Raw genomic sequence first — 71,080 nt, 5'->3', positions numbered from 1 at the left:
AGCTTGTGTCAGTTTATCCATGGATCTGTGTCCTGGTCAATACTTTTTGAGATTGTTGACAATGATGATAATTTTATAAAAGCCAATTGTCGTTGCACTGTCACAACTCAGGATGAGACCATTCAGCCCACTGAGTCATTACTAGCCCCTAGTAAAGCAATCCTTTAGTCCAATTTTCCTCTTTCCCTCTAGCCCTGCAGATTTTGTCTCAAGTGGCTATCCAATTCCCCTCAGAAAGCCCTGATTCATTCACTGTTTCTAACATCTGTACAGGCAGTGAGTATTAGATAGAACATAGGTCAGGCTGCTATTTATCGATTACAGCTCAGTGTTCAACACCATCATCCCCTCAGTACTAATCACCAAGCTTCAAATCCTGAATCTCTATTCCTCCCTCTGCAACTGGATCCTCGACGCCCTTATCAGGAGACCACAGTCAGTGTGGATCAGTAGTAACATCTCCTCCTCACTGACAATCAGCACGGGCGCACCTCAAAGATGCGTGCTTAGCCCATTGCTCTACTCTCTCTACACTCATGACTGTGTGGCTGGGCACAGCTCAAACACCATCTATAAATTCACCGATGACACCACTGTTGTTGCCAGAATCTCAGATGGCGATGAGGAGGTGTACAGGAGTGAGATAGATCGGCTGGTTGAGTGGGGTCACAACAACCTCGCACTCAGCATCAGCAAGACCAAGGAATTGATTGTGGACTTCAGGAAGGGGAAGTCGGGAGAACACACACCAGTCCTCATTGAGGGGTCAGCGGTGGAAAGGGTGAGCAGCTTCAAGTTACTGGGCATCAACATCTCAGTGGATCTATCCTGGGCCCAACACATTCATGCAATCACAAAGAAGGTACACCAGAGGCTCTACTTCATTAGGAGTTTGAGGAGATTTGGTATGTCACCAAAGACTCTTGGAAATCTCTGTAGATGTGCGGTGGGGAACATTCTGGCTGGTTGCATCACCGCCTGGTACGGATCCTCCAATGCACAGGATCACAAGGGGTTGCAGAGGGTTGTAGACTTAGCCAGCTCCATCACGGTCGGCGATTATAAACCTGATTCTGATTTGAAGATCTACGTGGGTAGAAAACCCTTTTCCTCACGTTGCCCCTTGGAATAACTGAAGATTGGTACAAGAGAGTTACTTGGTCTTAAACCTAGTGACTGTGCTAAAATATAGCAGAACCAGGAGACCAAATACATTTAATAAGGCTGCATACATGAATGTTCCAAAGACACTGAAAGAATTCAATGAATTTACCTTCCTGGGCTTCACCCACCTCCACATCTCACAGGTTCTAAGAGGAACAATTCTTTAAAAAAAAACATTGAAAGTGTGCTAGGTGTGGCATCAAACCATTGCTTGCATGTGACATTCCTACGTCTAAGTACTTACAAGTTTGTCAAATTCTGTGGCAATTTACCGCATGATTAAAACAAAGCACTCTTCCGCCTTTGCTCATTAATCCAACTGCCTGGATTCACATCCATCTGCAGCATCTTCATCACCCACTTGTCCTTGCGAGCTCCATCAATAAACTCATCCAAAGACAGGTGGCCTGCAGAGAGGAAAGCATCAAAGTAACTGAACACTACGTACCAAAACTGGGGCTGTGTGATCACTCTGAACACACTTAGAAGGTGATATTGAGCCAGGGATTTACGGTTTGTCACATTTAGCAAAAAATAACGTTATTTTACATCTCCTATGTGTGTTGGGCCCTTCTTCTGAGGGTTTCACTGTCATGCTATTCTCTTGCAAATTCCTACAAATGTACGGTGGAGAGCATCCTGACTGGTTGCATCACCGCCTGGTATGGATGCTTCAATGTGCAGGATCACAAGAGGCTGCAGAGGGTTGTAGACTCAGCCAGCTCCATCATGGGCACAACCCTCCCCACCATTGAGTGCCTCAAGAAGGCGGCATCCATCATTAAGGACCCTCGCCATCCGGGACATGCCCTCTTCTCGTTACTACCGTCGGGGAGGAGGTACAGGAGCCTGAAGACCCACACTCAACGATTCAGCAACAGCTTCTTCCCCTCCGCCATCAGATTTCTGAATGGTCCATGAACCCGTGAACACTGCCTTGTTATTCCTTTTGTTTTGCACTATTTATTTTTGTAACTTATAATAATTTTGTGTCTTTGCACTGTACTGCACTGCTGCAAAACAACACAATTCATGTCATATAAGTCAGTGATAATAAATCTTACTCTAATTCTGATTCTGATAGGGAATTAACTGATGGTTTCAAATTTCCTTACTTTTTAAGTACAAAATTTAAATCCCAGAAGAATGAATATGCAACTCATTAAATTCTCATTCTCCCATCTCTCTGGTTGCTTCAGGTAATTTGCTTGTAACTAACACCCAGTCTGCTCGCACCTCCACACTCCCAGCACCAGGAGGAGCTTCGACACTTCCTGGACACAGGTTGGTTGGCACTTAGAAACCTAGTTTTTCTTAAGTTAAACTTGTTTCAAAAATATTTAATTTTTTACCCTCTCTCAGATTCAGGGTTTGTCATTTTTCCAACAACTTTTACACAAAAGCTTGAGATACTTTCCACCCTGCATCACCTTTGACAGGCCCTTACACTCAGTCGATGAGATATTGCCAATCCATGAAAGAAAATCAAAAACCTGCAGATGCCGGAAAGCTGAGATAAACCAGAAAATACTGGTAACGCTCAGCAGGTCAGGCAGCATCTGTGGAGAGAGAAACAGAGTTAACGTTTCAGGTCCAGGACCCATCATCAAAACCCAAAAGATCCAGACCTAAAACATTAACTGTATTTCTCTCTCCACAGATGCTGCCTGACCTGCTGAGTGTTTCCAGAAACTACTGACCATCCATACTCCTAACTTTAAACAACTTCAAGATGACAAGTCATCGCTGATCTCCCACCCAAGTCCACAGGACTCTCTCCCATGCCTCTGTCTCACCTCAGGGCAGGCTACACATACTCACATACCTATCATGACACAGAAGGAGGCCATTCAGCCCATTGACCTGATACCAGAATCCAGCAGAGCAATCCAATCAGTCCAATTCCCCTGCACCTTATTGCCTTGTAGCCTTCAACTGTTCTCTCACACATGCCTACCAATTCTCCCTTTTGGTTCTTTTGCCACTTAACCACACTAACAGGCAATTTACAGTGGTCAGGTAACCTACTGGCACATCTTTGGGATGTGGGAGCAAACCGGAGCACCCGGAGGAAACCCACGTGGTCAGAGGGAGAACGAACAAACTTCACACATTTGGTACCGAAGGTCAGGATGAAACCTGGACCCCAGAAGTGCGAGACCACCTGTGCTTTACCCTTCACAGTGTTTAGCTACCTTGTTTTGTTCTTTGCCAGACGTTGGTCAAGCCTTTTCTGCTGCACCAGTCCACCCGGGCCATGCCATCTTCTCACAGCTCCCATCGGGCAGGAGGTACAGAAGCCTGAAGTCTCACATCACCAGGTTCAGGAACAGCTACTTTCCTTCAACTATTTGGTTCTTGAACCAACCAGCACAGCCCCAATCACTACTTCAGTATAGCAAAACTGTGATCACTTTGATCACATTGAACTACAATGGACTTTGTTTTTTTTTGTTCCAATTGTGTCCTTTCTTGTATAATTTTGTATAATTTATGTGTTTAGAGTCATAGGGTAATACAGCACGGAAACAGGCCCTTTGGCCCAACTGGTCCATGCCGAACACAGCATCCTCCCTGCTAGTCCCAGTTGCCCGTGTTCGGCCCATAACCCTCCAAGCCCCTCCCCTCCATGTACCCATCCAAATGCCTCTTCAATGTTGCAACTGTACCCACCCTGACCACTTCCTCTGGCAGCTCATTCCAGGTACTCACCGCCCTCTGTGTGAAAAAGTTACCTCGAAGATCTCTCTTAAATCTCTGCCGTCTTATCTTGTATCTGTGCCCTCTAGTTATGGAGGGTCCCAGCCCTGGGGAGAAGACTTATGACCATCCACCTTGTCCATACCCCTCACAAATTTATGAAGTTCTTGAGTTTTTCTTATGAATGTTGTGTATCAGATACTATGTGCCTGTATTGTTGCTGCAAGTAAGTTTTTCATTGTACCTGTGCGCACATGGACGTACATATGACAGTAAACTCGACTTTGGACTTTGACGTTTTTCCTCCTTGACCACAGGTCAGGCCAACATCGCCTCGAGATCCCAACTCTGCCCACTAGGTAGCTGACTTGCATCCATATCCCCCTTCCCACCTTTACCCAGTGCACCCCTGCATTGTCCCAGGTTTGCTCCAATTTTAACAAGTTGCCAAAACCTCTGGGATTCAAGGACCATTTGTATCTTTAGACCACTTCCCCACTCCCTGCCTCTGAGAAACATGAGGATGGGCCTTAAGATTTTAATGACAAATATTTCCCACGAGAAGATTTTAATTTTAACTCTTGTTCTATTTTTAGACATATATTGAAATGCTATTTTAAAAACAATCAAATTAACATTGTTTAGTATTTCAGTGCATGATTATCCACAAAGGTCGAGCCCAATGGAAAAAATAAGTTGATTCTCAACTCTGGTTCACAAAGCTCTCCAGCACTGGGGTTGGTATCTATTTCTGGATCCATTGGAGATAAACTGATTGAGACAGTCTGTAGAACACAGAACAGAGCACATAGAGCACAGAACAGTACAGAAAAACAAAAGGCCCTTTGGCCCATGATGTTGTGCTGAACTAAATAATTTAGTAATTAAATGCCAAACTAAACTAAACCCTTCTGCCTACCCAATGTCCGTATCCCTCCATTCTCTGCACATTCAAGCACATTCCAGGCACCAACACTCTGTGTGTAGAAAACTTGCCCCACACATCTCCTTTGAACTTACCCTCTTCACCTTAAGTGCATGCCCTCTGGTATTAGACATTTTGACCTAGGGAAAAGATACTGGCTCTCTACTCTATCCATTCCTTGTATAATCTTATAAACCTCTATTAGTTCTCCCCTCAGCCTCCATCGCTCCAGAGAAAACAAACTAAGTTTATTCCACCTCTCCTTATAGCGCATGTCCTCTAATCCAGGCAGCATCCTGGTAAACCTCTAGTGCACCCTCTCCAAAGCCCCTACATCCTGTAATGGGGCGACCAGAACCGAATGCAATACTCCAGATGTGGCCTAACCAGTTTTATAAAGCTGCAACATAACTTCCCGACTCTTGAAGTCAATGCCTCAACTAATGAAGACAAGCGTGCCATATGCCTTCTTTACCACCCTATCAACCTGCGTAGCGACTTTCAGGGAGCTATGGTCTGCATTAAACATTTCCACTGGTGCCACATTAGGTCAGCCAGAACGGGGAGAATGACAGACTGTCCGCTCCCTCCCTCCCATCCTGAGGCCCAATCTAGAGTCACACAGCACAGAAACAGGCCCTTCAGCCCAACTGGTCCATGCCAACCAAGATTCCCATCTAAACTAGTCCCATTTGCCCGTGTTTGGCCCATTCTACTTCAGCGTGACACGGTGATCAAGAACATCACGAGGTAGGTACCTACCATCTCCATTCTCATCCACTAACTGAAATATTCTATCTACGACTTCCTCCGGAGACAGGAGTGGAGCCCCGTCTTCCGACTCTTTACGACAGGCCTTCTTTAACCTGTAGATAGACTGTAACAGGACCAAGTGTCAGAATTTAGGTGTCAGCAGCAGACTGGTTCAGAGAAATAAGAAAGAGAGTGGTCACTGACCTCCACAATCTCCAGCAGCTCTGCCTTATCAATGCATCCATTCCCGTCTTTGTCATAAACTTTGAAAGTCCACTTCAGTTTGTGTTCCAGGTTGCCTCTCAGAACCAGGTTGAGGGCCGCAACATATTCCAGGAAATCAATGGTGTTGTCCTGAAAGAAATTATATAAAGTCTCAATTTCACATCAGACATCACAGCACTCCTGTGCTACCCTGTTTCTCAGATTTTGGTGTCTGGAGTGGGATTTGAACTCGGTACTTTCAGACTCAGAGGTGACAGTCCCCACTTCATCACAGCTGGTGCAAGAGCTGCCAAAGCCTCCCCACAAGGAATGTGTTAGAATGGAATCTGAGCAACATGTTTGGACGATTTCTCACAGCTTTAATTGTTACCCCTGCAGGCAAGTCATATTGCACATGGAATTCCTTCACTCTGTGTTCATCTGAAGCTGGATATTTAATTCCATTCACAGCCTCTCAGCAATGACACTGTCTGTGTCTGCACAGGGCTGATAAACAGCAAATAACATTTGTGCCACAAAAGTGTCAAGTGATAAGGCCATGAGACATAGGAGCAGAATTAGGCCATTCGGCCCATCAAGTCTGCTCCACCATTCGATCATGGCTGATTTATTTTTCCCCCTCAACCCCATTCTCCTGCCTTCTCCCTGTAACCTTTGATGTCCTTACTAATCAAGAACCTATCAACCTCTGCTTTAAATGTACCCAATGACTTGGCCTCCACAGCCATCTGTGGCAATGAATTCCACAGATTCACCACCCTCTGGCTAAAGAAATTCCTCCTCATCTCTGTTCTAAAGGGGCGTCCTTCTATTCTGAGGCTGTGCCCTCTGGTTCTAGACTCTCCCACTACTGGAAACACCCTCTCCACGTCCACTCTGTCCAGGTCTTTCAATATTCAGTAGGTTTCAATGAGATTCCCCCCTCATCCTTCTAAACTCCAGCAGGTACAGGCCCAGAGACATCAAACGCTCCTCATACTTTAATCCTTTCACCCTCGGGAACATTCTTGTAAACCTCCTCTGGACCCTCTCCAATGCCAGCACATCCTTCCTTAGATATGGGGCCCAAAACTGCTCACAATACTCCAAATGTGGTCTGACCAATGCCTTATAAAGCCTCAGCATTATACCCTTGCTTTTATATTCTAGTCCTCTCAAAATGAATGCTCACATTGCATTTGCCTTCCTTATACGGACTCAACCTACAAGTTAACCTTTAGGGAATCCTGCACTAGGACTCCCAAGTCCCTTTGCAGCCCTGATTTCTGAATCCTCTCCCCATTTAGAAAATAGTCCACTCCTTTATTCCTTCTACCAAAGTGCATGACCGTACACTTCCCTGCGCTGTGTTCCATCTGCCACTTCTTTGCCCATTCTCCCAACCTGTTCAAGTCCTTCTGCAGACTCCCTGCTTCCTCAACACTATCTGCCCCTCCACCTATCTTTGTAACATCTGCGAACTTGGCCACAAAATCATCAATTCCGTCAATTCCATCATCCAGATGCTCCAGCAAGAACAGCTCTAACCATCTAGAGCAACACACAATATACTGGAGGAACTCAACAGGTCAGTCAACACCTGAACTGATGCTGCCTGACCTGCTGAGTTCCTCCAGCATTTTGTATGTTGCTCCAGATTTACCTAGGGCAGATTCAATGGCATCAACATAACCGAGTCCCTCACCATCAACATCCTGGCGGTTGCTAGTGACCAGAACCTCACTGAACCAGCTGCAAGAGCAGGTCAAGGACTGGATATGAATGACTCCCCTTCTGACACCCCACAGCCTTTCTACTGTCTACAGGCAAGTCAGGAACGTCAGGCATTACTCTCTTGTTCCCTGAATGAGTGTATAAAATGATGAGTCACAAACAGGGTAGACAGTCAGAATCTTTTGCTCGGGATGGAAATGTCAAATGCTGGAGGACATGCATGGAAGGTGAGAGGGGGAAAGTTTAAAGGAGATGTGCAGGGCAAGTATTTTACACACAGAGTGGTGGGTGCCTGGAACAGGCTGCCAGGGGTGGGGGTGGAGGCAGATACGTTAGTGGTGGTTAAGAGACTGTTAGACAGACCCATGAATATACAGGGAACAGGGGGATATGGATCACGTGCAGGCAGAAGGGATTGGTTTAATTCGGCATCATGTTTGGCACAGGCACTGTGGGCTGAAGGAGAAACAAAGGACCGCAGATGCTGGAATCTGGATGAAAAACACTCTGATGCTGGAGGAACTCAGCAGGCCGGGCAGCATCCGTGGAGAAAAGCAGGTGGTCAACGTTTCGGGTCAGGACCCTTCTTCAGGACTGAAGATAGGAAAAGGGGAAGCCCGATACATAGGAGGGAAAAGCAGAGCAGTGATAGGTGGACAGAAGAGGGGAGGCGGGGTGGGCACAGGGTGGTGATAGGTAGATGCAGGTAAGAGATGGTGATAGGCAGGTGTGGGGGAGGAGGGGAGACCAGATCCCCCGGGGGATGGGTCAAGGGTAAGGAGAGAGAGGAAAAAAAGAGAGATAGGCTAGGAAAGGGAAGAAGAGAAGCATGGGGTGGGGGGTGTGATGGGGAAGGAGGGTGGGGATTACTTAAAGTGGGGGAATTCAATGTTCATGTGGGCTGAAGGGCCTGTTCCTGTGCTGTACCGTTGAACATTCTATGAGCATTCAGCACGAAGAAGCTTAACACCACTCAGGATAGGACAACCTAGCTGACTGACACCCCCTCCAACACTGTCAACACTCCCTCCCTCCACCATGCACACAGTGGCTGCTGTGTGCGCCATCGACAAAATGCACTGCATTGCTCACCCAGGCCTCTGACAGCACCACCCAAACTACTGCCCTCTATACTGCCGGGGAATGGAAGGGCAGCAGGCTCAGGGACTCATCACCCCCTGAAGGCTCCCCTCCACATGGTTCACCATCCTGACTTGGGAATATATTCCCAGTCTTTCATCACCTCACAGTCTAAACCTTCTCCAACAGCCCTGTGGGAGCACCTTCACCAGGAGACTGCAGCAGTTCAGGGAGATGGCCCACCCCAACCTCCCTGGGGATGAAAAATGTGGAGCTTGTCAGTGACGCCTAGTTCCCTAAACCTGGTTAACTAAAAACTGAACTTCACCTGCATGCCCTCTTAGTAAGTGTCATGGGTTCTGATTTTTAATGATTATCTGACGTTAAGATCCTGCTCATCTCATATAGAAAGCCAGATTACATTAAACTCAGAAGATGTGAGCAATTCCTCAGAAACTGTGGGAGTATAGGTGATGTCTTCCCTACAGGTTGGGTGGAGAATGACGGTGGAACTGATATCCCACATGGGCAGAGCTTCTGACCCCATTCCCAGAGCCGTTTTCCCAGATTTGTGGAGATCTCTCCCACCTGACGTTCTCCCTCCTCACCTCCATGTCCCTATGCTGATTCAACAAAGCAATGGCACATTGGACCCGGACTGGTGTTGGAAGGGAGGTTCCTGGGCACGTTGAACTCATCCTTCCCACCGCGTTGCTTTCCCCTTCTGACTTCGACAGGATAACCTGGACTCAGATCCTCTTGTCCTTGACTCTGTCCTCACTTCCACCATATCACCGACCTTCATGTTTGTTTTCTCTCCCCTCCCTCTCTCCCTCCCCCCTTTCTCTGCACCTTAGTTTGCTTATCTCCAACTGTTCCCTGTTTTGATGAAAGGTCATTGACCTGAGGTGTTTTTTTCCTCCACAGATGCTGTCTGACCTGCAGAGGAGTTCCCCATTTTCACAGACTCACACAATGGATACAGCATAGAGGACATGTTCCGGGCGTTTGACAAGAACGGGGAAACACTCCAACTAGTCCCACACCCCTGCTTTCCTTTCAGACTCCAGCTCCCCTTTGAACACTACAACTGAACCTGCCTCCACCCCTTCCCTGGTGGTACTTCACCACTCACTGTGTAAAGAACCAATCACTGTGTGATTATCTTGGACCTTCAGCCCACATTCCTTGGTCCTTGGTCCCTCTGCTAATGGGTACGGTTTTTACTGTCTGATGAATCCATTTACATAATCCCCTCTTCACCTCCTCTCTTCCATGGAGAACAGCCCCAGCTTCCCCAGTCCATCCACGGAACTGAAGACCTTCATCCTTGGAATCATTTTGGGAAATCTCTTCTGCACCCAAAACCTTCTCCCCTTTCCTAAAGTGTATGGCCCAGAACTGGTCACAGTGCTCCTGCTGTGGCCAAGCCAGTGAGTATAGAGGTTCACCATGATCTCCTTGCTCTGGCACTCTGTTCCTCCATGAAGCCTGGGATCCCAGATCCCATTTTCTCAACCCGCCCCACACTTCCAACAAACCGTGAACATTGCACACATACATCCCCAGGTCTCTGCTCTTGCCCCCCTCTCTTGTCTCCATCACCTCTTCCCACGAACACCACGCATTAAGCATCCTCCCCACCACCTGCCTGCCTGTCCCTGAGGTCTGTACCCCGTCTCCTGGTTCATTCGCTCTGGGCCTGCCGTGTGTGGACTCACCCCGTTCTTGTCAAACGCCCGGAACATGTTCTCGATGTACTCGGCTGCCTCCTCGTTGTCCAAAACGCCAAAAAAGCGCTTAAACTCATGAAAGAAGAGTGTACCACTGGGGCACTCGGTGACAAACTTCTTGTACCAGTCCTGGAGCTCAGCTACCCCGATCTCCCCTTCGCTGTTGGTGCTCCCTGTCTGTCCCATGGTGTGGGAGGTGCAGATGGAACCCGGCTACCAGGGGGCGCGACCTCAGTGGGATTCAGTCCCCACCCCTGCCTCTGGTTGGAAGTCCTCAGCCCTCGAGTTGCTTGTCCCCTTCCTGCCCCAGGTCCCACCGTCCCACTGCCAGGACTCAGTGCTGAGGGGAAGCCCTGCCCAGCCTTCAGTGCGAGCCCTGCCCGCGGTCCTGGGCTATTATCAGACAGCGAGTCATGGTTCTTATTAATTCGAGATGTCAGATCTCCTCAAACAGGCCAATACCTGCTTAACCAGCGCTAAGTTTATTAGGAGCTTTTCTGTGACCCTCTCTCGACACCTGGTGACCTTGAACTACCCTGGGTAGAGTGTGCTCCTCAGATTCAGATGAGTTTATTGTCATATACACCAGGGTGCACTGAAATTCCTTGCTCCTGTGAAGCTCACAGAGTCAACAGTGTAAGTGGTGATAATAAATACAGCAATAAATACAGCGATGAGCTCAGAACAGCAGTAATGGTGCAAAGTATGGTAGTGCAGACTGAGGTAGTACAAAAAGAAATGGTAAAGTGATAATAACAGAATAATTGAGTTCGAGAACGTGGCAGCACCACGGGGAAGGGGATGTGAGAGAGGTGATGGTACAGGAGTCTGACAGCGGTGGGGAAGAAGCTGTTCTTGTTTGGACGTCTGGGCTTTCAAGCTCCTGTATCTTCTCCCAGAAGGTAGAAGAGAGAAAAGGGAACGGCCAGGGGGGAGGCACCCTCGACGATACTGTCAGCCTTCCTGAGAAACTCACGGTGAAGATGGACTGGATGGAAGGAGGTGCCGAGTCTGTGATGGACCGGGACTGTCTAAGGTCAAGGTGAAGGGAAGGGGCGAGAGGCTGCTGTCAGATTCACTGCCAGAGGAAGCAATGAACTGGCCAACTCCAGGTGACCTCCAAGTCCCGGTGAAACATCTCCTCGGTCTCTCTCTCTTAACAGATAAAATAAAAACAGAAAATGCTGGAAAGACTCAGCAGGTCAAGCAGCATCTGTGCAGAGAGATGAAAGTCAAAAAGCTGCAGATACTGGAAATCTGAAACAAAACCAGATTGCGTGGAGTCACAGAGCATGGAAACAGGACATTCGGCCCCAAGAGTCTGTGCTGTCCAGTGGTATTAATCCGGAAACACGAGACTGTAGATGGAGGAACCCTCAGCTCCCGTTCCTCCTCCCCCCCCTCCTTCCAATCCATCTCTGATCCCCCAATTTTTTTCCTTTCCCATATCCCCTACAGATCCCCATCTCTCATTTTTGTCCCCATTCCCCTCCTGGCTCCACCCACCCACTACACACACAGTTCACCCCCTGGCTCCCCCCCATCCCCACCCTCACCATCTGGTTTTTTTCCATCTGCCATGTGTCTGTCCCCCAGTGGTTCCCATTCTCACCTCCTTATCAGATTCCAGCACTGGTAACCCGTTATGTTCCTACATCACCCTCCAGCCTCTGTCTCCACCTTCTCCCTCCCCTCCCCCAAGTGGCTCCAGCTGCTTCTCCTTCCTCTGCCATGGTCTCCCAGCTCTACCCATTCCCCTCCCCTGCCTGGAGCCTGTCATCCTTCCTTCCTCCATCCACCAACCACCTCGGGCTCCTACCTTACCACTCCCCCCCCCACCCCTTTATACCAGCCACCTCCCCTCTCCTGATGCAGGGTTTTGACCCAAAACATTGACAATTCTTTTCCCCCACAGATGCTGCTCGACCCACTGAGTTCCTCCAGTAGACTGATGTATTAATACTCCAGATTAATCCCATCTCCTGGCACCTGGTCCACAGCCTTCTCTGTCTGGGCCATTCAAGTGCTCATTGACACAAACATTGTCAGCGACTCAACTTGTGCCATCTCTCTGGCAGTGTGATCCAGGTACCCCCCCCTACTCTCTGGGTGAAGGATGTCCCCTCACATCCTCTCCGTGTTTCCCCTTTACCCTAAATCTCTGAACTCTAGTTTTATCGACCTCTGATGTAGGGAAAAGTTTCCTGCGGTCCACTCTCTCTATACCCATCATAGTTTTATGTACCTCAGTCATGCCCCTCACCTCTAACATTCCTGCCCAGTGTTTCCAGCATTTCCTGTGTTTCCCGTTTCAATTTGTCCAGTGTCGGACTGTGGAAGTGAAATGCCAGGATCCCACTATGGAGACACGGGCGGTGGGGAGAACTTGGATGAATTTTAAAATAAGAGTGAGGGTTTTAAGTTTGAAGGACAGGACAGTAAGCGGGAGATGGGGAAACGGGACAGGGAGCGTTTCTCCTGATGCGGGGTTTTCACCCGAAACTTCGACAATTCGTTCCCTCCCCACAGATGCTGCTCAACCTGCTGAGTTCCTCCAGCAGATTGTTCTGGTATCTGCAGTCTCCTGTGTCTCTGGGCAACATTTCTGATGAGCTCAAGTCTGCCAAGAGTTAAACCAGGGAATCTGGGCTGGAATGTTCTGAATAATTAGTGCTTCAAGAGGCTGGTCACGGCATGTCTTAACTCCAACCTCCCAGACAACCTCGGCCCACTGCAAATCGCCTACTGCCCAAACAGGTCTATGGCAGACGCCATCTCCCTGACCCTATATTCATCCTTGGAGCATCTGGACACTAAAGACATCTACCTTAGACTATTGTTTATTGATTACAGCTCTGCCTTCAATACTATAATTCCAAGCAAACTCATCTCCAAACTCCGAGACCTGAGGCTCAACACCTCCCTCTGCAACTGGATCCTTGACTTCCTGACCAACAGACCGCAATCAGTGAGGATAGGCAGCAATACCTCCAGCACGATTATTCTCAACATTGGTACCCCACAAGGCTGCGTCCTCAGCCCTCTGCTCTACTCCCTGTACACTCACAATTGCGTGGCCAGATTCTGCTCTAACTCCATCTACAAGTTTGCAGATGACACCACCATAGTGGGCGTATCTCAAATAATGATGAGTCAGAGTATAGGAAGGAGATAGAGAGCCTAGTGACACGGTGTCATGACAACAACCTTTCCCTCAATGTCAGCAAAACAAAAGAGCTGGTCATTGACTTCAGGTAAGGAGGGCTTTGCACATGCACCTGTCTACATCAATGGTGCTGAGGTCGAGAGGGTTGAGAGCTTTAAGTTCCTGGGAGTGAACATCACCAATGGCCTATCCTGGTCCAACCACGTAGATGCCATAGCCAAGAAAGCTCACCAGCACCTCTACTTCCTCAGGAGGCTAAAGAAATTTGGCATGTCCCCGTTGACACTTGCCAATTTTTATCAATGCACCATTGGCTTGGTAGGGCACCTGCTTTGCGTCGGACCTCAAGAAACTGCAGAGAGTTGCAGAGGACACAGCCCAGCACATCACAGAAACCAGCCTCCCCTCCATGGACTCTGTCTATACTTCTCGCCGCCCCAGTAAAGCAGTCAACATAATCAAAGACCCCCCCCCCCCCCGGATATTCTCTCTTCTCCCCCCTCCCATCGGGCAGAAGATATAAAAGCCTGAAAGCCAGTACCCCCAGTCTCAAGGACAACTTCTATCCCATTGTTATAAAACTACTGAATGATAAAATGGACTCTTGACCTCATAATCTGCCTCGTTATGGTCTTGCACCTTATTGTCTGCCTGCACTGCACTTTCTCGATAACTGTAACACTTTATTCTGCATTCTGTTATTGTTTTACCCTATACTACCTCGATGCACTGTGTAATGAACGGTAGGCAAGGCAAGTTCTTCATTGTCCCTTGGTACATGTGACAATACTAAACCAATTTACTGATTTACCAGTGCCCTGCACACGGGTCTGTGAGGTGGGATGGGGCAGTCAGGTGATGTTACAGGTGAGGAACTGGACAATTTTAGGGACCACCAGCATGGGGAGATAAGGTGGTGAAGAAGTACGTGGGATACTTGCCCTCATTAGATGGGCCATAAAATATAAGAGCAGGAAGATATGGTACAGCTAAATAATTCATTAGTCAGGCCACAGCTGGAGTACTGTGTACAGTTCTGGTCACCACACGATGGGAAGGAAGTGATTGCACTGGAGAGGTTCACCAGGATGCTGCCTGGGATGGAGGGTTTGTTATGAGGATAGGTTGGTTAATTATCCCCAGAGCAGAGGAGGCTGAGGGGGGAGCTGATTGAGGCAAACAAAATTATGAGGGGTATAAACAGGGTAGAAAGTGAGAAACATTTCTTCAGAGCAGTGTATCTAAATCCATAGGCATAGGTTTAAGATAAAAGGTAGGAGAATTAAAGGGGACTTGTTAAAAGAATATCTTCACCTGGAGGGTACATAGAACATACAGCATAGAACATTACAGCACAGTACAGTCCTCCACCACCTCTGCTGGCAGTACGTTCCACACACCCACCACTCTCTGTGAAAAAAACTTACCTCTGACATCCCCCTTATACCTTCCTCCAATCACCTTAAAATTATGTCCCCTCGTGTGAGCCATTTTCACCCTGGGAAAAAGTCTCTGACTGTCCACTCGATCTATGCCTCTTATCATCTTGTACACCTCTATCAAGCCACCTCTCATCCTCCTTCTCTCCAAAGAGAAAAGCCCCAGCTCACTCAACCTATCCTCATAAGACATGCTCTGCAATCCAGGCATCATCCTGGTAAATCTCCTCTGCACCCTCTCTAAAGCTTCCACATCCTTCCTATAATGAGCTGACCAGAACTGAACACAATACTTCAAGTGTGGTCTGACCAGAGTTCTATAGAGCTGCAACATTACCTGGCGGTTCTTGAACTCAATACCCTGACTAATGAAGACCATACTTACCTTCTTAACAACCCTATCAATCTGTGCGGCAACCATGAGGTAGTTGGAATCTGGAACTCTCTGCCTGAGTGGAGGCAGAGACTCTCACAGCATCTAAGTATTTAGACAAAACGCCGATGCATAGAAGGTTATGGTCCAAGTGGGATTAGTATAGACAGCACTTGATGGGCAGGAGACACAAAGAGACAGCAGACGCTGGAATCTGGAGCAACACACAATCTGCCGGAGGAACTCAGTGGGTCGGGCAGCATCTGTGGAGGGAAATAGACAGCCGATGATTCATCTGGACTGAAGAAGGGTCTTGACCTGAAACATCGACTGTCCGTTTCCCCTCACAGATGCTGCCTAACCCGGCGAACTCCTCCTGTAGTTTGGAGATGAAAGAGAGACTGCAGATGCTGGAAATCAGAAGCAACACACAAAGTGCTGGAGAAGTTTCCTCCTACATTTGGTGTGTTGCTTCTCCTGTAGTTTGTTTACTACACAGCGAGCCTGTTATTGTGCTGTTTTACATCTCTGTATAAATGATCCAAAATTGATTTTCGTGCAGTTCTGACAGCAAGTTTGCAAGCAGTTTGGTCCAGATTCAGACAGTTGGCAGGGAAGGTGAAACACAAGAGAAAGTTAATAGTCTTCGCTCTAGCAAGGTTTTAAACAAACTTTGAATTGTGGATAATCTCCCTTTCACCCCCAGTGACATATCACACAAATCCACTCCTCAAGGACAGAAGACTAAACAAGACTCCCTAACATATGCTAAGGGTCAAATTTCATGTTTCCTTACAACATAGTAGGAGTCCATTTAACCCATTAAGTTTATGCCAGCTCTCAGAGCAATCTCATCAGTCCCAGGCACGGTAGTGTAGCAGCTAGTGTAATGTTATTACAGCGCCAGCGACCTGGGTTCAAGTCCAGCCACTGTCTGTAAGGAGTTTGTATGTTCTCCCCATGTCTGCATGGGTTTCCTCTGGGTGCTCCGGTTTCCTCCCACATTCCAAAGACATACAGGTTAGGAAGTTGTGGGCATGCTATGTTAGCGCCGGAAGCATGGCGACACTTGTGGGCTGCCCCCAGAACACTCTATGCAAAAAGATGCATTTCACTGTGTGTTTTGATGTACATGTGACTAATAAAGATCTCTCTCTCTCTCTATTTCCCTCAAACCTACTTCACCTCACATGCCTATGACTTGAAACACTAATTCTGTTTCTCTATCTACAGATGCTGCCTGACCTGCTGAGTATTCTCAACACTTTGTGTTTAGTCCAGCTTAGTCGAATGCTTTAAACCTTTGACTTACTTGGTCCTAGCACAGAGGCAGTGATTTGAAAATAATTACTGAGGTCATTTATCACTTTGGTTACTGTAATTTGGTGTATACTTGGTAAAAATGCCCCATAAATATATTTCTGAAAAACAGCATGCAGAAATTAAGAAAGAACCTTTGTGAGAACTGCTGTGAAACAAAGGTTGTCTAGAGGCATTAAGGACCAGGTATTGGCAGATACAGGCACCAGTACTAGAAGGAAGCACAATTATCCCCCACAGAATCAACATCTGAAAGTTTCAGGCATTTGGATCAGTTACAGATTGAATGGAATACCATCTGTTTGGGGTAAACACTGATAAAGTCCTGCATCACATGATTCAAATTCTGAAGGCAAGTTCTTTTCTTATTAAAGAAGTGGGTGTGTTCCTGCAGGCTGCACAGCAGAATATTAGTCATCTGTTCTACACAATGATTACTGTCATAATCACCAATAAGGAGATTTGGGATTTTCATAGGCACAATCAGTGTCGGAGTAAGAAAGGGATTTAGCTTACAGTTCCACATGGGTCTTCTGGCATTTTCTAGTTTTCAGAAAACTAACCCAAACACATGAGAAATCCACCAACTTTCCGCTCATCCCAATCTATATGAATGTTAATGCTTCTCATTTAAATCCAGCACTACAGACGAGCCGACATTCTGTACTCACATCGTCTGCCACTTCACACCTCTGACTGATGCCTCTTCCCAACTTCCAGTGGACTGTTCCATTTTTATATCTCTTCATTCTACTGTCAGACTCTTCTCTTCTGCCCTCACTTTGTCCTCCCTCGTCACTGAGGTTTATCACCCGGACCACTCCCCATTCACCACGATTTTTAAACCTTTCCTGGAGGTGTTACAATTTGCTGCATTTAGTTCCTTACAGTGACTGTCTTGCATTAATGGTTACCACTTCATACCCTCCAAACTGAATCTCTGCTGGTAATTCATTCAATTGGTTTCCTACACACTATGTATTTGTGTGAGAAAAGCTTATTTGGGTCACACTCAATGACTTGTCCTTTCCGACTAATGTTTTTTCAAATTCTACTTCTTCACTGACAATAGTAAATTAGCCAATGAGCTAGAATCAGGGCAGGGTTTTGACTATAGGCTGTCCCCAGGCTATGAACTGGTTCCTTTTCTACAGATGCCTCTAAGTGGATTTTGTTCGTAAATTGGAAAATACACAAAACCACTCCATACGGTAACCACACCTTCCATAGTCTAGTGAATGGTGTTAATTAAGGCCAATTAACACGAACATTTATTGACTGTCTTCCTCTGTCTCATCACAATGATACAGAATCAGGATGTTCCAAGCTCAATGGCTGGTTTTAGAGGGCTTGAAGTATCAGTGGATGTCTCCTTGTTTTGCAGAGTTTTAATGCACAAATATCAATAGGAGTTTCAATTCCGGCAGTGAAACTGTCAGCCTGTGTTCTTCAGAGACATGGTGTCTGATTATTGCAGGGAGGTTACATAGAAATGTTTTCTTTTGTTCTATACTGTTTCTCATTTGAATTTAATAATATTTATGGGAGATTGTTCATGTGTACAGGGTGTTCATAACTTGTGTGTTCGTAACCTGGAGAGCCCCTGTACATACTTTCTAGTTTTACAGATGGTACCATTTTGGGGTGGGGGTTGGGGAGGGGGAGATGGTCAACACAGAGGAGGATTGCATCAAATTAAAGGAGCATGTTAATAAAGTTACAGAATGGGCAAATAATTGACAAATGAGGTTGAACTTAGTTACATGTGAAGCAGTATGTTTCAGTGTTAAGAACACTTGTTACATGGATGTTGTGGGTCTCAGTGGTGTGATTGTTTACATGTTAGCAAGACCACAAAGAAAGCAAAGCAAGCACAGGAGTTTATTTCTGGAGGGACAGAATTTAAAAGTAGGGAATTATTTTAAACCAGCTTTGAACCTTGGTTAGACCACTGCACGAGTCCTACCTACAGTTCAGGTGTTATGGAACAGGGGGACCTAGGAATACAAGTGCATAGTTCGCTGAAAGTGGTGTCACGGGTAGATAGGGTGGTGGAGAAGGCTTTAGGCATGCTGGCCTTCATCAGTCAGGGCATTGAGTTTAGGAGTGGGAGGTTATCTTACAGTTGTATAAGACAGTGAGGCCTCACTTGGAATATTGTGTATAGTTTTGGTCACCCTGTTACAAGAAAGATGTTATTAAATGAGAAAGGACGCAGAAAAAAACTACCAGGATGTTGCCTGGATTTGGGGGCCTGAGTCACAAGGAGAGGATGTGTAGACTAGGACTTTATTCCCTGGAACGTAGGAGACTGAGGGGTGACCTGACAGAGGTGTAAACGATCATGAGGGGCATAGACAGGGTGAAGGCACAAAGTCTTTTTCCCAGGGAGGGGAGCTAAAAACAAGAGGGCGGAGGTTTAAGATCAGAGGCGAGAGATTTAAAAGGGACATCAGGGGCAGCTTCTCCACACAAAAGGTGGTGCGTATTTGGAATGAGACGCCAGAAATAGTGGTTGAGGTGGGTACATCAGTAACATTTAAGAGCCGTCTAGGAGAGGTTTAGAGGGCTGTGGACAAAACATGGGCAGATGGGACTAGCTCGCTGGGAAACACAGCCAGCATGGATGTGTTGGGCCGAAGGGCCTGTTTCCACACTGTGTGACTTTCTGACTCTATGGTGACATGTTACAATAAGAGAGAATATCAGACTTACAAGGCTGATAGCTGAAAGGTGAATGTGTACATATCAGAACAGGACAAACAGATCCAGTCACTTTCCTCATGAGAGAAGCCTCATGTTCTGACCGAGGGTCTTCGACCTGAAACGTTAACTCTCTTTCTCTTCCCACAGATGCAGACTGACCTGCTAAGTATTTCCAGCATTTCCTGTTTTTAATTTTAGATTTCCAGCATCTGAAGCTTCCACAGACTTGACTGAGAGTGGCGTTGTCAATCAAGGAAGGTACCAGAGCACTGCTGAGCCGTGATATTAAGGCAGTGGACAGTGATGTGGATTTGGTTTGGGTTGAAATCATGAATAGTGGTGGAAGGAAGACAGGGGGAGTGGTCTGTAGACCTGCAAAATATGACCTCCCCATAGGTCAGAGCATAATGGGGGAATATCCAGGGCATGTTTGAAGGGAACTGCAAATACCATGGGAGATTTTAATTTACATTCTGATTGGACAAACCAAACCAGCAAGGATTGTGCAATGTGTCAGGGATTGAACTTTACAGCAGCACATTGCAGACTGTACCTGGGAACAGGCTATTTTAGATTTGGTCTTATATGAGGAAGGATTAATAAGAGATCTTGTGGTTAAAGATCCCCTTGACTACAATGTGAGAGAATTCCAAAAGCAGTTTGAGGATGAACATCACAAATCCATAACTACTGTCTGCAATTTAAAGAAGGGCAAATAAAATGGTGTGAGGGAGGAGTTGTCTAAGGTGGACTGGGTAAACGAGCTAAGGGACAGCTCAGTGGCAGATATTCAAACAGCTGGTCTAAAATGTTCAGCAAGAGTTTACCCCAGTCACAAAGAGAGATTCAGTGAGAAAGAGGCAAAATTTGTGGTTGACAAAGGAGGTCGAGGATAATGTTAAATCGGATGCCATAGCACTGGGAGGGTGCAGAGGAGATTCACCAGGACGTTGCCTGGATTGGAGGACTTTAGTTATTGGGAGAGAGTGGACAGGCTGGCATTGGAGTGAAGGAGGCTAAGGGGTGATCTCACTGCCTCGGGAAAGCAGCCAATGTAATCAAAGACCCCACCCACCCTGGACATTCTCTCTTATCCCCGCTTCTATCAGCAGGAGATACAAAAGCCTGAAAGCACATACCACCAGGCTCAAGGACAGCTTCTATCCCACTGTTATAGACTATTGAACGATTCCCTAGAACGATAAAATGGATTTTTGACCTCACAATCTACCTCGTTATGACTTGCACTTTATTGTCTGCCTGCACTGCACTTCTCTGTAACTGTAACACTTTATTCTGCATTCTTTTGTTTTCCATTGTACTACCTCAATGCACTGTGTAATGAACTGATCTGTGTGAACAGTATGCAAGACAAGTTTTTCACTGTACCTCGGTACATGTGACAATAATAAAACAATTAACGAAGAATATGAGATTATGAAAGGCATAGATAGGGTAGGTAGTCAAAATCTTTTCCCAAGGTAGCGGTATCAAACACTAGAGGGCAGTGAGAGAAAGGAGTTTTAAAGGGGATCTGAGGGGAGAGTAGGTGCGATCAGGAACTCGCTACAGAGGTGGGGGTGGAGTCACGTATCATCCGTCTGTTGAAGAGACCTTTAGACTGAAACATACAAGGCACAGAATGGGATTGGTGTAGGTGTACAAAAAGGCCAGCATGGGCGTGCTGGGCCGAAGGGCCTGTTTCTGTGTTGTATAGCTCTGTGACTTCGACCTGAAACATAACTCCCTCTCCACAGAGGCTGCCCGACCTGCGGACGGTTTCAGCGTTTGATTTGATGTGCAGCGGCCTCCCCGAAGCCGGGACTCCGAGAGAGACAGACTCGCCCCCACCTCCCCCACCACCCCGGGCGGCTCCACATCCCCGCCGCGGCCCCGAGTGCAGGCAGGGGAGGCTCGGCTCGGCTCGGCTCGGCTGTGCGGGCATTCCCCGGCTCCCCGGCACCGGCCGCCTGGTGACTCAGCCGCTCTCGACGAAACCCGACAGGTAGATCAGGTGTGTGGGCGTGTGACCCGCTGAGTCAGCGGCGCACCTGGGCAACCGAAACCCGGCGGGTCGGCGGGGGGAGCGAGCGAGAGAGAGAGAGAGGGAGAGGGAGGGAGAGAGTAGAGGAGAGAGAGAGGGAGGGAGAGAGTAGAGGAGAGAGAGAGAGAGAGGGAGAGGGAGGGAGAGAGTAGAGGAGAGAGAGAGGGAGGGAGAGAGTAGAGGAGAGAGAGAGGGAGGGAGAGAGTAGAGGAGAGAGAGAGGGAGGGAGAGAGTAGAGGAGAGAGAGAGGGAGGGAGAGAGTAGAGGAGAGAGAGAGGGAGGGAGAGAGTAGAGTAGAGAGAGAGAGGGAGAGAGTAGAGTAGAGAGAGAGAGGGAGAGAGTAGAGAGAGGGAGGGAGGGAGAGAGTAGAGGAGAGGGAGGGAGGGAGAGAGTAGAGGGAGGGAGGGAGAGGGAGAGAGTAGAGGGAGGGAGGGAGAGGGAGGGAGGGAGAGAGTAGAGGGGAGGGAGGGAGGGAGAGAGTAGAGGAGAGGGAGGGAGGGAGAGAGTAGAGGAGAGAGAGGGAGGGAGAGAGAGTAGAGGAGAGAGAGGGAGGGAGAGAGAGTAGAGGAGAGAGGGAGGGAGAGAGAGTAGAGGAGAGAGAGAGGGAGGGAGAGAGAGTAAAGGAGAGGGAGAGAGGGAGGGAGAGTAAAGGAGAGAGAGAGAGAGTAGAGAGGGGGAGAGAGAGAGTAAAGGAGAGGGAGAGAGTAAAGGAGAGAGAGCGCCCTGAGTGAGGAGAGAGTGAAGGGGAGAGAGCGCCGATCGGGAGGGAGGGGGGCGCGGCGAGGTCCCGGTCCCGGGGAGGGGGAGAGGGAGAGGGGCTCCGGGTGTCTCCGCTCCCGGAACAGCAACAAACCGCCGGGACTCTGCGGGCCGAGCCGCGTCTGTGGAGGCAGAAGGTGTTGAGTGAACGTTGGACCCGAGGTACAGTGTCCGCGGCCTCTGTCCGGAGCCGCTCTGCGTGAGGGAGCGACGGCGGGGTGGGGGGGGGGGTCCCTCTGCGTGAGCGAGCGGCGGCGGGGTGGGGGGGGGGTCCCTCTGCGTGAGGGAGCGGCGGCGGGGTGGGGGGGGGTCCCTCTGCGTGAGGGAGCGGCGGCGGGGTGGGGGTCCCCCTGCGGGGGGGGGGCGGCACCTTCTCCAAGCTGCTGCTTTGGAGCTGAGTTTCTCTTTTCCCCCCCCCCCCCCCCCCCCCCCCCCATCTCCTTTTCCTTTTTTGTGCAGCAGGGTTTTTGTGAGGTGTTGGTGGGGGGTGGGATGGTGAGGGCGGAGTGGGGGGGGTGAGGGGGTAGTCGGTGAGTGGGGGTTGAGTGGGGAGTTGGGGGGGTGGTGAGGCTGCAGGTTGTTGCCTCTGGTATACTCCAGAGTGAAGGGAAGTGTGATCGGATTCAGGTTTATTATCACCTACATGTGAAGTGTGTAGTTTTATGGCAGCAGTACAGTGCAGGACATAAAATTACTATAAATTACAAAATAAATGAATAGTGCAAAAGAGGAATAACGAGGGAGTGTTCATGGGTTTATGGACCGTTCAGAGATCTAATGGCGGAGGGGAAGAAGCTGTTCCTGAATCGTTGAGTGTGGGTCTTCAGGCTCCTGTACCACCTCCCCGATGGTAGTAATGAGAAGAGGGCATGTCCTGGATGGTGAGCATCCTTGGTGATGGATGGTGCCAGATCGATCATTAAGGACCCTCACCATCGGGATGAATCCAAGCCGTGGGCTCGGGTGTCACTGCCGAAGGTTGGGCACCAGAATCCGCTGACAGGTCAGTGCAGCACTGAGGGAGTGTAGCTTAAACTCGCACAGAAGATCCCCGCCAACAGAGAACTCCCTTACTGTCCTTCCATGGTGTGTGTTGTAGACCCCTCCCATTCCCTGTCCACCTCCACACTGTTTGGGTGAAAACTACCCCCCCCCCCCGAAAACCTCTGCTGATAGCCCGAGATGCTTGCCCCCACTCTCTGCACAAGGCACTGCATTTTCCCCTTCACCTCTCTGGCCACCTCGTAACTTTCCCTGCCTCGATTTACTCTTCCCTCCAACTCCTCTGTTCCAGGAACCAACCCTGGGCTAGACTCTTTCCTCAAAGTGATAATTCTCCAGTCCTGGAGACAATGGAGTTATTCCCTCTGTACCCTCACACCCTTCCTATGGTGTGGTGACCAGACTTGTACACAGCACTCCAGCTGTGACCAACCAGTGTTGTCTACGGTTGTTGTAAGATAAGATTTCTTTATTAGTCACATGTACATTGAAACACACAGTGAAATGCATCTTTTGCGTATAGTGTTCTGGAGAGCAGCCCGCAAGTGTCGCCACGCTTCCAGTGCCAACATAGCGTGCCCACAACTTCCTAACCCGTATGTCTTTGGAATGTGGGAGGAAACCGGAGCACCCGGAGGAAACCCATGCAGACACGGGGAGAACGTACAAACTCTTTACCGACAGCGGTGGGAATTGAACCTGGGTCGTTGGCGCTGTAAAGCGTTACGCTAACCGCTACACTACCATGCCTGCCCTGACCTAGATGGTCACAGCCCAACAGGCGGATGTATGAGGTCTCGAGGCACTGTTTCAGTGGAGCACTTCCTGTATCCAGGCTAATAGTTATCCTGTAATTCACATTCTAACTACAGATTACCTGCTGATTATCACCGTCTGTGGGAGTTTGCTGTTTACAAATTGACAGCTGCCTTTCTGACTTTGCACCATAACTTCATAAGTACTTCATTGGCTGTCAAGTATCAGGGACAATGTGAAAGGGTCCTTCTGTAATTGACACACACATTTCAAATTCCACCTGTGGGGTTAGTTTATGTGTAACCGGTACTTTCTATGAAACATCGCCATTAGATAAGGAAGTTGCGGTAGTTGCTCTCGGGGTGGAGCCAGTGATGTAGATTCTACATGGCATTGGTATTTAAAACACACTTTGTGTTGATGCAAAGCAGTTTCTGGTTCCTGACTCTCACATGTGCTGTCATTGTGGATCCAGGGCTGGTCAGGTGTCTGAGGGATGTAGAGATGGTTATCTACTTAGAGATTCATTTCCTGTCTCTGTCTCATTGCAAGTCTTGATCTTAACCAATGGGTGCTAACTCAATCCCACTGGAGCAGAATAAGGCAGTGTCCTCTCCCAGGCCAGAGTCCCCAACACTGAGGCCCTAATTACACGGCCGGCTCCGGTGGGTCGGTCACTCGTTTGCATGCCCAGTGCTAGGCTCCTGGGCATAGACAGAGTGAAAGCACACAGTCCTTTTCCCAGGGATGGCGTGGGTTTAAGATCAGAGGCGAGAGATTTAGAAGAGACATCAGGGGAAGCTTCTTCACGCAGAGGGTGGTGCGTATTTGGAATGAGCTGCCAGAAATAGTGGTTGAGGCGGGCACATTAGCAACGCTTAAAAGCCACCTAGATAAGTCCATGGATAGGAGAGGTTTAGAGGGCTATGGGCCAAATTCAGGCTCACTGGGAACACAATCGGCATGGACGAGTTGGGCAGAAGGGCCTGTTTCCATGCTGTATGACGCTGACTCCTGAACAGACACTCTGTTCCAAGTTCTGTATGGGAAGAGCTTATCAGGCAGATAGTGGAAAAGCTTGAAGGGCGTCGCAGGTAGACAGGGAGGTTAAGAAGGTGTTTGGCATGCTAGCCTTCATCAGTCAGGGCACTGAGTACAGCACTTGGGATGTTACATTGCAGTTGTACAAATGTCAGTGAGGCTGCACCTGGAGTTTTGTGTACCGTTTTGTTTACCCTGTTGTTAGGAAGATATCATGAAGATTCATGAGGATGTTGCCAGGACTCTAAAGCCTGAGTTATAGGGAGAGTTTCAGCAGGCTAGGACTTTATTCCTTGGAGTGCAGGAGACTGAGTATAAAAGAGGTGTATAAAATCACGAGGGGCGTAGACAGGGTGAGTGCACATAGTCTTTTCCCCAGGGCTGGGGAGTCAAGAACTACAGGCCATAGGTTTAAGTTGAGAGGGAAAGATTTAAAAGGGATCTGAGGGGCAAGTTCTTCACTCAAGTACATTAACAATATTTAAAAGACATTTGGATGGACAGGTACATGGATAGGAAGGGTTTAGAGTGATATGGGCCAAATGTGGGCAGATGGGATTGGCTTAGATGGGAATCTTGGTCAGCATGAGTGAGTTGGACCAAAGGGCCTGTTTCCATGCTGTATGATTCTATGACTAAGGGTGTTCTCAAAGCCTCTGGAATAATGCAGCAACTTCACTGATCCTGCGGATCCCTGATCAATGAGCCCCCCCCTCCCCCACCCCTCCAAGGTGGGGGAGGGTGTATGGGATGGCACTGAGAACCTCCAGGCGTTTTTTCAGGAGCACACGGTCACCCAGTGAGAATGGCAGAATGTCCCACGTTGGTCTCGCTTCCCCCCACCCCACTGGACTGGACTGGACTAAAGGCAAGACCCCTTCAAACCCAAGGATCTGCTGCTGAAAGCAATAATAGAATTAGCAGTGTGGGCACTGTCAGAATCTGAGTTCCCAGCTCTGCTCCGTGGGTGTCTGCTCTAGGACTGGTAGTCTTGTTAATGCAAAATAAGAGCAGGAGATGGTGATCCAGCCCGCAAGTTTGTGGCGTCTGTGTTAAGGTCACGGCTGATCTTCAGTCCTGCTTTCATGCCCAATCCCATTCCCTCAGATTTCCTGATATCCGAAGACCATGAAACCAATGTAATCGATCTCCAGCTGGGTTGGCAAATTCCAAAGATTAACAACACTCTGAGTGAAGGAATTTCTCCTCGGCCCTGCCCTACGTAGTCAACTCCTCATTCTGAGACTGTTTCACCTGGTCAGGAAACTGATCTGATTTGCTGGGGTGTGTGGTGCATTGGGTAGGTGACGCTGTGTTACTGTAGATGGGAACTGGTTGGTGGAGGGTGTATTCTGTCAGACGTTCTGTTTATGTCCTGCAATGTGGATTAGAACAATGAACAGAATACAGAACAGTGCAGCACAGGAACAGGCCCTTCAGACCACTATGTCTGTTGCCATTCCAAACTAATCCCATATGCCTGCACGTGGTCCATATCCCTCTATTCCCTGCCTGTTCATGTGTGTCTAAATGCCTCTTAAACATTGCTTCCACACCTTCCTTTGAGGCAAGTTCTAGGTACCTACCAGTCTCTGTAAACAAAAAACCTTTGAAGTTTTCCCCCTTGCGCCTTCAACTTCTGTCCTCGAGTATTTGACATTTCCATCCTGGAGTAAAAGACTCTTGACTATCTACCCTATCTCTGCCTCTCCTAATTTCATATACAGAGTGGTCAGTTTAAAACTGATGAAAACTGGTTAACCTGGATAAAATACATCATTAAAAACCTGTTCAGTGTTTGTAGTATTCCTCAGATTAAAATTGGCCCAGATGGGAGCTGGCCCCATAGCTGGTGTCACACATAACCAGACACCAGAGTTGTTGATTTAAAGCAAGGTTTCTATTCTTCACTTACAAAGTTAGTTTTGTAGATAGACGCCATCCTGTATTTCTTCTACTGTGCAATGTGACTTTTCCATTTTCTTCTGAGTAATGAAAGTTCCTGTTCCAGATGATGGCCGTGCACCCACGCAGGGTGCGTTTGAAGCCATGGCTCGTGGCCCAAGTGGACAGTGGACTCTTCCCAGGTCTGGTTTGGCTCCACCGAGAAAACAAACGATTCCAAATCCCTTGGAAACATGCAACTCGCCACAGCCCTCCTCAGGAGGAAGAAAACACAATCTTTAAGGTGAGGACATGGTTCATTTTATTGGTTTGATGGTTAGTCCTTCCTTGAAATAGTTCCCTACAAATAAACCCTATTTACCAGCTGAGTAATTTCAAGTGGAGTGGTCTGCTGCTGTGATCACAATTTGGTAGAAACATGAGCTCCTTCAGACTCTCTCACAGTTATACAGCAGATGAGAATTATATTAGTGCTTCAATGCATTAAATAAGAGACATTTAATTACGTTTATGCACTAATGTAGCTCTACCATGTCCTATCTAAGAAATAATGAAGGTCGAAAGAAGGACCATTTTCTCTGAAGTGGAGCGGTGAGGGGGTGACCTTGTAGAAGTTTATAAAATTACGAGCAGCTTATGATCTTTTAAAAGGCATTTGGACAAGTACATGGATAGGAAAGGTTTAGAAGGTTATGGGCTAAATGTTAGCAAATGGGACCAGCTTGGATAGGGCATCTTGGCTGGCATGGACTGGTTGGGCCGAAGGGCATGATTCTGTGCTGTATGATTCTGTGACATAGAAATAGACTATTTGGCTCAGCTCCTCCATGTCGACCAAGATGCCCATCCAAGCAAGTCCCATTTCCCTGTGTTTGGCCCATATCCCTCTAAACGTTCCTATCCATGTACCTGTCCAAATGTCTTTTAAGCGTTGTGATTGTACCTGCCTCTGCCACTGGCCACTCGTTCCATATACCCACCACCTGTGTGAAAAAGTTGCCCCTTGGGTCCCCTTTAAATCTTCCCCTCTCACCTTAAACCTGTGCCCTCTAGTTTTAGGCTCCCCCACCCTGGGGAAAAGACTGTCTATGGTGCTCACAACTTCTATAAGATCACCCCTCACCCCTCCACTCCAGGGAAAATGGCCCTTCTTTCCAACTTCATGCTTCCTTCGATAACTTAAGAAATAGTTAATTGTGTTGGAGTGTAAGTGTAACCCTTCCATTTAAGTCGGAGAGTATTTGTCACTAGCAGTGTCCCAGAGGGAGTAAACAAACACCTGAGACATTAACTGTTCCTGCTCAGTTTCTCTTCTTCCTTTACTATCTTACTGTTTTTAATTGAGGGAGCGACGTGGGATTTGTAACTACCTGTACGTGCAGATGAACTGCTGGTCTGATAGGGTGGACACAGTTACAGGAAGTCTCGCGATGGATAGGAACCAGTTTGAACACTCTGTGCTCCCTGACAGGTCTGGATTTGTAGCTTGGGTACTGTGGTCATGTTCTGTTTAATGTTTATCCTTGTGACTACATTGATCAGAGACCGGGGGTGGAGGCACCTCAGTCCACAATAACCTCCCCGGTAACCGAGTTATAATCACAACATGAAGAGAGAGGTGGGGGGGAGCGAGGGCTCCTTTAATATTGAAAACTCTCCCAAGACCACAGCTTCTTGAGGGAGAGGGACTGTTAAAGAAAGAGGAGCATTTACAAGGATGCTGCCTGGGATGCAGAGCATGCCTTATGAAAGCAGGTTGAGGGAACTCGGCCTTTTCTCCTTGGAGAGACGGAGGATGGGGGGGACCTGATAGAGGTGTATAAGATGATGAGAGGCATTGATCGGGTGGATAGTCAGAAGCTTTTCCCCAGGGCTGAATTGGTGGCCACAAGAGGACATAGGTTTAAGGTGCTGGGGAGTAGATATAGAGGAGAAGTCAGGGGTAAGTTTTTTACTCAGAGAGTGGTGAGTGTGTGGAATGGGCTGCCGGCAACGGTGGTGGAGGCGGATATGATAGGGTCTTTCAAGAGACTGTTGGATCGGTTTATGGAGCTGAGTAAAGTAGAGGGTTATGGGTAAGCCTAGTAATTTCTAGGGTAGGGACATGTTCGGCACAGCTTTGTGGGCCGAAGGGCCTGAATTGTGCTGTAATTGTTCTATGTTCTAAGATGGGAAGGCAGATTAACTGAAAGCGTGGTTCAAAGAGGGGGAGTGGCTCGGGGAAGGAATTCCAGAACTTAACAACTGAAGGCAGGGGTGAGTGAGAGATGAAGGACATGAAAATTAATATTTTCTTCTCATCTGATCTCAAAGGGCTTTTGATTTAAAAGCTTCAGTGCTTAAACCACAAAAGCCAGCACCTGTTGCAAAGTTATAATTTACACACAAGACAGTTCTGCATTCTGTTATTGCTTTTCCCTTTTTACTACCTTAAAGTACTGGTGTTTGGAATGATCTGTGTGGTTGGCATGCAAAACAAAGTTTTTCACTTTATCTCAGTACATGTGACAATAATAAACCAATTACCTTTCTGGTAACATTACAACCCTCCCCCTTAACCTTAAAGCAATCCTTGGCTCGGAGACAAGACTGCAGGCTGGAATCTGGAGCAACACACAAAATGCTTGTCCAGCCCAGCCCCGAAACGTCAACTGTTCACTTCCCTCCACAGATGCTGCCTGACCCGCTGAGTTCCTCCAGCACTTTTTGTTACTACACAATCCTCAGCCCCTTCAGTTAGCTGTGGATGGGGCTGCCTTCCCATCACCTGACTGGAAAATGGGTGTGTGACTGTCTGCAGGAGTCTGTGAACTGAGCACAACTGTTGAGTACAGTAACTGGCTGCATTTTCTTGGGCTTAATGAGGTTTGTTTATTTTTTATACCCAGAAGGAAATGTGTCCCTGACTCTTTACATCGGGGTGGTGGTAGATTTTTTTTTTCTGTCTGATTTTTCAACCTGTCGTGCACTCCCCTGTTTCTCCCTTCCTCCTGACATCACTGCCATTAATAATTGGGTGTTTACCAAGTCACGGAGATCCCCCCGTTTTGGTGTCCTTGGGAAATTCCCCTGTGCTTGTTTTCTCCACGGATCAAGTTTGAACGTAAGTTGGTGGGAAACAACATTAGAAAAAGATGAGTTTTTATTAAACTTTGAGGCAGAAAATACCTAAAGGTTCACAGGGAAGTAAATTCCCACGTAAAAACAGCAACATCAGCCAGAAGCACCTTGAACATAGCAGAGCAAAACGTATCTAGGTTTAGAGCAGGTGACCAAACGAGGTAGGTTTGAGGAGGAAAAGGAGAATCAAGTGGGAGGGAATTCCTGGTCCAGGCAGCTCAAGGCTCTGCCGTCACCAGGGACTGGTAGGAGGCACGCAGAACTCCAAGTGTGTTGTTGGGATGGTGGGGGTTAGAGGGGCAGGGCAGGCTTTTGGAAAATGAGGCAGGGAATTTCAAAATCAGTGCTGCTTAACTGGGAGCTGGTGTCAGTCAGTGAGCATCCTGAACATGACTGGTCTGTAATCACTGAACTGGCAATGGTTTGGTTATTAATTTCTGAAATTGGTGTCAGTGGGCAGGGTTAATCACTTCAAAGTATTGCCCGTAACACTGGCTGTTGTGTCCATCACCAGTTGTATGGGAGATGGGAACATAGAATATAGCACATTACAGCACAGTGCAGGCCCTTCGGCACACAATGTTGTGGCGACATTTTATTCTGCTCTAAGATCTATCTAACCCTTCACACATCCAGATGAACACCTCCTCATTTTTTTTTTGCACTTTTTATTTATTTTTATAATTTATAGTAATTTTATGTCCTTGCACTGTACTGCTGCTGCAAAACAACAAATTTCATGTCATCTAAGTCAGTGATAATAAACCTGATTTTGAGGTCCTTGGTGACCCATGGTGACAGGGTGCTGAGCGATCACAGAATGAATTGTGCTGTTGCCCTGACCATTTGTTGTGGAAGGGGGAGCCTCCTATCTCTAGGGCTTCAGAAGGAGTTGGAGAGCAAGGAGTGAGGACGAATGGTGTAGGTTTACACCCACCCGGGACATTCTCTCTTTTCTCCTCTTCCATCGGGTAGAAGATACAGGCGCCTGAGGGCACGTCCCACCAGGCTTAAGGACAGCTTCTATCCCACTGTGATAAGACTATTGAACGGTTCCCTTATACAGTGACATGGACTATGACCTCACGATCTACCTTGTTGTGACCTTGCACCTTATTGCACTGCACTTTCTCTGTAGCTGTGACGCTTTACTCTGTACTGTTATTGTTTTTACCTGTACTACATCAATGCACTCTGTACTGACTCAATGTAACTACACTGTGTAATGAATTGACCTGTACGATCGGTTTGTAAGACAAGCTTTTCACTGCACCTCGGTACAAGTGACAATAATAAACCAATACCAATACATCACTCGAGGGATTAATTACGATGTGTTCAATCTGCAGGCTTGGGCTGTAGAGACGGGGAAATATCAGGAAGGAATCGATGAACCAGATCCTGCCAAGTGGAAGGCTCAGCTTCGCTGTGCTCTTAACAAAAGCCGTGAATTCAACCTCATTTACGACGGCACCAAAGAGGTTCCGATGAACCCGCTGAAGATTTACGAAGTGTGTGACATCCCCCAGAGTAACGGTGGACACAGTAATCCAGGTAGGAGGTTCCTCCTGGTTTTATAACAATGGCACTGCCTGTCACGGGTTTGGACGCTAACCCTTGGTTTGTGTTTGCCAGAAAGATAACAGAGTTATGGTGAGCAGCTGTTATCCTGGATTAATTTTGGGGAAATTCCAATAGGCAACAACAAGGAGGAGCAAATGTCATTAATGCTAATTTTCAGCTAACAGTAACTTGCATTTGTGTAGCTGCCTTTAATGAAATTTAACATCCCAAAATCATAGTAAAGAAAATAGAATTTCAGAGGCTGGATATCACCAACAGGTATTGAAATGCTGCTCACCTCATGAAACTGGATTCAGAACACAGAACAGTACCGCACAGGAACAGGCCTTCGGCCCACCATGTCTGCACCAAACAAAATGCTGAATTAAACTAACTCTCTTCTGCCTGCACATGATCCATATTCCATCATCCCTGCATATTCATGTGTCTACTTAATAGCCTCATAAACACCATCGTATCTGCTTCCAGCACCACCCCTGGCAGCCCGTTCCGGGCACCCACCACTCTCTGTGTAAAAGCAAAAACAAAAGCCTTGCTCCACATATCTCCTCCCCCCCACCCCCCTCACCTTAAAGCTATACTTTCTAGTATATCCTGGAAAAGAAGATTCGAACTGTCTACCCTATCTATGCCTCTCATAATTTTATAAACTTCTATCAGGTCTCCCCTCAGCCTCTGACGCTCCAGAGAAAACAATCCAAGTTTGTCTAACCTCATAGCTCATACCCTCTACTCCAGGCAGCATCCTGGTGAACCTCTTCCGCACCCTCTCCAAAGCCTCCACATCCTTCCTGTAATGGGATGACCAGAACTGCGCACAATACTCCAAGTGCGGCCTGATGAAAGTTTCATAAAGCTGCAATGTGATTTCCTGACTCTTATAATGCCCTGACCAATGAAGGCAAGCATGCCATACGCCTTCTTTACCACCCTATCTACCTGTGTGAGCTGTAGACTTGGACCCCAAGTTGAGATTCTGCTGATATCTGTTGGAGGAGGTGAACCACCGTTTGACCTTCAGTGGGGAGTGAGTTGCAGTGATCTGAAATAAAACGTTAATGTGCGCGTTTCAGGATCGGTTCCGTGGGAGGAAAACGATGTGGACTTGGAAGACGAGGAGGATGATGACCTGAGTTCTCAGCCCCAAGTTGAAGTGAGTGGAAAACTTTGAAACGGGAATATTGTGCAGGATAATAGTCCCGCAGCAAACCCTGGAAGTCCTTGCCCATCCCACCTCAGGAAGTCGCAATAAATGCCCCAGTGCTGCCCAGCACAAGTTGTGAGCTGTGTTGTAACCAGTCTGGGTCACTGCAGCCACAGGGGCTCCTCTGTAGGGAAAGGGTCACGTTATTGGACCATGATCCACTGACACTGAATCAAACTCTGCAGCTGTGGTGGAATGGAAAATCAGTTCCCAGATTCGGGATGATATTAAAAACCTTAAGGCCAGGTATCAGGAGCACACTGAAGGTCCGTCTGAGCACCAGAAGGAACACACCAGCTCTCAGATTACCCACCCATCTGCCCAACCACGGTAGAGTCCGCAGTTCCCACATTGGTCTCGTTAACCATCACAGGATCCCCCAGAGCATGTCACAGTGAGAACATGCAACTCCACACAGACAGCGCCCAAGGTCAGGATCGAACCTGGGTCACTGGAGCTTTGAGACGCCTGCGTTAACTGCTAGGTCACACTGTCAGTTGGGAGAGAAGGGGTGAATTTCCCATCTGCTAAAGCCCTTGGTTGGTAGGGGTTGCAGATTTAGGGGGTGCTATCATAGTAGATAGGACCCAATTACAGCCACACTCACTCTCTGATATTCGGGAAGTCTGTGTATGTGTTGCTGGTAATGCCCAACTCCAGAAGAAGGTGATCTGGGTTTAATTTCTTAATGCAGAGCGTGAGAAAATAAAAGCACGAGATCAAAAGTTCCAGTTGAGCTTATCTGAAGCTATCATTCTCAAATCACCATTGTACCTTGGCTGCTTCCAATGGTCCAGTTACCAGGGCGACTTATTGCAGCCTGATGGAGCTGATCGTGAAGGTTCCCAAAGGTCCTGGTGCCTGGTTACAGTAAGGTTTGTCCCCGATGATCAAGTAATGACTTGTGTTCTAGAGCAGTTGATGTATTCAGCTTTTTGATGCATCAGAGAAGGAAGCCACTCAACCCCTTTACATTTTGCCAGTGGTCTGGTTCACCTGATCTTCTTCTGCAGCCCTGTCGATGTTCTCCGTGAGGTTTATCCAATTCTCTTTTTTGTTATAATTGAATCCATTTCTTGTGTCCCTTCGGACAACGTACGTCTTGGAATTACTCGGGTTAAGGTGGACACCTGGAGCTGTACTAACTTCCCCCTCTCTGTTATGCGCAGATGCAGGAGAGCTTCCCGTTTCTTAATTTAAATGGTAAGTGACCTCAATTATTGTCATCAAGAGAATCTATAGCCAAACCTTTTGTATGGTTGTTTAGATCTTGTATTAAAACAGTAATGGTGAAGTGAAATAAATAATTTTGGTTTGAGGATGTCTAGTGGACCAGAATGAGGAGGAAGCAGTGGGTGTGTACATGAGGGTTTCCAGAGGCTTTCGAGAAGCCCCTCCCTGGGAGGTTATTGAATGTTAGAGCAAATGGAATTAAGGGTAATATACTGATGTGGATTGAGTGTTGGTTAATGTAAAGAGAAAACAGAGAAGGACTAATCAGTTCCGTTCTGGGTTGGTGGGCTGTGTCTATTGGGGAACTGCAGGGATCAGTGCTTGGGTCCCAAATATTCATAACTTGGATCAATGACTTGGTTAAGGGAACCAAACGAAACCTTTGAGTTAGTGGTGTGAAGGTAAGTGGGAACATGAGTAGAGATGAGAATACAAAGAAATACAGACACAGTGAAGGGGTGACAACGATGTGCCAGGTGGAGCAATGTGCAGAAAGATAAGGTTATCCACTTAGGCAGAGAAAAGAAAAAACATGTTGAGTTGTTTAAATGGGTAGAGATTGGGAAATGTTGAATGTGTGTCAAAGGAAGCTGGGTGTCCTTGTTTACCAGTTATTATAAGCAAGTATGTGGCAGCAGTTATACGTGTGTTGGCCTTTATTGCAAGCGAGAGCACAAGAGTAAGGATGTCTTACCACAACTACACAGGGCCTTGGTGAAACCATACCTGAAGCACTCTGTAACATTTTGGTCTCTTTACCTAAAAAAAAAGTGGACTTGTTTTAGAGGGAGTGCAGCATTAATTCACCAGACTGGTTCCTGAGATGCTGGGTTTGACAGGTGGGGAGAGATAGAGTAGGCTAGCGTTTCAAATGAGAGGTAACCTGTTTGAAACTTACAAAATTCTTAGAGGATGTGACAGGGTAGATGTGGAGAGGATGTTTCCCCTGCTTGAGAAGTCTGGAGCTAGGGGGCACAGTCTCAAAAGAAGGGGTAGGCAACTTAGAATGGAGAGAGTCCTACAGCACAGAAACAGGCCCTTCAGTCCAACCGGTCCATGCCGACCAAGATTCCCATCTGAGTCAGTCCCATTTGGCCCACATCCGGCCCACATCCCTCTGAACCTCTCCTATCCATGTTCCTGTCCGAGTACCTTTTCAAATGATGTTAATGTGCCTGTCTCAACCACTTTCTCTGGCAGCTCATTCCACATACTGACCACCCGGGATGAAAAGTTGCCCCTCAGGTTCCTATTAAATCTCTCCCCTCTCACCTTAAACCTATGTCCTCTAGTTTTTGATTCCCCAAGCCTGGGGGAAAAGACTGTGCGCATTCACCCCCATCTATGCCTCTCGTAATTTTATACCCCTCTATAAGATCACCCCTCATTCTCCTAAACTTCAGTGTAAAAAGTCCCAACCTGCTCAACCTCTCTCTGTAACTCGGTCCCTTGAGTCCAGGCAACATCCTGGTTGGCCTGTTTTGATGCTGTACTGTTTTGGCAAACCAGGGTTCTCCTGTGTTTGTTAACTTTTGTCACAGCTGACCCACTTGGGAATTGGTTGTGAGGTATCTCGGTCTCCTGCAAGGGATGTGACAGGTGCAATGTAAATGCAAGTTTTTAGTCAGCAGTGGTGATGACTGTTACTGTACAATTTAACCGTTGCAGACTCACCAATGCCGCCAGCAAGCGTTGCCAGCTGCTCTCCCAGTGAGTGGATAAAGACCGACCCCGACCAGATCCTGCAGGGAGATCCCCATCTACCGGCGGAGATGTTCAGCACTCCTGAAACGTGGATCAACTCACTGCCCAGTAAGCCCGTCAAACTGTAGGTCAGCCTGTGGCTTGTTGTGTCCACTGTCTCCTGCCCCAATAAGTGACCCAGTATGAATGGTCAAACACATTTTACCATGGGGTCCTCATTAGGATGTCTCGTGTCATCTGAAGCCTTTGGCTGCACTGCAGTAGCTTCTCGATGAGAAGTGAATGGTGTGAGATTATGACAGGATCTCCATCTCTGTGGGAACAGGGTGGACACAACGAGATAATCAGCCAGCTAACTGCAGTGGTTATTGTCAATGTTCTTTCTCTCTTTCTGTATCTTGTGGACACTTTACCACCCTCTCCCTACGGGCGGTGAGGAATCATAGAGCACTACAGCACAGAAACAGGCCCTTTGGCCCATCTAGTCCATGCCGACCTGATCTTCTGCCTGGTCCCATCTGCCTGCACCTGGACCATATCCCTCCAAGCCCCTCCCATCCATGTACCTATCCAAACCTCTCTCAAAGTTACAATTGAACTCGCATCTACCACTTCCGCTGGCAGCTCGTTCCACATTTGCACCACCCTCTGAGTGAAGAAGTTCCCCCTCAATTCCCCTTAAATGTTTCACCTTTCACCCTAAACCTATGTCCTCTAGTTCTAGTCTCACCCAACATTAGGGAAAAAGCCTGCATGTATTCACCCTATCTATACCCCTCATAATTTTGTACACCTCTGTAAGATCTCCCCTCATTCTCCTGCGCTCCAGGAAATAAAGTCCTAACCTATTCAACCTATCCCTGTAACTCAGGTCCTCAAATCCTGGCAGCATCCATGTAAGTTTTCCCAGCACTCTTTCAAGCTTATTGATATCTTTCCTATAGGTAGGTGACCAGAACTGCACACAATATTCTAAATTTGGCCTCACCAACAGCTTGTACAACTTCAACATAACATCCCAGCTCCTCTACTTGGTACCCTGATTTATGAAGGTCAATGTGCCAAAAGCTCTTCTTATGACCCCGTCTACCTGCGATGCCACATTCAAGAAATTATGGATTTGTATTCTCAGGTCCCTTTGTTCTACTGAACTCCTCAGAGCCCTACCATTCACTGTGTAAGTCTTACCCTGGTTTGTCCGCCCAAAGTGCAACACCTCATGCTTGTCTGCATTAAATTCCACCTGCCATTTTTCAGCCCATTTTCCTAGCTGGTCAAGGTCACGCTGCAAGCTTTGATAGCCTTCCTAGCTGTCCACTACACCCCCAATCTTGGTGTCACCTACAAATTTGCTGATCCAGTTTATCACATTATCAGCTAAATCATTAATACAGATGATAAACAACAACGGACCCAGCACCGATCCCTGCGGCACACCACTAGTCACAGGCCTCCAGTCAGAGAGGCACCCATCTGCTACCACTCTCTGGTTTCTCCTGCTAAACCAACATTGAATCCAATTGGCTACTTCATCCTGAATGCCAAGCGACTTAACCTTCTGGAGCAGCCTCCCATGTGGGACTTCGTCAAAGGCCTTGCTAAAGTCCATGTAGAGAACGTCCACCACCTTTCCTTCATTGACCTTCTTGGTAACCTCCTCGACAAACTCTGTAAGATTGGTTTAAAATAATTCTGCTAACAATGTCACCGGTCTCCGTACTAACACTCTGCCCTATGTTGTTTTGTCACCTCCGCTTGATGCTGGCAAGTTGGTGTGACAGATGTGATACTGAAGTATGAACCATGAATGCCAGAGATACTCAGCAGGTCAGGCAGCTGCTGTAGAGAAACATGCAGGGTTAATGTTTAAGGTCAATACATTTTCTGATGAGAGGTTGTTGACTTGAAAGGTGAACTGCTTCTCTCTCCACAGTTGCTTCCTGACCATGTAGTATCTCAGTATCTTCAGTTGCTATTTTAAAAATTCTCTGGAACTTTTGACCATTCTGATCCACTATTAACTAAACCTGCAATAACAAGTAACAGGATTTAAATTCTCCAGCTGCTGAGGTGGAGTTTGAACTCTTGCTTCTGAATCATTACAGTAACATAATAAACCCCAATGTCAGTACAGCATGAGAAAAGGCCCTTCAGCCCACTGGTTCCATTCCAGTCATCAAATACCAATACCAATCCCATTTCCCACCACACAATCTCTATGCCTTGGTGATTCAAGTGGTCATCTAAATACTACGTAAACATTGTGAGATCACCTGTTCCCACTTCCCCCTCTGTTTGTACCAGATTTCAACATTCTTTAGATGAAAAATATAATCTTCAAATCCCCTCTAAATCTCCTACTCGCCTTACATCCATACCCTCTGGTTATAGATAACTCTGCTTACGGGAAAGCCCTCTCACTATCTGCCCTATCCATACCCCTTATAAGATAAGATATCTTCATTAGTCACATGTATGTCGAAACACACAGTGAAATACATCTTTTGTGTAGAGAGTTCTGGGGGCAGGCCGCCAACATAGCATGCCCACAACTTCCTAACCTGTACGTCTTTGGAATGTGGGAGGAAACCGGAGCACCCGGAGGAAACCCACGCAGACACGGGGAGAACATACAAACTCTTTACAGACAGTGGCTGGAATTGAACCTGGGTCGCTGGCACTGTAATAGCGTTATGCTAACTGCTACACTACTGTGCCTGAATATGATTTTGAATATCTCTGTCATATACGCCTCAACCTCTTCACTCCCAGGAAAACAAACCCAGCCTATCCAATCATAACTGAGACGCTCCATCCCAGGCAATACCCCAGTGAATCTCCTCTGCACCCTCTCCAGTGCAGTCACCTCCTTCCTGTAGTGTGGTGACCAGAACTGCACACAGTGCTCCAGCTGTGACTTAACCAATGTCATGTGTACACTTGCATTACTGTGGGTGTCCATCTAACCATCAGAGTGTACAAGTATTTTGTTGGAGAGTTCCCTTTCTCTAGGTTAAAGCATGTTAAGATGTACAACATTCTGATTGATCCTCACTCCTGCCAATTCCACCCAGTGACGGACCTGGAGATCCAGTTCCAGTACCGAGGCAAAGAGCTGGGACCAGCCCTCACTGTCAGTAACCCGCAGGGATGCCGCCTGTTTTATGGGGACCTGGGTCCGATGCCCAACCAGGAGGAGTTGTTTGGACCAGTTTCCCTTGAACAAATCAAGTTTCCTGGGACAGATCACATCCTGAACGAGAAGCAGCGCCTGTTCACCAACCGGCTGCTGGACGTGATGGACCGCGGTCTCATCCTGGAGGTTAGCGGGCATGCCATCTACGCCATCCGCCTGTGCCAGTGCAAGGTGTACTGGTCGGGACCCTGTGCAGGAGGGAACACTACCCCACACGTCATCGAAAGGCAGAAGAAAGTTAAACTCTTTTGTCTGGAGACCTTCTTGAGTGGTGAGTTGTTTGGTGATGTTCCAGGCTATGTGGGCTCAACAGAGTTGGTTTTTCCTCTTCATTCTCCAGATCAGAGACTCCTTTGTTTCAGTCTACTTTTCCTTACTGCTGCTCACCCCACCCCGTAATGTTTTCCTCAGCTAAGATGTTGTTGAACTACTGGAAAGAGCATGAGGAACAAGCTGCCAGAGGAAGTGGTAGAGGCAGGTACAGTAGCAACATCTAAAAGACAGTTGGACAGGTACTTGTATAGGAAAGGTTTAGAGGGATATGTACCCAACACAGGATGTAGAGGCTTTGGGAAAGGTACATTAGAGATTTACCTGGGATGCTGCCTGGATTAGAGGGCATGAGCTATAAGGAGAGGTTGGACAAACTTGGGTTGTTTTCTCTGGAGTGTCGGAGACTGAGGGGAGACCTGAAGGTTATAAAATTATGAAAGGCATAGATCGGGTAAACAATCAGAGTCTTTATCCCAGGGTAGAAATATCACATACTAGAGGGCATGTATTTAAGGTGAGAGGGGGAAAGTTTAAAGGAGATGTGTGGGGCAAGTTTTTTTACACAGAGAGTGGTGGGTGCCTGGAACGGGCTGCCAGGGGTGGCGGTGGAAGCAGATACGATAGAGATGTTTAAGAGGCTGTTAGGTAGACACATGAATATGTAGGGAACAGAGGGATATGGGTCTTGTACAGGCAGGAGAGATTTAGTTTAATTTGGCATCATGTTTGGCGCAGACATTGTGGACAAAAGGCCCTGTTCCTGAGCTGTACTGTTCTGTGTAAATGGGACTAACTTAGATGGGCACCTTGGTTGGCATGGACGAGTTGGGCCGAAGGGCCTGTTTCCACACTGTGTGACTCTGACTCTTGGACGTGGAACCATAGAACCATACAGCACAAAACAGGCCCTTCGGCCCACCATGTTGTGTCGTCCATCAGACCACCCTCACACTATCTAACCCTTTCCTCCCTCATATCCCTCTATCCCACACTTCTCCATATGCCTATCCAACAAGCTCTTGAACCTGTCCAATGTATCTGCCTCCACCACCACCCCAGGCAGTGCATTCCATGCACCAACCACTCTCTGGGTGAAAAACCTCCCCCTGACATCTCCCCTGAACTTCCCACCCATAATCTTAAAGCCATGCCCTCTCGTCTTGAGCATTAGTGCCCTGGGAAGGAGGCACTGACTGTCTGTCTGTTCCTCTCAATATTTTATATACCTCTATCATGTCTCCTCTCATCCTCCTCCTTTCCAGTGAATAAAGCCCTAGCACCTTAAACCTCTCCTCGTATTCCATACACTCTAATCCATGCAGCATCCTGGTAAATCTCCTCTGCACCCTCTCCAATGCCTCCACATCCTTCCTATAATGCAGCAACCAGAACTGAACACAATACTCCAAGTGTGGCCTAACTAGAGTTTTGTAAAGCTGCATCATCACCTCACGGCTCTTAAACTCAATCCTGCGATTTATGAAAGCCAACATCCTATTGGCCTTCCTAACTGCTCTTTCCACCTATGAGGCAACTTTCAATGAACTGTGAATATGAACCCCCAGATCCCTCTGCTCCTCCACACTGCCAAGTACCTTGCCACTCACCCAGTACTCTGCCCTGGAGTTTGTCCTTCCAACGTGTACCACCTCACACTTCTCCGGATTGAACTCCATCTGCCACTTGTCAGCCCAGCTCTGCATTCTATCAATATCCCTCTGTGAGCTCCGACAGCCCTCTACACTATCCACAACACCGCCGATCTTAGTGTCGTCCGCAAACTTACTAACCCAGCCTTCCACCCCCTCATCTAAGTCATCTATAAATATCACAAAAAGTAGAGGTCCCAGAACCGATCCCTGCAGGACACCACTAGTCACTGCCCTCCAATCCGAGGGCACTCCTTCCACCACAACCCTCTGCTTTCTACATGCAAGCCAATTCCTAATCCACACAGCCAAGCTTCCCTGGATCCCTTGGCCTCTGACCTTCTGAAGAAGCCTACCATGAGGAACCTTATCAAACGCCTTACTGAAATCCATGTAGATCACATCCACCGCACTACCCTCATCAATCTTCCTAGTCACCTCCTCAAAGAACTATCAGGCTTGTGAGGCAAGATCTTCCCTTCACAAAGCCATGCTGGCTGTCCCTAATCAGTCCATGATTCTCTAGGTGTTCATAAATCCTATCCCTTGGAATCCTTTCTAACAGCTTACCCACCACAGACGTGAGACTCACCAGTCTATAATTCCCTGGCCTATCCCTATTACCTTTTTTGAACAAGGGGACAACATTCACAACCCTCCAATCCTCTGGCACCATCCCCGTGGACAACGAGAACTCAAAGATCCTTACCAGCGGTTCAACAATCTCCTCCCTTGCCTCTCGAAGCAGCCTGAGGAAAATCCCATCAGGCCCCGGAGATTTATCTGTCTTAATATTATTTAACAACTTCAACACATCCTCTCTCTTGATATTTACAACCTCAAGAACATTACCCCTACCAGCACTCCCTTCCGCGTCATCAAGACCCCTCTCCTTGGTGAATACTGAAGAGAAGTATTCATTGAGAACTTCTCCCACTTCCGCCGCCTCCAGGCACATTCTCCCACCTTTGTCTTTAATCGGACCTACCTTCACCCTAGCCACCCTCCTACCCTTCACGTACGTGAAAAAGGCCTTGGGATTTTTCTTAACCCTACTAGCCAACGCCTTTTCGTGTCCCCTTCTAGCTCTCCTCAGCCCTTTCTTAAGTTCCTTCCTTGCTACCCTATATTCCTCACGGGCCCTGTCTGAACCTTGCTGCTTATACCTCACGTACGCTACCTTCTTCTCCCTAACAAGTCATTCCACCTCTCTCGTCACCCACGGTTCCTTCACCCTGCCATTCCTTCTCTGCCTCACCGGGACATATTTATCCCTAACATCCTGCATAAGATCCCTGAACGTCGACCACATCTCCATGGTACATTTTCCTTCAAAAAGGACATCCCAATTTACACTCCCAAGTTCTCTCCTTATAGCCTCATAGTTCGCCCTTCCCCAATTGAAAAACCTCTTGTCCTCTCTGCACCTGTCCCTGTCCATGACAATTTTAAAGGTTATGGAGCAATGGTCACTGTCCCCCAAATGTTCACCCACCAATAGATCCTTCACCTGTCCCGGTTCCTTTCCTAGAACTAGATCTAACATGGCATGCCCTCTAGTCGGCCCGTCGACATACTGCGTCAGGAATCCCTCCTGGACACATTTAACAAATTCCATCCCATCTAAACCTTTGGCACTAAGCAGGTTCCAGTCTATATTTGGGAAGTTGAAGTCTCCCATTATAACAACCCTGTTATTTTTGCTTCTCTCCAAACACTGCCTGCCAATCTGCTCCTCTATATCTCTACTGCTACTGGGGGGCCTATAGAATACTCTTAGTAGAGTAACTGCTCCTTTCTTATTCCTTAATTCCACCCGCACGGACTCTAGAGATGATCCTTCTACAACATCCATCTTTTCCACAGCCATAACAGTGTCCCTGACCAGTATCGCCACCCCTCCCCCTCTTCTCCCCCCTTCCCTATCCCTCTTAAAACACCGAAAACCAGGAATATTCAATATCCACTCCTCTCCTGACGTCAGCCACGTCTCAGTAATAGCCACGATATCATAGTCCCCCATACTTATCCAAGCCCTCAGTTCATCCCCCTTATTCCTGACACTTCTTGCATTTAAGTAAACACACTTCAGTCCATCTACCTTACTACTTTTATAGCCTGTATTCTACTTCTCCTTCCCCAAAGCCTTTCTACCTGTTTGATCTAACTTTTCCCCATCCCCTTCTTCCTCTGACCTACTCCTCTGGTTCCCTTCCCCCTCACAAACTAGTTTAAACCCTCCTGAACTACCCTAGCAAATCTCGCCGCAAGGATATTGGCCCCCTTCTGGTTTGGGTGTAACCCGTCCTCTTTGTACAGGTCCCACCTTCCCGAGAAGAGATCCCAATGATCCAGAAATCTAAAACCCTCCCTCCTACACCAATTTCTCAGCCCCGTATTTATCTGCCACCTCCTCCTATTCCTGCCTTCACTATCGCGTGGCACCAGCAGCAATCCTGAGATTGCTACCCTTGAGGTCCTGTTCCTCAATCTTCTGCCTAGCTCCCTGAACTCGCTCTTTAGGACCTCATCCCCCTTCCTACCTAGGTCGTTGGTGCCAACATGGACCACAACTTCTGGCTGCTCTCCCTCCCGCTCAAGAATCCTGTGGACCCGATCAGTGACATCCCGGACCCTGGCACCTGGGAGGCAACATACCATCCGGGATTCATGCTCACTGCTACAGAACCTCCTGTCTGTTTCCCTGACTATCGAGTCCCCTATCACTACCGCATGTCTCTTTCCCACCCTTCCCTTCTGAGCAGCAGTACCAGTCCCAGTGCCAGAGACCTGGTAACTGCAGCTAGGCCCCTGCAGGTCACCCCCTCAACAGCCTCCAAGGCGGAAAACCTGTCACTGAGGGGAACAGCCTCCGGGGTTCCCTGCTCTGTCTGTCTGCCTGACTTCTTCCTCTTCCCTCCCCTGACAGTCACATTCTATCTGCCTCCTGAACCTCAGATGTACCTGCTCTAAGGGGGGTGACTGTCACCTGAGGGACCGTGTCTACATAACTCTCTCCCTCCCTTATGCTGCGCAGTGTTTGTAGCTGCAACTCCAGCTCATCAACTCTGAGCCGAAGTTCGTCCAGCCTCAAGCACTTACTGCAGATGTGGCCATCTTGGACTGCAGCAAGGTCCACGAGTTCCCACATCAAACAGCTGCAGCATATGACCATGTCCTCCATCTGACTACCTTTCTTTTTTCCCTAGTTAGTTCCACCTACAAATCTATAGTAGACAACAGGTAAACCTTTCCTTTACCTACTTACCAGCTACTTACCCTCCTTGCCCCTTCACGCCGAAGCCCTTTGAGCCAAAGCCTAACCACTCTGCTGCCTCTCACTCCGCTGCCCGCTCTAGAGGCTGTTTCCTTTTTTAAGCTGCCTGCGCCGCACCTGCGCAGTCCAGCCCCCACTCGACTAGTTAGAAAAAACTTATAAAAATCTAACCCTTACACTTAAAAACCCTAATAAAAGTGATAAACAGAGAAAACACTTAGCTGCTCCGAAGTCCTCCGAACCGAAGCCCGAAGCTGAGGTGACAATGCAGCAGACCCTTCAATCAAGAGGGAAATAAAAACAGAAAACACTACCAACACTCAGCAAGTCAGGCAGCATCTCCCACCTGAAACTTCAACTCTGCCTCTCCCTCCACAGACGCTGCCTGACCTGCTGAGTGTTTCCAGCAGTTTCTGTTTTTATTTCAGATTTCAAGCATCTGCAGTTTTGATTTTCAAGAGAACACAAATACTGTTTTACAAATGACCACAGCTGCTGACATAGACCTCATCCTCTGGGAGTAAGGTTTGTGCTGAGAAATGAATTTTTCAATTTTTGACAACCCTCCCCCCTGATTCCCCTCCCTGTCTCTCTCGCACTCTCTCCCTCTCGTGCTCATCACCCATTCAGTCCCCCTCCCTCTCCTGGTTGCATCCATCCCTCTCTCCCTCCCCCGCCCCCCACCCCACCACCCCCAACCTACCACCCCACCACCCCTAACCTACCACCCCACCACCCCCAACCTACCACCCCACCACCCCCACCCCCCACCCCACCACCCCCAACCTACCACCCCACCACCCCCGCCCCCCACCCCACCACCCACAACCTACCACCCCACCTCCCCACCACCCCCAACCTACCACCCCACCACCCACAACCTACCACCCCACCACCCCCAACCTACCACCCCACCACCCCCGCCCCCACCCCACCACCCCCAACCTACCACCCCACCACCCCCGCCCCCCACCCCACCACCCACAACCTACCACCCCACCACCCCCAACCTACCACCCCACCACCCCCGCCCCCCACCCCACCACCCCCAACCTACCACCCCACCACCCCCAACCTACCACCCCCCGCCCCCCACCCCACCACCCACAACCTACCACCCCGCCCCCCACCCCACCACCCCCAACCTACCACCCCACCACCCCCGCCCCCCACCCCACCACCCCCAACCTACCACCCCCACCACCCACAACCTACCACCCCCACCCCACCACCCCCAACCTACCACCCCACCACCCCCGCCCCCCCAACCTACCACCCCACCACCCCCGCCCCCCACCCCACCACCCCCAACCTACCACCCCCGCCCCCCACCCCACCACCCCCAACCTACCACCCCCACCACCCACAACCTACCGCCCCCCACCCCACCACCCCCAACCTACCACCCCACCACCCCCAACCTACCACCCCCACCCCACCACCCACAACCTCTCTGGTCAGGGTTCCTTTCACCTTTCCCCTAATGGTTCCCATTATCACCTCGGTTACTTGTCAGTAACCCTCTGTGTCCCCACTCATCACCCTCCAGCTTCTCCACCTTCACCCTCTCCACCTTCCTCCTCCTCCTGTGTGCCTCCATCCCCTCCCCCTCCCCTACCTGATCGATCTGCCCCTCAACATCCCTCCCCCCTCAGTCTACCAATCACTTTGGCCCCTGTCTCACCTTCCCCCACCCCTCTTTATACTGGCTATCTCCCCTTTCCACTCTCAGTCCTGATGCAGGATGTTGACAATTTCACCCCCCCCCCCCCCCCCCCCACACAGATGCTGCTCGACCCACTGGGTTCTTCCTGCAGATTGTGTATTGCTCCAGGCCCCTGCATCTGCAGTCTCTAGTGTCTCCATGATGCTGAACTTTGGAGACAACAATGTGGTTTCATTACAAACCATCAGAAAATGCGGGTCTCTGGAACCTCCAACTCTTCAGGTGTTTGATTGTACTTTTTCTTAATTGCAGATTTGATTGATCTTCAGAAGGGCCAGAGTAACAAAGTGCCTTCGTTTGAGATTTACCTGTGCTTTGGTGAGGAGTGGCCCGATGGAAAACCAAAGGAGAGGAAGCTGATCATGGTGCAGGTGATCCTCCTGTTTCTGTGTAAACCGCACGGATTGCACACTTGGTCACAGCGTGCAGGTTGTCTCGGTTTGTGAAATGTACCCTTCCACTGACAAAGCTTGCTTAATTATTAACTTGCCCATTATAAGTGCCAGGAGGTACAAATGACTACAGCATACAGCAGATCCTGGTTATAACCCAGCTGAACCTTCGTTAACACATCACTGAAATATCCTTCCTGGAATTATGCATTTCGGAACTTGTTCTTAATAAAGCGCATTTAGAGTTGGGAGGAAGTTAAACTTTGATTGTTTTTAGTAATCATGTCATTTAGTAGTTTTGAAAATAATTTTAAAAGGATTTTAGTGAACATAGAACAGTACAGGCCCTTCAACCCATGATGTTGTGTGCAAGTTCACACTTGAAAGTTGTGAGTAGATTGCAGGTGGGAGACCTTTATCACTGTGATCAGCAATGTTCTTCCATCACTTGAAAGCCCTTGACCTGTGAACATCTGAGGCAGAGGACGTTACCTGGTTTAAGAATGTGAACCACTGTCTGCCTGTTGTACATTATCTCTGGGCAATGGGAAAGTGCATCACCATGCAGGTCTTCTCAGCAATGTTTTGTAGTGTTTATTATTGTCACATGTTCTAAGATACAGTGAAAAGCTTTTGTTGATGAGCCAGCCATATAGATCATTCCATAAATAAGTACATCGAGGTAGTACAAAAGGAAAACAAAAACAGAATGCAGAATATAGTGTTGCAGTTACCGAGAAAATGCAGTGCAGGAAGACAAATGAAGGGCAAGGGCCATGACGAGGTAGATTGAGAGCTCAAGAGTTCATCTTTATCGTACAAGAGGTCCATTCAAGAGTCTGATAACAGCGCGATAGAAGCTGTCCTTAAGTCTGGTAATTGGAATTGGTTTATTATTGTCACGTACCGAGGTACAGTGAAAAACTTGTCTTGCATACCATTCATACAGAACAATTCATTACACAGTGCATTGAGGTAGTACAAGATAAGACAATAACAGAATGCAGAATAAAGTGTCACAGTTACAGAGAAAGTGCAGTGCAGGCAGACAATAAGGTGCAAGGTCATAACAAGGCAGATTGTGAGGTCAAGAGTCCATCTTATTGTACTATGTTGGCACAGGTTAAAAACAAAGTTTCAAAATAGATGCAGCAAGTAGTTGGAATTTGGAACACTATGTTCACTTTTATTTTAGAACATAAGACCATAAGATCTTGGAGCAGAATTAGGCCATTCAGTCCATCAAGTCTTCTCCGCCATTCAATCGTGGCTGAATTTTTTTCAACCCCATTCTCCCACCTTCTCCCTGTAACCCTTAACCCCCTTATCAATCAAGAACCCCTCAATCTCTGCCTTAAATACACCCAATGACGGCCTCCACAGCCCTCTGTGGCGACAAATTCCACACATTCACCACCCTCTGGCTGAAGAAATTCGTCCCCATCTCAGTTTTAAAGGGTCGTCCCTTTATTCTGAGCCTGTGCCCTCAGATCCTAGACTCCACTAATGGAAATTTTGGCTGAATACCTTTGATCTGAGCCTTCTGGTTGCCGACACTGGAAGTGTGATCTCTGTATTTACTCCTCTCTAATCTCTTCCAAGTCCCCGCTTGACCTTTGCTGGTCCAAGGAAAATTGTTCCACACTTCTGGGATATTAACCAGTAACAATGAAAGTCCAAAACCCCAACTCTGTACAATCTCCAATGTTCCCTCGCCATTGGTGAGGGGCTGCAGAGGTCCCAGGTGTTTACACCAGTGGGTTATGTTTGTCAGAATGCATGGGTTTGAGATTTTGAAACTCAATGCAGAACCATGTTCTCTCACAGATGGTAAATTGTTTGCTGTTCTTTCTGGCCTAACTTGTGGTGTGTGTTTCCTGACCTTCAGGTGATACCGATTGTTGCACGGATGATCTATGAGATGTTCAACGGGGAGTTTACACGCTCTTTCGACAGCGGCAGCATCAGGCTTCAGATCTCAACCCCAGACATTAAAGATAATATCGTGACCCACCTGAAGCAGCTTTACCACCTCTTGCAAACCACTCAAGGACACGATCCATGGCCAGTTCAGCCTCCTACCCTGCAGATGGCACCCCCACTACAAGGCCAGTAATGTGTCCTCCCTGCAGCTGGAGGAGTGAAAGTAATCTCACTCTTGGTCTTGGTTGCTCTTCTAGTGATGGTGTCATTCAAGAACCCTGTCATCATGTTGTGCCAAGTTGATTTTTATTTTATTCAATCAAGCTCCCTAAATGTTTGTCCTGCATTGTTTACTTCTCTCCACACATCCAGCCTTGGTCAATAAGTTAATGCAAGAGCCTGAACTCTCCAAGACAAGCAATGACTTGGAGCAAGTTAATCCCAATCAGGCTGATTGAATCTTGAAAATGCTTCTTGTTATAAAAGGCTACATTTATGCAGTTCTTTTCACAACCTTAATGTTCCAAAGCGTTTTGGAGTACTTTTCATGTGTAGTTGCTATCCTAAAAGATGTCTTGGTACTCCATTAGATGTTGAAACAGCCCAGTAATATGTATCCGTGGTGAAGCTGTGTAATATAAGTAACCTTATTCCCCTTTGGAAGCACATTGATGCTAAAGACTCCAAAGTTTTGTCTTCATCCTTTGAACTTTTGTAACAGTAGAGTTTGCAATACTTGATGAATCCTCAGAGGGCCCAATGCTGAAAGATAAATGATGATTGAAACCATGTGCTTGTTCTTATCAGAATTCTACAACCAGAGAGCAGGAGAGGGTGTTTAATAGAAAATGCCTCAGAACTTGGCAAGGCACTGCTGAGTGTGGTTTTTAAAGTTCCTGCCTTTATAAAAAGTTCCAGCCTGTTTTATCTCGAATGCTTTTTTAAGTTTTTAACACAAAGCCCAGAGATGCAAGGACAAGAAGGTAAAAGCAAACACAGTTCACACTTTGGATGCAGAATACTGTTGGAGATTCTTTTAAGTTTAAGTTTCTAAGTGAACATTGACATACATTAAGATTGCATGATTTAAAAGATTTTGGTGGAGAAGCTGTTTCTAAAAAAAAAAGTTTAATGATGTTATCTCTTATCTCAACACAAGTTTTTTTCCTGCAGTACTGAGCACATTTTATACAAAATGATTTATTTTATGGCAAAGTGTCCTCTAGAAATTTGCATGTTTGTGAGTGGTCAGAAGATTAAAATTTTATCCACTTTTATATCAGGGAATAACCAGCTTTTATGGATCATAGCTACTGCTTATTGAATTACATGTAGTCCCTCATATTCAACAGTTAACTCCAAACACTAATATATAGCCTACTTGAGCCAATGTCTGTGACTTGACCTGAGCTGATTTTACAGTGCGTGGAATGTTTCAGGATTAGTGTGGAGTTTGGAAAGATGATGGTCAAAGCAAGAACTTTATTGACTTGTCACTTAAGTTGCAGATAATTTTCTTTTTGATCAAATCTTTCAATTACGCGATGAATATACAATGCATAACACTGAGAAATTTAACTTTCACTAAGCACGTAACGTTATTTTATATATTGCATTACTTGCTGTCTATTTGAAAGTACTCATTAAATTGTAACATTTTTTTAAACCTTCTTGTTGCCCTGTGACTAATTAACTTTTAGACGGGTTTCAGAGTGTTCACTGATTGGGTTATCTCATGCTCTGATGTCCCATGAGTGGAGGAGTATTCAAACATCACCACCCATCCAGCAGGGTTCTGGTTTTACTGTTTCAATCACCCTTTGATACAAGTCTGCAGTCACAAAGAAAGAAACTCTGCTCTGGGAGGAGAGCATGACTATGCCAGCCAAATCTGGGAGCTCCGTAGTCCGCTGTGGCAGTCACAGAGTCATATGGAAACAGGCCCTTCGGCCCAACTTATCCATGCCTACTATGGTGCCCACTGAGCTAGTCCCATTTACCCGTGCTAGGCCCATTTCCCTCTTAAACCCCTCCTAGCCTTTTATTTCAGATTTATTTAATGAATTGCATTGAAATTTCTCGGCTGTTGTGCTGGAATTTGAACCCGCGCCTTGGATTCATGGGATTACTTGTTCAGTGCCACATCACTCCCAAACCCTATTAACGATCAGCTGATAGAACACACACTAATCCAGAGCTGGTCACTTTCACCAGGTGAACAGAGAGAACTAGTGAAGGGTGCGACTGAGTGTTCGCTGCTATCACTGGGTAACTATTGAGAGACCAGCAATGGGGAATTGGTGGCACACCTTCAGATTCTCATGGTCAAGGCTTTCTCCTTTTGCTCATTAATTGGAGAGGAGGAGATCATTCCGGTCTCTTCCATCCAAAGATGTTTGGGGATGATTCGTGATCGGAAAAGGCCTTGTTACCCTAGATTAATAGACATCTGCCAAATGATTGAGTGGCCCAGCATCAGTTGCCATTTGTGGAAGAGAGTTCAAATCTTTCCCATCCAATGTTTTGGAACTTCACTCCAGAATTCCTGGCTTTAATGTTTAGAGCCTACCCTCTGGTCCTGCACACTCTGACCAGCCAGAATAATTCATCCCTCTCCACCCCATCAGGTCCAGAGATAATCTTTAATTTTGATCAAATTCTCCTGCCCTGGTTTAAATCCCAGATAATAGAAAGCCTCCATGTTATCAGCTGTTGGAACAGGACATTTTAATACACGTCTGACTGTTCCCATTCCCTGGATCATGGACCACAGCCCTGTAGGTTGCAGCTCATGAGCTCCTCGGGTACATTTTAACTCTCGCTTCTGCTGCTCTCTCTGATTACTTCCAGTTACGTGTGAAGTCTGGTCACCACACCTTGAAGGAGGAAAGGCCTCGGCGGGGGAAGGCTGTGGGGGTTAGCAGTGCAAGTCCCCAGAGCTGCACTGGGTCAAAGAAGGCTCCTGGAGGAAGGCCCATTGTTGTTTGCCATCCTTGTCAACAATTTGGTTGAGAATGTGCAAGGCACGGTTGGTAAGTCTGCAGATGACACCACAATAGGTGGTGTCATTGACAGTGAAGGTGGTTATGAGGATTTACAGAGGGATCTCGATCAGCTGGGTAAGTGGGCTGAGGAACGGCAAATGGAGTTTAATTCGGATAAGTGCAAGGTGTTGCATTTTGGAAACTCAAATCCACCTTGGACTTTCACAGTGAACAACAGGGCCCTGGGGAGTGTTGTAGTTGTACAGGACGCACTTGGAGTATTGTGTTCAGTTTTGGTCGTCCTGTTATAGGAAAGATGTTACAAAACTGGAAAGAGTGCAGAAGAGATTTACAAGGATGTTGCCAGGACTCGAGGGACTATTATAGGGAGAGGTTGGACAGGCTCGGACTATTCCTTGGAGCATAGGAGACTGAGAGATGATCTTATAGCGGTGTATAAAATCATGAGGGGAATAGATAGGGTGAATGTTCAGTCTTTTCCTAGGCTTGGGGAATCAAGAACTAGAGGGCATAGGTTTAAGGTGAGAGGGGAAAGATTTAATAGAAACTTAAGGGAAAACTTTTTTTACACAGAGGGTGGTGGGTGTGTGGAACGAGCTGCCAGTGGAGGTGGGTACAATAACAACTTTTAAACCGCACGGACAGGAATACGGACAGGAACACGGATAGGAAAGGTTTTGTGGGACACGGGCCAAACACGGGCAAATGGAACTGCTTGAATGGGGCATTTTGGTCGGCCTGGACCAGTTGGGCCGAAGGGCCTGTTTCAGTGCTGTATGACTCTAAATGCAACCTATTACTGTCAGTCCACAATCTCCCTGCCTCCTTCAGCACCTCAACCTCCTTCCCACTACCTCCCTTGTGAGCATTCTGAGTGTCCCTGCTCTCCCACAGCTAACATGAACCTGTCTGAGCCTGTCCTGAAACAGCCCCTCTTGCACCAGACTACCTCCTCCTGCTTCCCTAACGGTCAGACCAGGGCTGCCCTTTGCCCCTCTGCCATCACCCCTCCATTCCCACAGCACAGGAGTGATGGGAGTTCTGTGTCATGTCCAAACACCGGTGATGGCTATTGTAATCCTGCAGCGTATTTCCCAATGTGGGACAGTGATTGCTCATGAGCCGAAACTCATGAACACAGCTGGCAACTACAGGTGGATTTTGTCCCAGTCTTTTAGTTGTCCCAAAACGGAGCCTGAATGGCAAAATCCCCTGGCTCTTATTCCTTGGCTGCCAGCTCTGTCCATTAACTGTTACACTGCATGAACAGACTGAGGAGAAAGATGATCGTCTATTCTGCTGTCAGCATTACCAGGATTTCCAGAAATTCATGCTCTGTGTACTCCTGTGATGGTCTTTCAAAACAGTCAGTTATTTATTAACAGAAATATTTCCAAAACACAGAAAAATACTGACTATATAGTGAAGCTGTGATTTGAGTGAGGTGGATCAGTTTGTAAAACCCTCGCCTTGCCTCTCCGATACATTGGATCAGACGGTTATAAAGCAAGATGAAAGTCATCCTGAGTTATGGGATCATATTGTTGCTTCTCACTGGCTGTCACACAAATGACAGTAAGTATCAACTAATTCTCAGCGTAACCCATTTCTCTTGCCTGTACATTTTCTCCAGCTGCCTGTGTTCCACTCGCGGTGGTGGCTTTGGGAGAAGGTTGTTGATCCGAATTGTCAGCTGATAGCCTGAGACTTCTACACTCTCTCTTTATCCCTGCAGGTGATTCACCACTCTGCTCTTCACTAATAAACTCTGTAATACTTTAATACATTGGACTAGTTTTATGGAATATTGGATAAATAGATAGATAGAATGGGTGGGGATGCACCCAGAATATTGTGTTCTGTTTTAGTCACCCTGCTATAGGAAAGATGTCATTAAGCTGGAAAAAGTGCAGGGGAGATTTACAAGGATGTTGCCGGGACTTGAGGGACTGAAGTTATAGAGAGAAGTTGAGTAGGTTGGGACTTGGAGCATAGGAAAAAGAGGTATATAAGATCATGAGGGGTGTAGATAGGGCCAATGCATACAGTCTTTTCCCCAGGGTTGGGGAATCTAGAACCAGAGGGAATAGGTTTAAGGTGAGAGGGGAAAGATTTATTCAGAACCTGAGGGGCAACTTTTTCACCCAGAGGGTGGTCAGTATGTGGAACGAGCTGTCAGAGGAAGTGGGTGAGGCAGGTACATTAACAACATTTAAAAGACATTTGGACAGGTACATGGATAGGAAAGGTTTAGAGGGATATGGGACTAGCTTAGATGGGAACCTTGGTTGGCACGGACCAGTTGGGCCGAAGGGCCTATTTCTGTGCTGTATGTCTGTATGATAATGGTACAGCCCAGGAACAGACCCTTCGGCCCACAATGTCTGTGCTGAACATGATGCCAAATTAAACTAAAGCTCTTCTGCCTGCACGTGATCCACATCCCTCCATTCTCTGCATATCAGTTTGTCTAACAGCCTCTTAAACTCCACTATCGTGTCTGCCTCCACCAGCACCATAAATTTGTCCCGCACATCTCCTTTAAACTTTCCCCCTCTCAGCTTAAAGCTATGACCTCCAGTATTTGACATTTCCATCCTGGTATGAAGACTCTACTGTCTACCTGATCTAAGCCTCTCATAATTTTATAAACTTCTATCAGGTCTCCCCTCAGCCTCCGATTCTCCAGAGAAAACAATCCAAGTTTGTCCAACCTCTCCTTAAAGCTCATGCCCTCTAATCCAGGCAGCATCCTGGTAAGTTTCTTCTACGCCCTCTCCAAAGCTTCCACATCCTTCCTGTAATGAGGCGACCAGAACTGCACACAATACTCCAGGTGCAGCCTAAACGAAGTTTTATACAGCTACAACATGAGTTCCTGATGCTCGTACTCTGTGCTCCCAGCAATGAAGGCAAGCATGCTGTCCGTCCTCTACTACTCGACCTACCTAGGTGGCCACTTTGATGGAGTATGGACTTTGACCTCAAGATCCCTCTGCACATCAATGCTGTCAAGGGTCCTGCCATTAACTGTATATTTTCCCCTTCCATTTGACCTCCCAAAGTGCAACACCTCACACTTGCCCAGATTACACTCCACCTGCCATTTCTCCACCCATTTCTTTAAATGATCTATATCCTGCTATTTCCTTTGACAACATATTTCACTGTCTGCGGGACCACCAATGTTTGTGTTGTCTACAAACGTACTAACCAACCCATCTGCATTTTCTTCCAAGTCATTTATATATATCATAAACCGAGGTCCCAGCACTGCCCCCATGGAACACCGCTGGTCACAGACCTCCAGCCAGAATAACCCCCCTCCACCACTCCTCTCTGTCTTCTGTGGGCAAATTAATTCTGAATCTAAACTACCAAGTCACTCTGGATCCCATGCATCTTAACCTTCTGGATCAGCCTACCAAGATAAATAGTCTTTATTAAGCCAACCAAAGCATTGGGAAAATGGATTTTGTGCGTGGATACCCAATGATTTCATTCCCAGCTGGTGGACTCCAGGGAGATGGGAAATTAAATGGTCCTTTCTTGGAACAACTGTCCCTAGCTCGCTAAATACATTCATAGCTCAGGCTTCTAGATGGACAGCTATACAGGCTCCACATTAACGTACTCAGACTGGACTCCAATAATGTCATTGGGCTCTGCTGTTATTTCAGAGTGAACTAGATAGAAGAATGGGTGTGAATTTCCTGCCAAGTTAAGTGGGGTAAAAGAAGGCACAGGCCTGGGACCGGCACCAGAAACTTTGTGACTATCACAACTCAATGTGTTGAAACATCAAGTCAAAGCAACCCTTATGATTCAGCAGCTTAACAATATGGAGCTCAGCAGAAGAGGCAAATTTTATCTGTGCACTCATCCACTAGAGGGCATTGATGAAAACCGAAGGTTCTCATAGCATCCCAAAGTCTTTCTAGCATTTGATGTTAGTGCTTGTAGTTTACTCCCTTCTCCTACCCACCCATGGGACCTTCCCAAAATTACCCAACTCACACCTTGTCACAGGCTGCAGCAAGCATTGGATGCCAGATTCTCCATAGGACCTAACCCCACTGGTTAATGTGACCCATGGGTTCTGATCACCTACACCTGGAATGTTTTGTGGCAGGAGATAGCAATCCCCCTCTACCCCGCTAACACAGCAGAAATCCACCCTGAGTTAAAATTAGGGCCCGATTTTCCAAACTCTGGATGCCAGGTCACCTCTCATCCTGACCACAGTGTCGTCAACAGGAGTCGGGCATCTGTGGCTCAGGTGGTAATACTGTTACCTTTGAAACTATCGGTTCAAGTCCAATCTACACACACTTAGGCTAGTGCTGGGGGAATGAAGGTGTTGGCTTTCCAATGAACTATTAAATGTTAAACTGTCACAGGTGGATATAAAAGATGCAAAACTACTATATTGAACAGAAGACCATTGTCTCCAGTTGATATTGGTATTGGTTCATTATTGGTGAAAAACTTGTTTTTCATACCGATCGTACAGGTCAATTCATTACATAGTGCAGTTACATTGAGTTAGTACAGAGTGCATTGATGTAGTACAGGTAAAAACAATAACAGAGTACAGAATAAAGTGTCACAGCTACAGGGAAGTGCACTGCAGGTAGCCAATAAGGTGCAAGGTCACAACAAGGTAGATTTTGAGGTCAAGAGGCCCCTATGTTTCCCGCACTTCAACAGTGACTACACATCAAAGTGTTTTGGTAATTAGTTTAAGATTATAAAGGATCCCATATAAATAACACAGGCAAATGGGGTTAGCTCAGGTAGGCAACTTGGGCAGCATGGACAAGTGGGCTGAAGGGCCTGTTTCTGTGCTGTATGACTCTAACTGGAAGCTGGTTCAGTCATATTTCTGTAAATTTCTGATACTTGGAGCTGGGTATGTAGTGAGGATGTGGTTACTGGGATCTTTTTTAATTTTAAACCATTAACCAGCGGTGAATAAGTAACTAGCTGTTGGGTTTGTCATTTTATTTGCTCAGCCTTTCAAGGCCGTTGTTAACTATCCTCAGAATAATATTTGAAACTGACTTTCCTCCAGTTATTTTCTTGATATCTGGACAGATCCCTCTCATGGTCAGAGCACGTAGAACACAGAACAGGACAGCACAGGAACAGGCCTTTGGCCCACCATGTCTGTGCCAAGATTGATGCCAAATTAAACTAATCTCTTCTGCCTGCACACAATCCACATCCCTCCATTCCTGCATATTCATGTGTCTATGGAAAAGCCTCTCAAATGCCACTATCGTATCATGTGACATTTTACACAGTGGTCTCATCATAGCCAGCGACAGTCTTGGCTTTTAACATGCTTTAAGGTTCTAGCATTTATACAACATCAATTTCAATTCAAGGACATAAACCATTTCAGAGCCAGTGGTGTGACTTCATGGCACAATTCCATCAGCAGACAGGAGCAGGATGTTTAATACTGTGGATGTCTTATTGAGTATTTCTACAGAAATCTGCAGCCTTGCAGCTCCTGTCTCGGGCCCGCAGAGCTAACAGTTTTGGAGAGGAGATAAGAGGTGGGAATCTGGAACGAGAGTGCTTGGAAGAAATGTGCTCAAAGGAAGAAGCCCGAGAAATTTTTGAAGATGATACTAAAACAGTAAGGACAAAGTTTCAAGGTCCAGTTTAGCCCTTGTATTCCATTCTCAAGCCTGTCTCATTCATTCTCAGCTCAGAGAATTCCAAGTGTCAGAATAATGAGGGGTTGCAACATGGAAGTGGTTTATATTGTTTGCTGCAAGAGGTGATTGACATTGCTCAGCCTGGTGAGGTCACTGACGTCCCTGAGGCGCAGCCTGTGGGTAGTGGTAGAGGTGGCACTGACTGCCACGGGCACTTCCTTTTAACGTACTGGGACCTGGTTTTAGTTAGCTTCCTTCTCTGAGTCTCATTCATCTTGTGTCCATCCTTCAAAGTCATGGATCCTCCCACTGGTAGGACAAAGGAGAGCTAATTAACCGAAGAAGGTATCCCCGGGAGCCATGTGTGTTGATGACAAAAGGGAATACAGATATTGGGATCCGGAACAACAAGCAGATGGTAAAAGAACCCAACGGATCAGACAGCACATGTGGAGGCAGAAGGTGCGAGTCAATATTTTGGATCGAGACCCTGCATCAGGACTGGGAGGGAAGAGGAAAGGGTGCCAGTGTTTAGCAGCACTGAGTGGAGTGGTGATAGGTGGAGCCAGATGGGGAGGGGATGGTGGGCGGAGAGGTGAACAAAGGGAGTGGGCAGCTGTGTGTGTGCGGGAGGAGAACACGGGGGGTGCGGGTTACCTGGAATTGCAAAATTCAGTGTTCAAGTCATTGGGTTGTAAGATTCTCTTCCAGTTTGCATCTGGCCCTCTCTGCAGCAATGGAGGAGGTCAAGGACAGACAGGTCGGTGTGTGTGTGGGAGTGGGAAGGGGAGTTAAAATGACCTGCAACTAGAAGCTCAGGATGGCCGCTGTGGACAGAGTGCAGGTGCTCTGCAAAATGGTCGCCCCGTCTACATTTGGTTTCACCAATGTAGAGGAGGCCTCATCAGGAGCACTGAATGCAGTCGACCAGTTGGAGGAGGCGCAGGTGAACCTCTGCCTCATCTGGAAGGGCTGTTATGTTGCTGGCTGGCGGTGAGGGAGGAGGTGTGGGGACCGGTGTTGCATCTCCTCTTGTTGCAGGGGAACATGCCAGGGGACAGGGAGGGGTGCGTGAGAAGGGATGAGTAAACCAGGGAGTGATGGGGAGTGGTTCCTGCAGAAAGCAGAAAGGTGGGGAGTGGGGAGGATGTGCGTTGGGGCAGGTGGATGTGGCAGACGATGTTCTGGATGGGGAGACCAGTGGGGTGAAAGGTGAGGACCAAGGGAACTCTGTCTGGGAAGAGGTCACGATGAGAGTAGACGTGCGGGAAGAGGAGGAAAGGCGTGTGAGGATGCCATTAAATGTGGCGGAGGGGAAGTCACACTTCTGGAAGAAGGAGGAGATTACAGAAGTTCTTAACCAGAAGGCCTCATCTTGAGAACAGATGTGGTGGAGACAGAGAAATTGAGAGAAGGGGATGGCGTCCTTACAGGAGGCAGGGTGGGAGGAGGTGTAGTTGAGGGCGCTGAGGGAGTTGGTGGGTTTATAGAAGAATTCAGTGGCGAGTCTGTCTCCTGAGATGGAGGCAGAGAGATCCAGAAAAGGAAAAGTGTCAGAGATGGTCCAGTGAATTTGAGAGCAGGGTGCAAGTCAGTGGAGAAGGTGATGAAACAGCTGAGTTCTGCACGAGTGCAGGACGCAGCACCGATGCAGTCATCGATGTAGAGAAGAAAGGGCTGGGAGCTGTGCTGGAATAGGCTTGGAACAAGGACCGTTCCATGTGACTAACAAAGAGACAGATGTAGTTGGAGCCCATGTGAGTGCCAATGGCTCTCCAGCTGATCTGTGGAAAGTGGGAGGAATCGAACGAGAAGTTGCTGAGGGTAAGGAGAAGTTCTGCAAAGTGAATGCGAGTGTTAGTGGAGGGGAACTGATCGGTTGGGTCTTTGTTCAAGAAAGAAATGGAGGGACTTAAGACCCTCCTGATGGGGGACAGATGTGTATAGAGACTGGATGTCTGTGGTGCTGGTTGGGACCAGGGAATTGGAAGTTATTGAGATGGTGGAGTGTGAGGGAAGGGACTGGACAAGGGGAGACAGGATGGAGTCCAGGTATGAAGAAATGAACTCATTGGAGCAAAAGCAGGCAGAAACATCGGAACTACCAGGAGACTCCTGTTTATGGAGCTTAGAGTCATAGAGTTATACAGCATAGACACAGGCCATTCAGTCCAACTCATCCCTGCTGACCAATTTGTGTATCTGAACCAGTCCCATTTGCCTGTGTTTGGCCCATATCCCTCTAAACCTTTCCTATCCATGGACCTGTCCAAATGTATTTTAAACTTTGTAATTGTACCCACCTCTGCCACCTCCTCTGGCAGCTCGTTCCACACACCCACCACCCTCTGGGTGAAAAAATTGCCCCTCAGATCCTTTTTAAATTTTCCCCTCTCACCTTAAACCTGTGCCCTCTAGTTTTACACTTCCCCTACCCTGGGGAAAAACTCTGTGACCATCCACCTTATCCCTGCCCCTCATGATTTTATAAACCTCCATAAGGTCATCGCCCAGCCTCCTTTGCTCCAGGAAAAAAGTCCCAGTCAATCCAGCTTCTTCTTATAACTCAAACCTTCCAGTTCCTGCAACATCCTGGTGGATCCTTTCTGCACCCTCCCAACTTAATGGCATCCTTCTTACTGCTGGGTGACCAGAACTGTGCACAATACTCCTGGTGTGGTCTCACCAACGACTTGTACAGTTGTAACATGACATCCCAACTCCTGCACTCAGTGCCCTGACCAGTGAAGGCCAGCGTGCAAACTCCTTCACCACCCTGTCTACGTTATCTGACAGAGGGATCTCATGTTCTCTTTTTGCCCTCCTTATTTCCCTCTTAAGTATGTTCCTACCTCTCTTATATTCCTCAAGGGATTGACTTGAACCCAGCTGCCAATACCTGTCATATGCCACCGCTTTTTTCCTGACCAGAACCTCTATATCCCTGGTCAGTCAGGGTCCCCTAATCCTTTCAGCCTTGCCCTTCACTTTAACAAGATCATGATGGCCCTGAACTCTCCCTATCTCACTTTTAAAAGCCTCCCACTTGTCAGACATCCCTTCACCTGCAAATAGTCTTTCCCAGTCGATCTTTACAAATTCCTGTCTAACACCATCAAAATTGGCCTTGCCCTAATTTAGGACTTGTGCTTCAGTGTTATCATTTTCCTTGACTATTTTAAGACTAATAGAATTATGGTCACTGGTCCCAAAGTGCTCCCCCACTGACAGTTCTGTCACTTGCACAGCCTCGTTTCCCAACAGAAGATCCAGTGTGACCCAATCTCTAGTATAAGAATTGGTTTATTATTATCACTTGACAGTGAAAAACTTGTCTTGCATACCATTCATACAGATCAATTCATTACACAGTGCATTGAGGTAGTACAGGGTAAAAACAATAACAGAATACAGAGTAAAGTGTCACAGCTACAGGAAGGTGCAGTGCAGGCAGACAATAAGGTGCAAGGTCACAACAAGGTAGATTGTGAGGTCAAAAATCCATCTCATCATATGAGGGAACCGTTCAATAGTCTTATCACAGTGGGGTAGAAGCTGTCCTTGAGCCTGGTGGTACGTGCCCTCAGGCTCCTGTATCTTCTGCCCGATGGGAGAGGGGAGAAAAGAATGACCCGGGTGGGTGGGGTCTTTGATTATGCTGGCTGCTTCACCAAGGCAGCGAGAGGTATAGACAGAGTCCATGGAGGGGAGGCTGGTTTCCCTGATGTGCTGAGTTATGTCCACAACTCTCTGCAGTTTCTTGCGGTCCTGGGCAGAGCAGTTGCCATACCAAGCTGCTTTCTATGCTGCATCGTTGAAAGTTGGTGAGTGTCAAAGGGGACATGCTAAATTTCTTCAGCCTCCTGAGGAAGTAGAGGTGCTGGTGAGCTTTCTTGGCCGTGGTGTCTACATGGTTAGGCCAGGACAAGCTATTGGTGATGTTCACTCCTAGGAACTAGAAGTTGAGCCATCTACATACTGTTTGAGAAAACTTTCCATAAGACATCGGAGCAGTATTAGGCCATTCGGCCCATCGAGTCTGCTCCACCATTCGATCATGGCTGATTTATTTTTCCCTCTCAACTCCATTCTCCTGCCTTCTCCCCATAACCTTTGATGTCCTTACTAATCAAGAACCTATCAACCTCCGTTTTAAATATACCCAATGACTTGGGACTCCACAGCTGTCTGTGGCAATGAATTCCACAGATTCACCACCCTCCGGCTGAAGAAATTCCTCCTCACCTCTGTTCTAAAGGGATGTCCTTTTATTCTGAGGCTGTACCCTCTGGTGCTGGACTCTCCCACTGATGGAAACATCCTCTCCACATCCACTCTATCCAGGCCTTTCAATATTTGGTAGGTTTCAGTGAGATCCCCCCTCATTATTCTAAAATCCAGTGAATAAAGGTCCAGAGCCATCAAACGCTCCTCATATGTTAACCCTTTCATTCCTGGGATCATTTTTGTAAACCTCCTCTGGACCCTCTCCAATGTCAGCACATCCTTCTTTAGATATGGGGCCCAAAACTGCTCACAATACTCCAAATGTGGTCTCACCAATGCCTTATAAAGCCTCAGCATTACACCCTTGCTTTTATATTCTAGTCCTCTGGAAATGAATGCTGACACTGCGTGGGTTTCCTCCGGGTGCTCCGGTTTCCTCCCATATTCCAAAGACGTACGGGTTAGGAAGTTATGGACATGCTATGTTGGTGCCGGAAGCGTGGCGACACTTGTGGGCTGCTCCCCAGAACACTCTACGCAAAAGATGCATTTCACTGTGTGTTTCAACGTACATGTGACTAATAAAGATATCTTAGCTTATCTTACTACCAACTCAACCCGCAAGTCAACCTTTAGGGAATCCTGCACTAGGACTCCCAAGACCCTTTGCACCTCCAATTTCTGAATTCTCTCCCTGTTTAGAAAATACTCTACACCTTTATTCCTTCTACCAAAGTGCACGACCGTACACTTCCCTGCGCTGTGTTCCATCTGCCACTTCTTTGCCCATTCTCCCAACCTGTCCAAGTCCTTCTGCAGACTCCCTGCTTCCTCAACACTACCTGCCCCTCCACCTATCTTTGTATCATCTGCAAACCTGGCCACAAACCCATCAATTCTGTCATCTAGATCATTAACATATAACGTGAAAAGTAGCGGACCCAACACCGACCCCTGCGGAACACCACTAGTCACCGGCAGCCAACCAGAAAAGGCCCCCTTCATTCCCACTCTTTGCTTTCTGCCAGTCAGCCAATCTTTTATCCATGCCGGTACCTTTCCTGTAATACCATGGGCTCCTATCTTGTTTAGCAGCCTCATGTGGGGCACCTTGTCAAAGGCCTTATGGAAATCCAAGTCAGCAACATTCACTGATCTCCTGCCTGCTACTTCCTCAAAGAATTCCAACAGATTTGTCAGGCAAGATCTCCCCTTAAGGAAACCATGCTGACTTCAGCCTATTTTATCATGAACTTCCAAGTACCCCAAAACCTCATCCTTAATAATGGACTCCTAACATCTTACTGAAGTCAGGCTGACCGGCCTATAATCTCCTGTCTTTTGCCTCCCTCCCTTCTTAAAGAGTGGAGTGACATTTGCGATTTTCCAGTCCTCCGGAACCATTCCTGACTCTAGTGATTCTTGAACAATCACTACTAATGCCTCTACAATCTCTTCAGCTACCTCCTTCAGAACCCCGGGGGGTAGTCCATCTGGTCCAGGTGACTTATCCACCTTCAGACCTTTCAGTTTCCCAAGCACCTTCTCCTTAGTAATAGCGACTACACTCACTTCTGCCCCCTGACTCTCTCGAATTTCTGGCATGTCACTGGTGTCTCCCACAGTGAAGACTGACATAAAATACTAACTCAGTTCTTCTGCCATTTCTTTGTTCCCTATTGCTACCTCTCCAGCGTCATTTTCTAGCAGTGCGATGTCCACTCTTGCCTCTCTTCTACTCGTTATATATCTGGAAAAACTTTTGGTATCCTCTTTTATATTATTGGCCAGCTTACCTTCATATTTCATCTTTTCTCCCCTTATTGCTTTTTTAGTTGCCTTCTGTTGGTTTTTAAAAGCTTCCCAATCCTCTAGCTTCCTACTAATTCTTGCAATATTGTATGCCCTCTTTTGCTTTTATGCTGTTCTTTGACTTCCCTTGTCAGCCACGGTTGCCTCATCCTCCCTTTAGAACGCTGCTTCTCCTTTGGGATGAACTGATTCCGCATCTTCCAAATTTCTCCCAGAAACTCCTGACATTGCTGCTCGACCGTCATCCCCGCTAGGGTCCCCTTCCAATCAACTTCGGCCAGCTCCTCCCTCATGCCTCTGTAGTTACCTGTACTCAACTGTAATACCGATACATCCAATTTTAGCTTCTCCCTCTCAAACTGCAGGGTGAATTCTATCATATTATGATCACTGTCTCCTAAGGGTTCCTTTACCTTAAGCTCCCTAATCAAGTCTGGTTCATTGCACAACACCAAATCCAGGATTGTCTTTTCCCCCGTGGGCTCGACCACAAACTGCTCTAAAAAGCCATGTCATTGGTATTCTACAAATTCCTTCTCCTGGAATCCAGTACAACCTGATTTTCCCAGTCTACCTGTAACATTGCCCTTTTTACATGCCTTTTCTATCTCCTGTTGTAATTTGTACCCCACATCCTGGCTACTATTCGGAGACCTGTATAACTCCCAACAGGGTCTTTTTACCCTTGCAGTTTCTTAACTTGACCCACAAGGATTCTACGTCTTCTGATCCTATGTTACTTCCTGCTAAGGATTTGATTTCATTTTTTACCAACAGAGCCACCCCACCCCCTGTGTCCACCTGCCTGTCTTTTCGATAGGATGTGTATCCTTGGATGTTTAGCTCCCAGATGTGATTTTCTTCCAACCAGGACACTGATGCCAATTGTTATATCTGCCAATTTCTAACTGCGCTATTAGTTCATCTACCTTACTTCATATCTTATACTGCGTGCATTCAAATATAACACCTTCAGTCCTGTACTCACTGCCCTTCTTCTCAAATTTGTCTCCATGTTGCGTGAAGTTAAATTCTTATCCCTTTCTAAACTTTCTGTTTTATTCTTTATTCTGGAGACTTCAGTAACCTCTCCTGCACTCTCCTTCCCTTTTACTTTATCCATATTTTTCCAATCTGTTGAACCCATCCCCCTACTATTTAGTTTAAAGCCCTATCCACAGCCCTAGTTATGTGATTCGCCAGGACCCTGGTCCCAGCGTGGTTTGGGTGGAGCCCGTCCTTCCCCAACACTGGTGTCCCTCAAATGTCCCATGAATTTCTGGACACATTTAATAAATTCCTCCCCACCCAAGCCCTATGGCAGCCCCAGTTAGTATGAGGGAAGTTAAAATCCCCTGCTATTATAACACTATTATAATCACAGCAGCTATCTGCAATCACCCTACATGTTTGCTGCTCTAATTCCCAAGGACTATTGGGGGGCCATCAAAGTGATCATCCCCTTATTATTTCTGTTCCACCCACATAGCCTCACTGGACAACCCGCCAGTACTGCTGTGATGTTCTAATCAAAAACTTCTCCCCTCCCCTCTTATCTCCACCTCTGTCACACCTGGAGCATCTGTACCCCGGAACATGGAGCTGTCAGCCCCTCCCTCAACCATGTTTCTGTTATGACTATAATATCCCAGTCCCAAGTACCAATCCATGCTCTGAGTTCCTCTGCCTTACCTGTCAGGCTTCTTGTATTAGGTAAGGGATGGAAGTGGGCAGTGTGGGGTTGGTGCACTTTGAGGTTGAAGACTGGAGGGGATTTGATTTGAAAGAACAGGGGATTCAGGGCTCTGGGAAGCTGGCACAGAGGAGGCGATGAAGCTTGGGGCAGAGCAGCATCATTTTGAATAGGGCAGGCTTGAGGAGCTGCGTGGCCTATTCCTGCTCCTCTTGTCTTGTGTTGTTGTGTTCTTGAATACAAGGGTAAAGATGTCTTATTACAATTATATCGCAGTTGTTGAGACCAAGCCTGGTGTATTGTGCACAGTTTTGGTCTCCTTATCTAAAAGAGATACTTGCCACAGAGGGAGCACTGTGAAGATCCACCAGACTGGCTCTCGTCAAATGGGAGAGGTTGAGTCAGCGAGGCTTCTATTCTTTAGATCTCCAAGGGATGTGAAGTGACCTCACTGTAATTTACAAAATTCATACAGGACATGACGGAGTAGATACTGGGAGGTGGCTTTCCCTGGCAGAGTCTAGAACTAAGGAATAAGGAATAGATCATTTAACAATGAGATGGGAGAAATTCCTTCACTCATGAAGTGGTGAATCTTTGAAAATGTCTACCCAAAAGGACTGTGGAGGATCAGTCATTGCTTGTGATTATTTGATCTCCAGATGTTGAAATAAGAGACGTGGGGATAGTGCAGGGAAATGGAGCTGAGGTAGAGGATCAGTCATGACCTGGACGGAGAGCAGAGTAGGGCTGAATGGCCTACACCAGCTCGTTTATAGTCTTGTGTAGTGATATAGATCTGGCAGCTCGGAGCTTTAGTTACCAGTTCACAAGAACAGGATGTGCTTCGTGTCAGTAGACAAGGAGTCATGAGATGTGGAAGGAATGGACATATTGAGCACTGTTCAGTGTTCAGAGTTAGTTGCTGATGAGCTGTGCCCTCACCAATGTGATCCATGCATCACTTTGTGAATCCATCCCTGAAGTCAGGGCTGGGATCGCCCAATCATAAACAGACATGACAACATAAGCAATGTAAGCAACAGAAGCAGGAGGTCAGAGGGCTAAAGGGTTGTTTCTGTATCGGATAGTGGTGTCCGCAGTTAGTGGACAGCACATTGGTAAAGCTGGTAGAGCTACAACCACTCTGCTGGAGGAACTCAGTGGGTCGAGCAGCATCTGTGGGGGCAAAGGAATTGTTGATGTTTTGTGTTGAAACCCTGCATCAGGACCCAATCGGGTTTCGAGCTGAAACTGACAATTCCTTCCCCCCCCACAGATGCTGCTCAACCCACTGAGTTCCTCCAGCAGATTGTTTGTTACTCCAGGTTTCAGCATCTGCAGTCTCTAGTGTCTCCAGCTAGGAGAGCCACTGCTTCACAGCTCCGGAGACCAGGGTTCAATCCCGACGTCCGCCTGGAGTTTGCACATTTTTCCTGTAACTGTATGGGTTTCCCTCGGGTTTTCTCCCACATTCCAAAGGCATGGATGGCGGGAGGTTAATTGGCCGCTGTCGGTGTGTGGTAGAATCTGGGGGGAGTTGATGGGAACGTGGGGAGAGTCGGTTACAGGGAAAATGAGAGGGGAATAGGATTGATCAGAAAGCTGGCACTCACCTCCTTCGATGTCAGAATTCCAGGATCTCTCACAAATGATCAGTGTGTTACTTCCGATGTTGTACACATCTGATTTTAGCCTGCAGTCTTGGTTCAACCTACGTGTGGTTCCAGACCCATGCTGTTGACTTTTAACCACCCTCTGAAGTGACTCAGAAGAGCAATTAGGTAGGGGCAATCCTTGCCACATGCTAAGGATGATGTAATTCTGATAGAAGGTCCTGGGCGGAGATTTTGCTGCACCTACCTCTCACTCAGCTTTGCAGCCATCTGAACGTCCACTGCCGATGGAATTCCCTCCTGAAATCCCTGCACCCTTCCCCCTTTAAGAGCCGTCATACAACCCAGCTCACCGACTGAGCTTTGGGTCTTCTTCCTCCTGTGCTCCCCTTAAATAAGTGAACGCCATTGTTTTCAGCTTTCTCTTTATTTGTGAGTCACATTCAGCAAAGTTCACGACATAAAACCCAATTCTTTTCTTTGCAGGAAAAATTCTACAAGGATTACCTCCTCTCTAGTAAGTACAGTCGTAGTTTCAGAAGTTCACACATGACAATAAAATAGACATAAAGAAGTGGAGTGAACCCATTTTTTAATTTAAAAATTCATGTTTAGTTTAGGAAAATGTTTGTTAAGTGAATATTTCTACTAAACAATACTTGAAGTTGGAGGGAATTAGGCCTTCAGTGCAGACACACCAGCAAAATTACCCGTTAGCGAGAGAATGATAGAATTGAGCTTTTCTGCTGCCTTCCAGGAGCCCCCAATATTAAGCTGGATCTACTAGGTGTCACGACACATAATAAGTATGTTGTGAAAGCTGTTGGATGTTTTACTAGGGAACTCGCCACCGTATCACAGTCTGGCTGGTTCTGTATGAGGTGTTCATACAATGACTAGATACAACCCTTACGATGGAATCACCATTTGGCCAACCTGATCCATGCTGGTCACAAGATCACAAGACAAAGGAGCAGAAGTAGGCCATTCAGCCCATCGAGTCTGTTCCGCTACCTCACCATGAGCTAAACTATTCCCATCTAGCCCCAATTCCTGGCCTTTTCCCCATATCCCTTGATACCCTGACTAATTAGATACCTATCAATCTCTGCCTTAAACACCCCCAATGATCGGGTCTCCACAGCTGTACGTGGCAACGAATTCCATAAATCCACGACCCTCTGGCTGAGAAATTTCTTCTCATTTCTGTTCTAAATGGTGTTTGTGCCACACTCCGGCCTCCGCCCTGCTTACCTCATCTGAAGGTGTCAGTGAAGCCCTCTCTTCCTTTCATCTTTATCTCCATTCCTGCTATCACCCTCCCCCACCCCCCTCGCCCGCCTGTGGGAGTGAGTTCCACCTTCTCGCTGCTCTTCGGCTGGAGATATTGTAATTATGGCAGGCAGTGCTGATGCTCTTCCCCACAAATAGAACTGTTCTCTCTACATCCACAGCGCAAAAATCTTTCATAAACATCACAATTTCTGTTTGGTCACCCCTCGCCCTTGAGCAAACAGAGACCTAGTTTGTGATTTTAAAAGTTTACTTCTTGTGACATGGGAGGTCTCCCTAAATTGCATTATTGTGGAAACTTTGGATTCTGCAATCTCTGGCCTCCACTGCACTGTGTAGCTTCATCTGACCCGCTCCTGCTCCTGGGCTCTCGAGTCTCCAACATTTCTGCTCCCGTGGTCTCAGTTGACCACTCGGGGTCTCTGGTCTCCTTCCCAGCACTTGACATGTGTCCAACAAATCTCAGACCCAGACTCATGAGGTCATGTGTAAACCTAGTGAACCAAGCTAAACATCTCCCTGAGCTTCAGTGACCCAGGAACATGCAATGATCAAAAGCGTAAAGACAGCAACCGAGGAATTACGCACCTCCCACTTGGTTGAAAGGTTTTTATGTAGTTTAAGCTGTTCATCTCTCCGAAACAAATATGACTTTCGCAGACTGTAGTTGTTCAAGGCGTCAGCTCATCACCAGTTTCCCAAGGGACAGGAAGAGATGGGCAACAAACGCTGGCCTTGCTGGCAATTTCCAGATTACCGAAACTGAATATATCAATAAAGAAAGAGATGGCATCTTCATAATTACTCACTTTATTGAGACTTTACCAAGTCACCATTCACTGAGAGATCAAGGGATTTTCTTTTTTTGTACAAAGGTTAGACCAGATTGGACCACTTCACAGATAGGCAAATACCCTTGCACAGAAGGTAGATGGAATAGAAAGACGCTTCTCAAAATGGGCACAATCTGGGGCAGTGGCAGTCAAACTGGAAGCTCAGATGCTAGTTCTTCACTCTCTGTACCTCAGCCCGTTTGAAGTTCCTCTCCTTGGCCCAGCTGACAAGCTGGGTAATCCTATCTTTCCATTCCAGCATCCAACTCCAGTCCCTGCTCAGATAGGAATGGACAATGTCAGGACTGGATGTCTGGTCTATCTGCCAGATGTGTTCAACTCGCATATTATGGAACAACTGTACCGAAAGTTGCAGAGATCTTCTCTCTGGAATAATCACAGACTTGACCAACATAACCAAGACTCTCACTGAAAGACTGTAGCCACAAGCCTAGGATTTAGTGTTTTAAAGCAATCATATGTCAGAGATATTCTTGTAGGTAAGTGTGTGAGATATGTGGAACTGTATTTCCCTGGGTGAAAATGGCTAATACGAGGGGGCATAATTTTAAGGTGACTGGAGGAAGGTATAAGGGGGGTGTCAGGGGTAAGTTTTTTACACAGACAGTGGTGGGTGTGTGGAACGCACTGCCGGCAGAGGTTGTGGGGGCAGACACATTAGGGACATTTAAGAGACTCTTAGATAGACACATGAATGATAGAGAAATGGAGGACTATGTGGGAGGGAAGGGTTAGTTAGATCTTAGAGCAGGATAAAATGTCGGCACAGCATAGTGGGCCAAAGGCCCTGTACTGTGCTGTTATGTTTTATGTATATAAAATAGTCACACCCCCCAGATTTAAAGGCGTAATAGGAGGTTATTATAAAAGTTGAATACAAGGAATATTGGGTAGAAGTATAAGCCAGCTGCTTGAGGTTTTATACTTTCATCTTTGGGTAGTACATTTGTGAGGCAAGATTTCTGTAGGTGCACTTCAAAGAATTGGAATTGGAATTGATTTATTATTGTCACATGTACCGAGGTAGAGTGAAAGACTGTTTTGCATGCCATCCATACAGATCGTTTAAATACATCAGTACATCGAGGTTGTACAAGGGAAAACAATAACAGAATGCAGAATATAGTGTTACAGAGAAAGTGCAGTGCAGGCAGACAATATGGTGCAAGGTCATGACGAGATAGATTGTGAGGTCAAGAGTCCATCTTATCGTACGAGTGAACCATTCAATAGTGTTATAGATAGAAGGTGTCCTTGAGCCTGGTGGTATGTGTTTTCAGGCTTTTGTATCTTCTGCCCGATGGGAGGGGGGAGACGAGAGAATGTCCGGAACACTCAAAAATAAAGAAAATACAGATGCTGGAAATCTGAAATGAAAACAAAAAACATTTCAGGCCGAAAACTCCTCATTGGATGTCATTAAGACGTGTACTTTGTACTGGCATCCACAATAGGCCAAGTGTTTTACTGTCACTCATTGAAGTATAGTCACTGTTGTAACACTGGAAGTGGAGCAACCATCCAAACACAGCAGCCATCAAAGTCAAAGTCAAAGTCAAGTTTATTGTCATATGCACAACCATATAGGTGCAATGAAAACCAGCATCACAACAACATAGCATCAGATACACTACATTCAGAAGAGAAACATAAATTATACAAAGATGTTGGTTGTGGTCATGTATTGGTACCAGCAGGACACAGGTAACAGTAGTGAGCTGGTGTGTGCCCTGGACTATAGGTGTGGTAGTTTTAGGTGCGACCCTTGCAGTTTTACTGGCAGTATCCACATGTGCTTCTTTATTTTCTTTATTTATGGATCATTTCCTTTCACATCACTGTGGGGTAACTTTCATTACAGCAAATTGAATGAAGCCAGCACTAGACTGCTGTAAGGTCATAATCTTGGCTCAAATAACAAACGTCTTGTGATTCTGTTTCCAGAAAAAATTGCTGCTTTTCTGCAACATGGACAGGAAATCCTTAAAAAGCAAAAGCAAATTAATGCACTTCAAAAAAAGCTCAAAGAAGAGAAGCAGGAAATCTATAACTTAGAAAGTAAAATCCTGGAAAAATTAAGAAATTGCATTGTAGTAAATAATGTTGAAAGTTCTGTTCTGTAATGGGCAGGCAAAGAATGCGGACAGACTAAATTCATTGCATCTTTGGAGCCTGGAATGGAGTCAAAGATTCATCCAGCACAGAAACAGGCCCTTCGGCCCACCTTGTCCATGCCGACCTTTTTGCCATCTACTCTAATCCCGTTTGCCCCCATTAGGTCTGCCTCCTTCTATGCCTTGCCTATTTAAATGTCTGTCTAAATGCTTCTTGATCATAGTAATTGTATCTGATGTGAGCTAACTGTTCAGCCTGAAGCTAAGAATGATATTTGATGTGATTTTTAATAAAATGTATATTGATGGAAATTTAAAATACATTAGCCAGAGCATCATTGTTTACATACTGTTTTGTTTGAAGATTCTGGAGTGTACCTCAGCCAATATGAGTGTGTCACAAACAACTACTCCACAGTTTGCACTGATGGTCTCTATGTGAATCAGCCTGAGTGTTGGTGGGAAACTAAAAACTACAGTTGCTGGAAAACTGAACTAAAAAGATGTTGGAAATACTCAGCAGGTCAGGCAGCGTCCGTGGAGAGGGGAACAGAGTTCCTGGTGCACAATTTTGATGGTGGTTCATCAAACTGAAACATAAACTCTGTTTCTCTCTCCCAAGATGCTGCCTGACCTGCTGAGTGTTTCTAGCATTTTCTCTATTATTTCAGTTGTGGATGGCACTTGTCCAAAGACTTCAATTATGAAAAGA

The 71,080-nt window shown here is 47.1% G+C and overlaps 3 protein-coding genes across 5 annotated transcripts; 2 read left to right on the top strand and 1 right to left on the bottom strand.

The window, feature by feature from the left end:
- Positions 1–1,443: 1,443 nt before the first annotated feature.
- Positions 1,444–10,479, bottom strand: guca1b (guanylate cyclase activator 1B). Its single transcript, XM_052034824.1, has 4 exons — positions 10,282–10,479; positions 5,747–5,896; positions 5,552–5,666; positions 1,444–1,571 (listed from the first exon to the last, which is right to left on the bottom strand). The coding sequence occupies exons 1-4, from the start codon at positions 10,477–10,479 to the stop codon at positions 1,444–1,446; spliced, it is 591 nt and encodes a 196-aa protein (XP_051890784.1).
- A 10,386-nt stretch (positions 10,480–20,865) lies between these two features.
- On the top strand, positions 20,866–49,732 carry irf6 (interferon regulatory factor 6). Of its 3 annotated transcripts, none has more exons than XM_052034821.1 (9): positions 20,866–21,302; positions 26,911–27,087; positions 31,274–31,478; positions 32,582–32,661; positions 33,882–33,915; positions 35,614–35,757; positions 38,724–39,116; positions 46,023–46,141; positions 48,051–49,732. In XM_052034821.1, the coding sequence occupies exons 2-9, from the start codon at positions 26,911–26,913 to the stop codon at positions 48,276–48,278; spliced, it is 1,380 nt and encodes a 459-aa protein (XP_051890781.1). In that variant the 5' UTR covers positions 20,866–21,302; the 3' UTR covers positions 48,279–49,732. The 3 variants fall into 3 exon arrangements, with proteins under 3 accessions (XP_051890781.1, XP_051890780.1, XP_051890779.1); XM_052034820.1 differs by having other exon boundaries at positions 20,866–21,311; XM_052034819.1 differs by lacking the exon at positions 20,866–21,302 and adding an exon at positions 22,102–22,262.
- Positions 49,733–52,499: 2,767 nt separating this feature from the next.
- On the top strand, positions 52,500–70,687 carry LOC127580719 (coagulation factor X-like). The gene is made up of 4 exons (XM_052034492.1): positions 52,500–52,665; positions 56,577–56,737; positions 66,594–66,624; positions 70,199–70,687. Exons 1-4 carry the CDS (start codon positions 52,602–52,604, stop codon positions 70,375–70,377), a joined length of 435 nt encoding a protein of 144 aa, XP_051890452.1. The 5' UTR covers positions 52,500–52,601; the 3' UTR covers positions 70,378–70,687.
- The last annotated feature ends 393 nt before the right edge of the window (positions 70,688–71,080 follow it).

Source organism: Pristis pectinata, chromosome 20 (assembly GCF_009764475.1).
Source record: "Pristis pectinata isolate sPriPec2 chromosome 20, sPriPec2.1.pri, whole genome shotgun sequence".
Lineage (NCBI taxonomy): Eukaryota > Metazoa > Chordata > Chondrichthyes > Rhinopristiformes > Pristidae > Pristis > Pristis pectinata.
Note: the sequence above shows the minus strand (reverse complement) of the source record. Positions and strands in the feature narration are given on the sequence as shown.

Excerpts from the sequence above, each read along its gene's own strand:
- guca1b (XM_052034824.1), bottom strand. The coding sequence starts at position 10,479 with ATGGGACAGACAGGGAGCACCAACAGCGAAGGGGAGATCGGGGTAGCT. Across the intron at positions 5,667-5,746 it reads AGCTGCTGGAGATTGTGGAG|TCTATCTACAGGTTAAAGAA; the intron begins GTCAGTGACCAC and ends GTCCTGTTACAG. Across the intron at positions 1,572-5,551 it reads AGTGGATGAGAATGGAGATG|GCCACCTGTCTTTGGATGAG; the intron begins GTAGGTACCTAC and ends TCCTCTCTGCAG.
- irf6 (XM_052034821.1), top strand. The coding sequence starts at position 26,911 with ATGATGGCCGTGCACCCACGCAGGGTGCGTTTGAAGCCATGGCTCGTG. Across the intron at positions 31,479-32,581 it reads CGGTGGACACAGTAATCCAG|GATCGGTTCCGTGGGAGGAA; the intron begins GTAGGAGGTTCC and ends TGCGCGTTTCAG. Across the intron at positions 35,758-38,723 it reads GTGGATCAACTCACTGCCCA|TGACGGACCTGGAGATCCAG; the intron begins GTAAGCCCGTCA and ends AATTCCACCCAG.
- LOC127580719 (XM_052034492.1), top strand. The coding sequence starts at position 52,602 with ATGAAAGTCATCCTGAGTTATGGGATCATATTGTTGCTTCTCACTGGC. Across the intron at positions 56,738-66,593 it reads TTGAAGATGATACTAAAACA|GAAAAATTCTACAAGGATTA; the intron begins GTAAGGACAAAG and ends TTTTCTTTGCAG. Across the intron at positions 66,625-70,198 it reads CAAGGATTACCTCCTCTCTA|AAAAAATTGCTGCTTTTCTG; the intron begins GTAAGTACAGTC and ends TTCTGTTTCCAG.